This window comes from Triticum aestivum, chromosome 2D (assembly GCF_018294505.1).
Source record: "Triticum aestivum cultivar Chinese Spring chromosome 2D, IWGSC CS RefSeq v2.1, whole genome shotgun sequence".
Classification (NCBI taxonomy): domain Eukaryota; kingdom Viridiplantae; phylum Streptophyta; class Magnoliopsida; order Poales; family Poaceae; genus Triticum; species Triticum aestivum.
In genome coordinates, this window is record NC_057799.1 from 16,013,838 (window position 1) to 16,085,926 (window position 72,089).

The 72,089-nt window shown below is 45.0% G+C and overlaps 2 protein-coding genes across 2 annotated transcripts; one reads left to right on the forward strand and one right to left on the reverse strand.

Moving 5' to 3' along the window:
* The first annotated feature begins 38,810 nt into the window (after positions 1–38,810).
* Positions 38,811–45,123, forward strand: LOC123051158 (ELMO domain-containing protein A). Its single transcript, XM_044473967.1, has 11 exons — positions 38,811–39,409; positions 40,264–40,314; positions 40,406–40,493; positions 41,251–41,357; positions 41,629–41,697; positions 41,818–41,933; positions 43,126–43,180; positions 43,304–43,424; positions 44,127–44,174; positions 44,265–44,359; positions 44,478–45,123. Exons 1-11 carry the CDS (start codon positions 39,377–39,379, stop codon positions 44,577–44,579), a joined length of 885 nt encoding a protein of 294 aa, XP_044329902.1. The 5' UTR covers positions 38,811–39,376; the 3' UTR covers positions 44,580–45,123.
* Positions 45,124–46,113: 990 nt separating this feature from the next.
* On the reverse strand, positions 46,114–49,866 carry LOC123051159 (E3 ubiquitin-protein ligase WAV3). The gene is made up of 2 exons (XM_044473968.1): positions 49,220–49,866; positions 46,114–48,335 (listed from the first exon to the last, which is right to left on the reverse strand). The coding sequence occupies exons 1-2, from the start codon at positions 49,592–49,594 to the stop codon at positions 46,419–46,421; spliced, it is 2,292 nt and encodes a 763-aa protein (XP_044329903.1). The 5' UTR covers positions 49,595–49,866; the 3' UTR covers positions 46,114–46,418.
* Positions 49,867–72,089: the final 22,223 nt, after the last annotated feature.

Sequence of the window (72,089 nt, forward strand, 5' to 3'; positions counted from 1 at the left end):
CAAAAAAAACATTAAGAAATGAACAAAACAGAAAGAAAAAAATAAAAAAAGGAGCAAAACCAAACAAAACCGAACCAAAAACCAAACCTGTATAGCGATTGAGCAAGGAGAAGAGAAGAGTGACTGTGGAATGGCCGGTTCATAAATAAAGCACGAGGGGGTTTCTTTAGGTGAGCATAGCGTATATGTCGCTTTAAGCGCGATATAGCTCTCATGACCTCATAATCCGCGGATAGTGCTCAGGGAGGCGACCAAACGCTCACCCTACCAATGGTGTGATAGCAAAGTGGCTGGCCCCCTACGGCATCTGTGAGATAGCAAGACATATGTACGGACTTGAAATTTTTATCGGTTTTATTTAAATGCTTTTGGAATTTTCAAATATATTCAGGAATTTACCAAGTACATTAATTTCAGAAAATGTCCATAAATTGTAAAAATGTGCGTGGATTCTGAAAAAATGTTCATAGATCTTACAAAATGTTTCGAAAATTTTAAAATATTCACAAATTGCAAAAATGAACATGATTTTTTAAATGTTTCATGAATGCAAAAATGTTACTAAAATTGAAAAATTATTTAAGAATTAAAAAATGTTACATAATGTAAAAAGTATTCCCGAAATTTAAAAAATGAAAATAAAAGTAGACAATGAGAAAATGGAATGAAAACCGGTAAAACCAGCAAAACAATATAGGAAAAATCGGTCGAGGGGACGATGCCAACCAAAAACCAGAACCGTGACTCGTCACCCACCTATTCACCCAAGATGGGCTGGCCTAATAAACATTCAGTTATTTTTTATTCTCTTCCCATTTCTACCCTTTTTAATTTATTTATTTGTTCTTTCACAAAAAAGTTACTTTAAGCTTTTTATTATTTTGTTAAATAAATAGAAATCACCTTTAAATTTTTTTCCCATGGAATTGGCACATGGGCGATTCAGAGGCGATCCGATCTGCCCTAGGTCTCGTTAGTAGGAAAGCTTCCATATCGTCCTCCTCCAGCTCCAATCTCCATCTAGAGTGTGATTCTCGTTCTCTACATGTTCCTGCAACCCTAAACCAACCACATAGACCTTTCGTGTGTTCACTAAGTCTAGTCCTCTGTGCCCTAGGAACGACTTTCAAATGATTGGCAATGACTTTTGAGGCAATCTCATATAGCACATTACATAGACTAATAGGGGAAAATTGCAAGCAACGTCGATTTTTTTTACCTTGGAAATTAGTACTAAAATAGTTTTCTTGATCTTTGTTGCACTCTCAACTCCCTCCACAATCCGAAGCACCATCTTTGTAACTTCACTTCCACATATTTCCCAATGTTGTTGAAAACAATTTACCAGGAAACCATCGTAGCTCGGGGCTTTTGTGGGAAACATCTGAAATAAAGCCCGCTTTACCTCCTCAGCCGAGTATGGAGCCATCAACTTCTCATTCATCTCTCGAGTGACCTTGCATGGGGTTGTCTGCAAACACTTCATCTGTATTGGACACCCCCCTCGCCGAATAGAGGTTACTATAGAATTATGTCGCCATTCCCTCCAACTCTAACATCCTCCGTCACCTGCCCATCATCCATAATCAGCGATGAAATTTTGTTGTTTTTCTGTGTCTGGTCACTCTGAGGTGTAAAAACTTGGAGTTTTTATCTCCATCTCTTAGCCAGTCAACCCTATGCCATTGCGTCATCTCTTCCCGGTGGAACAATTCAACCAATCGGTCACTTATTGTTGCTTCTTCCCGAGTCGGACCTACTTGTCCCAGAATATTCCTCAAAATTTCAAAATCTTTTTTTGAAATTACGAATCTCCTTCCTCACATGACCAAACGTGTATCTGTCCCATGCCGATAGCGAAGCTACTAGCAACGTGAGTTTGCCCTTAGTACCACTAACTGAGAGGCTCTCTTGTTTGCGATTCCGAGAAGAAGCAATAAGATCGTGTAGACCATCATGCATTTCCCACATTGTTTCATACTTGAAGGACCTCCTACCTCCGCGTTTGCAAACAAGTTCACCAAAATTTCCTCGTGGATTGAAGACACCGCATTCACCAAAAATTATGAAGCTTTTGGTTTCCCTAGAAAATGAAGAAAACTAAAAAATGAAACAACCAACGAAAAAAAAGAGAAGAAAGAAGCCAGTCAAAACCATGAAAAGAAACAAAAAAACAAAAGTGGTCATAGAAAAAAGAAAAATAAATAGTGAATACCAAGAAAAGAAACAAAGATAACGGGTAAAAAAAGTAAAGAAAACAAAAAAAATTAAGAAATGAACAAAACAGAAAGAAAAAAAAATAAAAAAAGGAGCAAAAACCAAACAAAACTGAACCAAAAACCAAACCTGTATAGCGATCGAGCAAGGAGAAGAGAAGAGTGACTGCGGAATGGGCCGGTTCATAAACAAAGCACGAGGGGGTTTCTTTAGGTGAGCATAGCGTATATGTCGCTTTAAGCGAGATATAGCTCTCATGACCTCATAGTCCGCGGATAGTGCTCAGGGAGGCGACCAGACGCTCACCCTACCAATGGTGTGATAGCAAAGTGGCTGGCCCCCTACGGCATCTGTGAGATAGCAAGTCATGTGTACGGACTAGGAAATATTTCTCGGTTTTTATTTAAATGATTTTGGAATTTTCAAATATATTCATGAATTTACCAAGTACATTAATTTCAGAAAATGTCCATAAATTGTAAAAATGTGCGTGGATTCTGAAAAAATGTTCATAGATCTTACAAAATGTTTCGAAAATTTTAAAATATTCACAAATTGCAAAACTGAACATGATTTTTTAAATGTTTCATGAATCCAAAAATATTACTAAAATTGAAAAATTATTCAAGAATTAAATAATGTTACTTAATTTAAAAAGTATTCCCGAAATTTAAAAAATGAAAATAAAAGTAGACATTGAGAAAATAGAATGAAAACCGGTAAAACCAGCAAAAAAACATAGGAAAAATCGGTCGAGGGGAGGATGCCAACCAAAAACCAGAACCGTGACTCGTCACCCACATATTCACCCAACATGGGCTGGCCTAATAAAAATTCAGTTATTTTTTATTCTCTTCCCTTTTCTACCCTTTTTAATTTATTTTTTTGTTCTTTCACAAAAAAGTTACTTTAAGCTTTTTATTATTTTGTTAAATAAATAGAAATCACCTTTAATTTTTTTCCCATGGAATTGGCACATGGGCGATTCAGAGGCGATCCGATCTGCCCTAGGTCTCGTTAGTAGGAAAGCTTCCATATCGTCCTCCTCCAGCTCCAATCTCCATCTAGAGTGTGATTCTCGTTCTCTACATGTTCCTGCAACCCTAAACCAACCACATAGACCTTTCGTGTGTTCACTAAGTCTAGTCCTCTGTGCCCTAGGAACGACTTTCAAATGATTGGCAATGACTTTTGAGGCAATCTCATATAGCACATTACACAGACTAATAGGGGAAAATTGTAGGGGAACGCGACAGAAAACAAAAAAATTCCGACCTACGCACCAGCCCAGGACCACTATGGAGACTGCATACATGGTTTGATCTTTTTCGTTACCGACCCGTAGTGCAGCAGGAAGTAGAGTCGATGACGATCGGCGGTGCAGATCCCCGTAGCTAGGATTTACAACCTTCCAACCACGAGGATGTATACCCTCATCTGCTCCTCAGACGGCCCTCCGGGAGGTGGTCGAACAGCCCCCCCGGACGGTGTCGCGCACAGCCCTTCGGGAGGACCTTCGAAACTCGAATGGTCACTCGGACAGCCCTTCGGGAGGACCTTCGAAACTCGGACGGTCACACGGACAGCCCTTCGGGAGGCACTCACGAACTAAGACCGAAACTACGATCTCTCTACAGAGTTGCACACATACGGTGTCATCTATCCGGCAGGGCTTCGCCGTCCAGAACTAGTTCCTGCCGGAACCCAGACAGCCTTACGGCTCTACGAAACTATTTCGCTGGGAGGGAGAGAGAAGCCAGATCATGCATGGCACTTGTATGTGAGGAAGAGTGAGTGTGGAGGGCTGCCCCTCCACCTCTATTTATAGGAAATCCCAAGGGGTAGGGTAGTTTAACACAAAAACCCAAATGCACATGAATGAAGTCCTTCCTCAAGGACATAAGAGTGAAACCAAGGAACAAGAGGGGCTCCAAGGTGGAGCCCCAAGTGTGGCCGGCCACACCCCTTGGGGGGCCCCCTTGAGGGCCTCCCAATCCATCCATGTCATCCCTAGATCTTTTGGGCAAAGCCCCAAAAGGTGGCTTTCCATAAAATATCCCAAAAAGCACTTTCACTATTCACGACGACATTTTTCAGCGTCCGTTCGAACTGAAAATATTTATGTGGACTTAGAACATTTCCAGTACCCACCATAATAATTTTCAACGTGTTCTGGAACAATTCCAGTTTAGTGATTTTCATCTGCGAAAAGCATCTGAACCGGTTCCTGCAGCTCCGGAACATTTCCGGTTTTTATTTCTGAAAATTCCAAAAAGTTTCCAGAATGATTCTGGCACCCTCCAAGAATTATCAGGCATGTGCCGAAACCATTTTGACTTAATGGCATACCCCGAAACAACTATTTCGGTTTCACCGAAACTCATCCGGTGACCTCTCTCTGCGGAACTTTTCCGCTGTTCGAAACTTTTCGGTGTCCGAAACTTTTTCGATGATTTTCTCTCAGACTCCCTATCTAGTATTCAGCAGATAGATGACCCTTAAGCGTGTGACCCTATAGGTTCAGTGAAGTATAGACATGACCCGGAACCCCTTCCGATCAATGATCAACATCGGAGCCGTGGACACCCATATTGACCCCTATACCCACACGAATGAATATTCGAGTGAAGCTCCAGTTGCAGTGAGCTATTCCTGTTGCTTCGCGATATGTCACAAACACCCGAGGTGAGATATGTTGCATCCCCGTGGACGAACAATTTGTCCACCATGCAAGTTACCTCGTTACCGGTTTTGTTCTCTTTTCTCGTTTCCGTGTTCCGGCATCCCAGTGATCAAATCACACTGTGTCTGGCCAGACGATGATGGATACCATTGTTGGAAATATGCCCTAGAGGCAATAATAAATAGGTTATTATTATATTTCCTTGTTCATGATAATCATTTATTATCCATGCTAGAATTGTATTGATAGGAAACTCAGATACATGTGTGGATACATAGACAACACCATGTCCCTAGTAAGCCTCTAGTTGACTAGCTCGTTGATCAATAGATGGTTACGGTTTCCTGACCATGGACATTGGATGTCGTTGATAACGGGATCACATCATTAGGAGAATGATGTGATGGACAAGACCCAATCCTAAGCCTAGCACAAGATCGTGTAGTTCGTTTGCTCAGAGCTTTTCTAATGTCAAGTATCAGTTCCTTAGACCATGAGATTGTGCAACTCCCGGATACCGTAGGAATGCTTTGGGTGTACCAAACGTCACAACATAACTGGGTGGCTATAAAGGTGCACTACAGGTATCTCCGAAAGTGTCTGTTGGGTTGGCACGAATCGAGACTGGATTTGTCACTCCGTGTAAACGGAGAGGTATCTCTTGGCCCACTCGGTAGGACATCATCATAATGTGCACAATGTGACCAAGGAGTTGATCACGTGATGATGTGAGTTACGGAACGAGTAAAGAGACTTGCCGGTAACGAGATTGAACAAGGTATAGGGATACCGGCGATCGAATCTCGGGCAAGTAACATACCGATAGACAAAGGGAATTGCATACGGGATTGATTGAATCCCCGACATCGTGGTTCATCCGATGAGATCATCGTGGAACATGTGGGAGCCAACATGAGTATCCAGATCCCGCTGTTGGTTATTGACCGGAGAACGTCTCGGTCATGTCTGCATGGTTCCCGAACCCGTAGGGTCTACACACTTAAGGTTCGATGACGCTAGGGTTATAGGGAAAAGATATACGTGGTTACCGAATGTTGTTCGGAGTCCCGGATGAGATCCCGGACGTCACGAGGAGTTCCGGAATGGTCCGGAGGTAAAGATTTATATATGGGAAGTCCTGTTTTGGTCACCGGAAAAGTTTCGGGTGATATCGGTAATGTACCGGGACCACCAGGAGGGTCCCGGGGGTCCACCAAGTGGGGCCACCAGCCCCAGAAGGCTGCGTGGGCCAAGTGTGGGAGGGGACCAGCCCCAGGTGGGCTGGTGCTCCCCCCACCAAGGCCCAAGCGCATGGGAGAGTGGGAGGGGGCAAACCCTAGGTCCAGATGGGCCTTAAGGCCCACCCTAGTGGCGCCCCCCCTCTCCTCCCCTTGGTCGCACCCTAGATGGGTTTGGGGGCTGCCGCCACCCCTGGGGAGGGAACCCTAGATGGGGCGCAGCCCCTCCCCCTTCCCCTATATATACTGGAGGTATTTGGGGCTGCCAGAGACATGAGAACGTCTCTCTTTCGGCGCAGCCCTACCCCTCTCCTCTTCCTCCTCCTCTCTCGCGGTGCTTGGCGAAGCCCTGCGGGATTGCCACGCTCCTCCACCACCACCACGCCGTCGTGCTGCTGCTGGACGGAGTCTTCCCCAACCTCTCCCTCTCTCCTTGCTGGATCAAGGCGTGGGAGACGTCACCGGGCTGCACGTGTGTTGAACGCGGAGGCACCGTTCTTCGGTGCTCAGATCGGAATCAACCGTGATCTGAATCGCTACGAGTACGACTCCTTCATCCGCGTTCTTGCAACGCTTCCGCATCGCGATCTACAATGGTATGTAGATGCACTCCCCTTCCCCTCGTTGCTAGAATACTCCATAGATTGATCTTGGTGATGCGTAGAAAATTTTGAATTTCTGCTACGTTCCCCAATAGTGGTATCAGAACTAGGTCTATGCGTAGTTTCTATGCACGAGTAGAACACAAAGCAGTTGTGGGCGTAGATGTTGCCAATTCTTCTTGCCGCTACTAGTCTTATCTTGTTTCGGCGGCATTGTGGGATGAAGCGGCCCGGACCGACCTTACACGTACGCTTACGTGAGACAGGTTCCACCGACTGACATGCACTAGTTGCATAAGGTGGCTAGCGGGTGTCTGTCTCTCCCACTTTAGTCGGAACGGATTCGATGAAAAGGGTCCTTATGAAGGGTAAATAGAAATTGGCATATCACGTTGTGGTTTTACGTAGGTAAGAAACGTTCTTGCTAGAAACCTATACAAGCCACGTAAAAACTTGCAACAACAATTAGAGGACGTCTAATTTGTTTTTGCAGCATGTGCTATGTGATGTGATATGGCCAGAAGATGTGATGAATGATATATGTGATGTATGAGATTGATCATATTCTTGTAATAGGAATCACGACTTGCATGTCGATGAGTATGACAACCGGCAGGAGCCATAGGAGTTGTCTTTATTTTTTGTATGACCTGCGTGTCATTGAATAACGCCATGTAAATTACTTTACTTTATTGCTAAGCGCGTTAGCCATAGAAGTAGAAGTAATCGTTGGCGTGACAACTTCATGAAGACACAATGATGGAGATCATGATGATGGAGATCATGGTGTCATGCCGGTGACAAAGATGATCATGGTGCCCCGAAGATGGAGATCAAAGGAGCAAAATGATATTGGCCATATCATGTCACTATTTGATTGCATGTGATGTTTATCATGTTTACATCTTATTTGCTTAGAACGACGGTAGTAAGTAAGATGATCCCTCACTAAAAATTTCAAGAGACGTGTTCCCCCTAACTGTGCACCGTTGCGAAGGTTCGTTGTTTCGAAGCACCACGTGATGATCGGGTGTGATAGATTCTAACGTTTGAATACAACGGGTGTTGACGAGCCTAGCATGTACAGACATGGCCTCGGAACACATGCAAAACACTTAGGTTGACTTGACGAGCCTAGCATGTATAGACATGGCCTCGGAACACAAGAGATCGAAAGGTCGAGCATGAGCCGTATAGAAGATACGATCAACATGGAGATGTTCACCGATGATGACTAGTCCGTCTCACGTGATGATCGGACACGGCCTAGTTTGACTCGGATCATGTATCACTTAGATGACTAGAGGGATGTCTATCTGAGTGGGAGTTCATTCAATAATCAGATGAACTTCATTATCATGAACATAGTCAAAAGGTCTTTACAAATTATGTCATACGCTTTAGTTCTACTGTTTAAGATATGTTCCTAGAGAAAATTTAGTTGAAAGTTGGTAGTAGCAATTATGCGGACTGGGTCCGTAAACTGAGGATTGCCCTCATTGCTGCACAGAAGGCTTATGTCCTTAATGCACCGCTCGGTGTGTTGAACCTCAGCGTCGTCTGTAGATGTTGCGAAACATCTGGCATACACGTTTTGATGACCACGTGATAGTTCAGTGCGTAATGCTAACGGTTTAGAATTGTGGCACCAAAGACGTTTTGAAACGTCGCAGAACATATGAGATGTTCCGAAGACTGAAATTGGGATTTCGGACTAGTGCCCACGTCAAGAGGTATGAGACCTCTGATAAGTTTCTTAAGCCTGCAAACTAAGGGAGAAAAGCTCAATCGTTGAGCATGTGCTCAGATTGTCTGAGTACTACAATCACTTGAATCGAGTGGGAGTTAATCTCCCAGATGAGATAGTGATGGTTCTCTATAGTCACTGCCACCAAGCTAGTAGAGCTTCGTGATGAACTATAACATATCAGGGATAGATATGATGATCCTTGAGCTATTCGCGATGTTTGACACCGCGAAAGTAGAAATCAAGAAGGAGCATCAATTGTTGATGGTTAGTAAAACCACTAGTTTCTAGAAGGGCAAGGGCAAAAGGGATACTTCATGAAACAGCAAATCATTTGCTGCTCTAGTGAAGAATCCCAAGGTTGAACCCAAACCCGAGACTAAGTGCTTCTGTAATGAGGGGAACGGTCACTGAAGCAGTACTACCCTAGATACTTGGTAGATGAGAAGGCAGGCAAGGTCGACAGAAGTATATTGGATATACGTTATATGAATGTGTACTTTACTAGTACTCCTAGCAGCACCAGGGTATTAGATACCGGTTCGGTTGCTAAGTGTTAGTAACTCGAAATAAAAGCTGCGGAATAAACGGAGACTAGCTAAAGGTGAGATGACGATATGTGTTGGAAGTGTTTCCAAGGTTGATGTGATCAAGCATCGCATACTCCCTCTACCATCGAGATTTTGTGTTTGCGTTGAGCATGATTGGATTATGTTTATCGCAATACGGTTATTTATTAAGGAGAATAATGGTTACTCTGTTTATTTGAATAATACCTTCAATGGTCTTGCACCTAAAATGAATCTCGATCGTAGTGATACACATGTTCATGCCAAAAGATATAAGATAGTAATGATAGTACCACATACTTGTGGCACTGCCACTTGAGTCATATTGGTATAGAACGCATGAAGAAGCTCCATGTAGATGGATCTTTGGACTCACTCGTTTTTGAAAAGAATGAGGCATGCGAACCATGTCTATTGGTATATATGCATGAAGAAACTCCATGCAAATGGATCGTTTGGACTCACTTGATTTTGAATCACTTGAGACATGTAAATCATACCACATGGGCAAGATGACTGAAAGGCCTCGTTTTCAGTAAGATGGAACAAGAGAGCAACTTATTGGAAGTAATACATTTTGATGTATGCAGTCCAATGAGTGCTGAGGCATGCAGTGGATATCGTTATGTTCTTACTTCACAGATGATTTGAGTAGATGCTGAGTGTATTTACTTGATGAAACACAAGTCTGAATTATTGAAAGGTTCAAGTAATTTCAGAGTGAAGTTGAAGATCGTCGTGACAAGAGGATAAAATGTCTGTGATATGATCATAGAGATGAGTATCTGAGTTACGAGTTTGGCACACAATTAAGACATTGTGGAAAGTGTTTCACAATTAATACCGCCTGGAACACCATAGTGTGATGGTGTGTCCGAACATCATAACGGCATCCTATTGGATATGGTGCATACCATGATGTCTCTTATCGAATTACCACTATCGTTTATGGGTTAGGCATTAGAGACAACCGCATTCACTTTAAAAGGGGCACCACGCAATTCCGTTCAGACGACACCGTTTAGAGAAACCTAAGTTGTCGTTTCTTAAAAGTTTGGGGCTGCGAAGCTTATGTGAAAGAGTTTCAGGCTGATAAGCTCGAACCCAAAGCGGATAAATACATCTTCATAAGAATACCCAAAACAGTTGGGTATACCTCCTATTTCAGATCTGGAAGCAAAAGTAATTGCTTCTAGAAACGAGTCCTTTCTCGAGGAAAAGTTTCTCTCGAAAGAATTGAGTGGGAGGATGGTGGAGACTTGATAAGGTTATTGAACCGTCACTACAACTAGTGTGTAGCAGGGCACAGGAAGTTGTTCCTGTGGCACCTACACCAATTGAAGTGGAAGCTTATGATAGTGATCATGAAACTTCGGATCAAGTCACTACCAAACCTCGTAGGACGACGAGGATGCGTGCTACTTCAGAGTGGTACGTGATCCTGTCTTGAAAGTCATGTTGTTAGACAACAATGAACCTACGAGCTATGGAGAAGCGATGGTGGGCCCATATTCCGACAAATGGTTAGAAGCCATGAAATCCGAGATAAATGGATCTTTAAGAAGAAGACGGACATGGACGGTAATGTTACCGTCTATGAAGCTCGACTTGTGGCAAAGAGTATTTCCACAAGTTCAAGGAGTTGACTACGATGAGATTTTCTCATCCGTAGCGATGCTTAAGTCCATCGGAATCATGTTAGCATTAGCTGCATTTATGAAATCTGGCAGATGGATGTCAAAACAAGTTTCCTTACCAGTTTTCGTAAGGAAAGGTTGTATGTGATACAATCAGAAAGGTTTTGTCGATCCTAAGGATGCTAAAAGGTATGCTAGCTCCAGCGATCCTTCCATGGACTAAGAGCAAGCATCTCGGAGCCAGAATATACGCTTTGATGGAGTGATCAAAGTTTTTGGGTTTATACAAAGTTTGTTAGAAACTTGTATTTACAATAAAGTGAGTGGGAGCGCTACAACATTTCTGATAAGTATATGTGAATGACATATTGTTGATCCGAAATGATGTAAAATTTCTGGAAAGCATAAAGGGTTGTTTGAAAGGAGTTTTTCAAAGGAAGACCTGGATAAAGCTGCTTACATAATGGGTATCAAGATCTATAGAGATAGATCAAGACGTGTAACGCCCATGATGCGGCTATATCTCCCACGTGTCGAGGCACGACTTAGAGGCATAACCGCATTGTGGTTTTGTCGCAAGAAGGGTCATCTTCACACAATCCCATGTAATGAACAAGAATGGGATAAAGAGTTGGCTTACAATCGCCACTTCACACAATACATAAATAAGTCATACATCAATCAGAGTACACACATAGGTCCGACTACGGAACCAAAATAAAAGAAGACAACCCAACTGCTAGATCCCCGATCGTCCCAACTGGGCTCCACTACTGATCAACATGAAAAGAAACAACACAACGAACAAGATCTTCATTTAGCTCCCACTTGAGCTCAGTTGCATCACCTGCACTGGTTTCGTCGGCACCTGCAACTGTTTTTGGAAGTATCTGTGAGTCACGAGGACTCAGCAATCTCACACCCGCGAGATCAAGACTATTTAAGCTTATAGGAAAGGATGGTGTAATGAGGTGGAGCTGCAGCAAGCACTAAGCATATATGGTGGCTAACATACGCAAATGAGAGCGAGAAGAGAAGCAACGGAACGGTCGTGAACTCGCAATGATCAAGAAGTGATCCTGAACACCTACTTACGTCAAAACATAACCCAGAAACCGTGTTCACTTCCCGGACTCCGCCGAGAAGAGACCATCACGGCTACACACGCGGTTGATGCGTTTTAATTAAGGTCAAGTGTCAAGTTCTCTACAACCGGATATTAACAAATTCCCATCTGCCACGTAACCGCGGGCACGGCTCTCGAAAGTTTATACCCTGCAGGGGTGTCCCAACTTAGCCCATCATAAGCTCTCACGGTCAACGAAGGATAAACCTTCTCCCAGGAAGACCCGATCAGTCTCGGAATCCCGGTTTACAAGACATTTCGACAATGGTAAAACAAGACCAGCAAAGCCGCCCGAATGTGCCGACAAATCCCGATAGGAGCTGCACATATCTCGTTCTCAGGGCACACCGGATGAGCACTACGTACAACTAAAACCAGACCTCGAGTTTCCCCGAGGTGGCGCTGCAAGTGGCTCTAGTTGGGCCAGCACTCAGAGGAACACTGGCCCGGGGGTTTAAAATAAAAATGACCCTTGAGTCTGCAGAACCCAAGGGAAAAGGGGATAGGTGATAGCAAATGGTAAAACCAAGGTTGGGCCTTGCTGGAGGAGTTTTATTCAAGGCGAACTGTCAAGGGGGTCCCATAAATCACCCAACCGCGTAAGGAACGCAAAATCAAGGAACATAACACTGGTATAACGGAAACTAGGGCGGCAAGAGTGGAACAAAACACCAGGCATAAGGCCGAGCCTTCCACCCTTTACCAAGTATATAGATGCATTAATAATATAAGAGATATTGTAATATCCCAACATAAACATGATCCAACATGGAGCAATCTTCAACTTCACCTGCAACTAGCAACGCTATAAGAGGGGCTGAGCAAAAGCGGTAACATAGACAAACAACGGTTTGCTAGGAAGGGTGACAAAGGTTAGAGGTGGTTTCATGGCAATTTGGGAGGCTTGAAGAGCAAGTGAATAGGTAACGCGGCATAGCAATAGAGCGAACAACTAGCAAGCAAAGATAGAAGTGATTTCGAGGGGTGGTCATCTTGCCTGAGATCCCGCAAGGAAGAAGAACGAGTCCATGAAGAAGACAAACAGACGGAGTCGAACGAATCCTCACAACTTCAGAAAGAAACCGAAGCTAACGAGAGAAGCAACCCGGAAAGAAACAAACAACATAGTAAACAACCACCACATACACATGGCATGATGCAAAAACAAATATGATGCATGTCCGGTTTAAATATGCAAGGCATGGCAAAGTGCAACAAACAACACTACAAATTAAGTGGAGCTCAATATGCAACGAGTTGCATATTGACGAAACACCACATTTAATTATTTAGTTCGCTCTTGTTTAAGTAACCAACAATATTAAATGTTGTTAACCATGGCAAGGGGTGAAGCATATGGAAACTATCTATGAAGGCAAGTTTAAATGAGGCCGGAACAACAAACAATAATTCCGGAAAATCCCCATATGTCGATTAGCAATTTTAATGCAAACATCAATTTAGACATTTTAAATGTTGTTATCATGATGCGGATGACAATGCAAGTTTTAATCAATTTTTATAAAACGTGGACAAGAGCATGTTATGAAGCATTTGGTCACCATGGCGGAAGGAAGGGGTGCCACGGCAACGAATCCGAAAATGGTGCCACGGCAACATATCGGTTCAGATAGCTCACGGAGACACCGGCACAAGGAGAATTGTGCGGATGTGTGAAACGCGCAAGAGAATGGTGGGGTGCTCCCGGTTACCGGGTTCCCACGGAACGGCGGCATGGCAAACGAGGAACGTGCAAGGACCAATTTGGACATGGTGCAAACACGGGCAACTCATACATCACAATCATTCGTTCACGGGCGTCGTCTCGGCGGTTATACCTTTGAAGCGTGCATTTTCGGAGTGGCTCGGGTTCGAAGTGGAAGTAGTTGTTCACGGGGTCATCATGGAAGTAGTCGTTCTCGCGACGGTAGTGGAAGTAGTGGCACACGTTCGTTTTCGGAGAGGTACTTGACGGGTCCGAGTAACTTAGGGTCGACGGTAGTCGTACACGTTTTCGTAGATGTTCGGGGTCGTCGGTAGAGGTACTTGACGTTATCCGGGACGGTCTTGGTGTATCCGGGGCTCCGGATGTCGTGGTACTTGGCAAAATTCTCGGAGAAGATTGACGGTCCGGGTACGGGTCTCGCAGTGTAGTCAACTTGGTGTAACCGAAGAAATACTTGGTGAATCCACGTAGTCGAACACCGTCGTAGTGGTACTTGCCGCTCATGGTGTAGTTGAACACGGGGTTCCTCGGAGGATCGGTCCCGGTGATCCAGTGGCAGCAGCAAAGCGGGCGGTGCGCGAGTAGTGACAAGAAGTGGGCACGGGGCTCATGGTGACAACGACGACGAACAGGGGCGCGGCGCCGTGGCGGGGAGGCGGCGTGTCTCCAGCGGTTGACGACGAGCTGGAGAGGGAGCTGCAGCGGGGGTCGCGGAGAGGCAGGAGGAGCGGCGCTTGTCGGAGGAGGGAGGCGAAGCAGCTCGGGGCAGCGGTGTGCACGGAGCGGTAACGGCCGCCGGAGGCGAGGACGCGGGGTCGAGGCAGAGGCGACCGGCGGGGGGACTCGGCGACGGGGACTGCTTGCGGGGACTCCGGCGAGTGGCGCGGAGGCGAAGGCGCGACGGGGCATGGCTCCCGGCGGAGCTGCTCGCTAGCGGCGGCCGGAGGCAGAGGCGGGGAGGCGGCAGTGACCAGCGATGCGGTGCAGGAGAGGGAGGCGTGAGGAAGGAGGCGAACGGCGGGTCGACGACGGACTCCGCGCTGGTTGCCGGTGGCAGGAGGCGGAGCGCTGGCGCGATGCGTGTGTGCGTGTGTGTGCGTGACGGCGCAGGGAGGGACGAGAGGGAGAGATGGGGATCGGGAGAGAGCGGTCGGGCTAGGGTTAGGCTTAGGTGGGCCGCGGGGATGGGCTGCGGGAGGCCGTGGTGGCCTGGGCCGACTGCTGTTGGGAGGCCCAGCTGGGCCGGCTGGGGTCTCTCTCTTCTCTCTCTCTCTTATTTCTTTTAGCAGAAAAGAACTAGAGAGAAGAAAAAGAAAGATAGGGTTAGGGAAAGAATTTGCGCATGGGGATTATTTTCCCGGAATCACAAAAATGCGCTTGATCCAGGAAAAATGGAAGTGGCCTGATTGGACGATGTAAATTCAAATGCATTTAAATTTAATTCAAATGATTTAAAGGAAGTGAGGGTTTGGAAGGTCCAAAAATGTTGAGAATTTTAGAGGAGCCACAATAAATGGAGAAAGAATTGTTGGCAAAGTTAGAGAGATCAACTCAAAGCAAAAAAGGCATAGGATTAATTTTGCACGTGTGTTAAGGTGAACTCCAATTAATGGAATATTTATAATAGCTCCATAAATATTAGGAGGATATATTATAAAGAGAAATCACCATGTGAATTCCCTCGATTTAAATGGATCGAAGATCCATGCAATTTATTTGGTTGAGTTTTGAAAATTAATGACATGATGGCATGATGACATGATGCAATGCAAAAATAAAAGAGCAAGCGTCGAAAGAAACACGCGGTGATCACGAAAATAAGGAAGGCAATCGGAGCGTCGGTCTCGGGGCGTCACAAGACGCCTGATGATACTTTCAAAGAACGCACACCTTGACATGATTTTGAAAGAGTTCAAAATAGATCAGCAAAGAAGGAGTTCTTGGCTGTGTTACAAGGTGTGAGTATTGAGTAAGACTCAAGACCTGACCACAGCAGAAGAGAGAGAAAGGACGAATGTCGTCCCCTATGCTTCAGACGTAGGCTCTACAGTATGCTATGCTGTGTACCGCACATGAAGTGTGCCTTGCCATGAGTTGGTCAAGGGGTACAATAGTGATCCGGGAATGGATCACATGACAGCGGTCAAATTTATCCTTAGTATGTAGTGGACTAAGGAATTTTCTCGATTATGGAGGTGAAAAGGAGTTCGTCGTAAAGGGTTACGTCGATGTGAACTTTGACACTAATCTGGATGACTCTGAGTAGTAAACCGGATTCGTATAGTAGAGCAATTATTTGAAATGGCTCCAAATAGCGCGTGGTAGCATCCACAAGATGACATAGATATTCGTAAAGCACACACGGATCTGAAAGGTTCAGACTCGTTGACTAATAACCTCTCTCACAAGCATAACATGATCAAATCAGAACTCATTGAGTGTTAATCACATGGTGATGTGAACTAGATTGTTGACTCTAGTAAACTCTTTGGATGTTGGTCACATGGTGATGTGACCTATGAGTGTTAATCACATGGCGATGTGAACTAGATTATTGACTCTAGTGCAAGTGGGAGACTGTTGGAAATATGCCCTAGAGGCAATAATAAATAGGTTATTATTATATTTCCTTGTTCATGATAATCGTTTATTATCCATGCTAGAATTGTATTGATAGGAAACTCAGATACATGTGTGGATACATAGACAACACCATGTCCCTAGTAAGCCTCTAGTTGACTAGCTCGTTGATCAATAGATGGTTACGGTTTCCTGACCATGGACATTGGATGTCGTTGATAACGGGATCACATCATTAGGAGAATGATGTGATGGACAAGACCCAATCCTAAGCCGAGCACAAGATCGTGTAGTTCGTTTGCTCAGAGCTTTTCTAATGTCAAGTATCAGTTCCTTAGACCATGAGATTGTGCAACTCCCGGATACCGTAGGAATGCTTTGGGTGTACCAAACGTCACAACGTAACTGGGTGGCTATAAAGGTGCACTACAGGTATCTCCAAAAGTGTCTGTTGGGTTGGCACGAATCGAGACTGGGATTTGTCACTCCGTGTAAACGGAGAGGTATCTCTTGGCCCACTCGGTAGGACATCATCATAATGTGCACAATGTGACCAAGGAGTTGATCACGTGATGATGTGAGTTACGGAACGAGTAAAGAGACTTGCCGGTAACGAGATTGAACAAGGTATAGGGATACCGATGATCGAATCTCGGGCAAGTAACATACCGATAGACAAAGGGAATTGCATACGGGATTGATTGAATCCCCGACATCATGGTTCATCCGATGAGATCATCGTGGAACATGTGGGAGCCAACATGGGTATCCAGATCCCGTTGTTGGTTATTGACCGGAGAACGTCTCGGTCATGTCTGCATGGTTCCCGAACCCGTAGGGTCTACACACTTAAGGTTCGATGACGCTAGGGTTATAGGGAAAAGATATACGTGGTTACCGAATGTTGTTCGAAGTCCCGGATGAGATCCCGGACGTCACGAGGAGTTTCGGAATGGTCCGGAGGTAAAGATTTATATATGGGAAGTCCTGTTTTGGTCACCGGAAAAGTTTCGGGTGATATCGGTAATGTACCGGGACCACCGGGAGGGTCCCGGGGGTCCACCAAGTGGGGCCACCAGCCCCATAAGGCTGCGATGGCCAAGTGTGGGAGGGGACCAGCCCCAGGTGGGCTGGTGCGCCCCCCACCAAGGCCCAAGCGCATGGGAGAGTGGGAGGGGGCAAACCCTAGGTCCAGATGGGCCTTAAGGCCCACCCTAGTGGCGCCCCCCCCCTCTCCTCCCCTTGGCCGCACCCTAGTTGGGTTTGGGGGCTGCCGCCACCCCTGGGGAGGGAACCCTAGATGGGGCGCAGCCCCTCCCCCTTCCCCTATATATACTGGAGGTATTTGGGGCTGCCAGAGACATGAGAACGTCTCTCTTTCGGCGCAGCCCTACCCCTCTCCTCTTCCTCCTCCTCTCCCGCGGTGCTTGGCGAAGCCCTGCGGGATTGCCACGCTCCTCCACCACCACCACGCCGCCGTGCTGCTGCTGGACGGAGTCTTCCCCAACCTCTCCCTCTCTCCTTGTTGGATCAAGGCGTGGGAGACGTCACCGGGCTGCACGTGTGTTGAACGCGGAGGCACCGTTCTTCGGTGCTCAGATCGGAATCAACCGTGATCTGAATCGCTACGAGTACGACTCCTTCATCCGCGTTCTTGCAACGCTTCCGCATCGCGATCTACAATGGTATGTAGATGCACTCCCCTTCCCCTCGTTGCTCGAATACTCCATAGATTGATCTTGGTGATGCGTAGAAAATTTTGAATTTCTGCTACGTTCCCCAACAGCCATAATACCGAGAGGGGCCGAGAATATCTCTCCATCATCGAAGGAGCAAATCCCAATCTTGAGCTATCAAGTTACTTGACACACTTTTCCATGAACCCGCAAGCCGCCGTAATAGCCACCCATTTACGGATGATGTTTAACAAACCCCAAAGTTCATGAAGCAAGCATGAAGAAGCTCGATACTCTGGTGGTCTAAGGAATCATGCAAACGTTAACCATCTCTGTGTTATGCGCCATTAACTTGTGACGAATGAATCTCTTAGCATAACATCAATCCGGGTCGATTCAACACAAATGTTCTCTTAACATTGTGCCCTCAAAATTGCTGGCATAGACATGCCATGATCAGGAAAATAGAACCATCATGCAACACTTGAGCAAGTCTTACAGGCCATACTAGGAATACTTCTTACCGTTTATTATTCCACACGTGCATATGAGTCTTCCTCCGAGCCTCGTGGATATTGCAGACTCAAGAATCATTGCAGTTATAGCATGGAACATAAACATAATTATGAACTCGGAGATAAATAATATCATTTATTATTGCCTCTAGGGCATATCTCCTACAAAAATTAAAGGCAACGTTGATTTTTTTACCTTGGAAATTAGTACTAAAATAGTTTTCTTGATCTTTGTTGCACTCTCAACTCCCTCCACAATCCGAAGCACCATCTTTGTAACTTCACTTCCACATATTTCCCCATGTTGTTGAAAACAATTTACCGGGAAACCATCGTAGCTCGAGGCTTTTGTGGGAAACGTCTGAAATAAAGCCCACTTTACCTCCTCAGCCGAGTATGGAGCCATCAACTTCTCATTCATCTCCCGAGTGACCTTGCATGGGGTTGTCTGCAAACACTTCATCTGTATTGGACACCCCCCTCAGGGAGGCGACCAAACGCTCAACCTACCAATGGTGTGATAGCAAAGTGGCTGGCCCCCTACGGCATCTGTGAGATAGCAAGTCATGTGTACGGACTTGCAATTTTTATCGATTTTTATTTAAATGTTTTTGGAATTTTCAAATATATTCAGGAATTTACCACGTACATTAATTTCAGAAAATGTCCATAAAGTAAAAATGTGCGTGGATTCTGAAAAAATGTTCATAGATCTTACAAAATGTTTTGAAAATTTTAAAATATTCACAAATTGCAAAACTGGACATGATTTTTTAAATGTTTCATGAATCCAAAAATGTTACTAAAATTGAAAAATTATTCAAGAATTAAAAAATGTTACTTAATTTAAAAAGTATTCCTGAAATTTAAAAAATGAAAATAAAAGTAGACAATGAGAAAATGGAATGAAAACCGGTAAAACCAGCAAAAAACATAGGAAAAATCGGTCGAGGGGAGGATGCCAACCAAAAACCAGAACCGTGACTCGTCACCCACCTATTCACCCAACATGGGCTGGCCTAATAAACATTCAGTTATTTTTTATTCTCTTCCCTTTTCTACACTTTTTAATTTATTTTTTTGTTCTTTCACAAAAAAGTTACTTTAAGCTTTTTATTATTTCGTTAAATAAATAGAAATCACCTTTAATTTTTTCCCCATGGAATTGGCACATGGGCGATTCAGAGGCGATCCGATCTGCCCTAGGTCTCGTTAGTAGGAAAGCTTCCATATCGTCTTCCTCCAGCTCCAATCTCCATCTAGAGTGCGATTCTTGTTCTCTACATGTTCCTGCAACCCTAAACCAACCACATAGACCTTTCGTGTGTTCACTAAGTCTAGTCCTCTGTGCCCTAGGAACGACTTTCAAACTATTGGCAATGACTTTTGAGGCAATCTCATATAGCATCTTACACAGACTAATAGGGGAAAATTGCAAGCAATGCCGATTTTTTTACCTTGGAAATTAGTACTAAAATAGTTTTCTTGATCTTTGTTGCACTCTCAACTCCCTCCACAATCCGAAGCACCATCTTTGTAACTTCACTTCCACATATTTCCCAATGTTGTTGAAAACAATTTACCGGGAAACCATCGTAGCTCGGGGCTTTTGTGGGAAACATATGAAATAAAGCCCGCTTTACCTCCTCAGCCGAGTATGGAGCCATCAACTTCTCATTCATCTCCCGAGTGACCTTGCATGGGGTTGTCTGCAAACACTTCATCTGTATTGGACACCCCCCCTCGCCGAATAGAGGTTACTATAGAATTATGTCGCCATTCCCTCCAACTCTAACATCCTCCGTCACCTGCCCATCATCCATAATCAGCGATGAAATTTTGTTGTTTTTCTGTGTCTGGTCACTCTGAGGTGTAAAAACTTGGAGTTTTTATCTCCATCTCTTAGCCAGTCAACCCTAGATCACTGCCATTGCGTCATCTCTTCCCGGTGGAACAATTCAACCAATCGGTCACTTATTGTTGCTTCTTCCCGAGTCGGACCTACTTGTCCCAGAATATTCCTCAAAATTTCAAAATCTTTTTTTGAAATTACGAATCTCCTTCCTCACATGACCAAACGTGTATCTGTCCCATGCCGATAGCGAAGCTACTAGCGACGTGAGTTTGCCCTTAGTACCACTAACTGAGAGGCCCTCTTGTTTGCGATTCCGAGAAGAAGCAATAAGATCGTGTAGACCATCGTGCATTTCCCACATTGTTTCATACTTGAAGGACCTCCTACCCCCGCGTTTGCAAACAAGTTCACCAAAATTTCCTCGTGGACTGAAGACACCGCATTCACCAAAAATTATGAAGCTTTTGGTTTCCCTAGAAAATGAAGAAAACTAAAAAATGAAACAACCAACGAAAAAAAAGAGAAGAAAGAAGCCAGTGAAAACCATGAAAAGAAACAAAAAAACAAAAGTGGTCATAGAAAAAAGAAAAATAAATAGTGAATACCAAGAAAAGAAACAAAGATAACGGGTGAAAAGTAAAGAGAACAAAAAAAATTAAGAAATGAACAAAACAGAAAGAAAAAATAAAAAAAAGGAGCAAAAACCAAACAAAATCGAACCAAAAACCAAACATGTATAGCAATCGAGCAAGGAGAAGAGAAGAGTGACTGCGGAATGGGCCGGTTCATAAATAAAGCACAAGGGGGTTTCTTTAGGTGAGCATAGCGTATATGTCGCTTTAAGCGAGATATAGCTCTCATGGCCTCATAGTCCGCGGATAGTGCTCAGGGAGGCGACCAAACGCTCACCCTATCAATGGTGTGATAGCAAAGTGGCTGGCCCCCTACGGCATCTGTGAGATAGCAAGTCATGTGTACGGACTTGCAATTTTTATCGGTTTTTATGTAAATGCTTTCGGAATTTTCAAATATATTCAGGAATTTACCAAGTACATTAATTTCAGAAAATGTCCATAAATTGTAAAAATGTGCGTGGATTCTGAAAAATTGTTCATAGATCTTACAAAATGTTTTGAAACTTTTAAATATTCACAAATTGTAAAAATGAACATGATTTTTTAAATGTTTCATGAATCCAAAAATGTTACTAAATTTGAAAAATTATTCAAGAATTAAAAAATGTTACTTAATTTAAAATGTATTCCCGAAATTTAAAAAATGAAAATAAAAATAGACAATGAGAAAATGGAATGAAAACCGGTAAAACCAGCAAAAAAACATACGAAAAATCGGTCGAGGGGAGGATGCCAACCAAAAACCAGAACCGTGACTCGTCACCCACCTATTCACCCAACATGGGCTGGCCTAATAAACATTCAGTTCTTTTTTTTTCTCTTCCCTTTTCTACCCTTTTTAATTTATTTTTTTGTTCTTTCACAAAAAAGTTACTTTAAGCTTTTTATTATTTTGTTAAATAAATAGAAATCACCTTTAGTTTTTTTCCCCATGGAATTGGCACATAGGCGATTCAGATGCGATCCGATCTGCCCTAGGTCTCGTTAGTAGGAAAGCTTCCATATCGTCCTCCTCTAGCTCCAATCTCCATCTAGAGTGCGATTCTCGTTCTCTACATGTTCCTGCAACCCTAAACCAACCACATAGACCTTTCGTGTGTTCACGAAGTCTAGTCCTCTGTGCCCTAGGCACGACTTTCAAATGATTGGCAATGACTTTTGAGGCAATCTCATATAGCATCTTACACAGACTAATAGGGGAAAATTGCAAGCAACGTCGATTTTTTTACCTTGGAAATTAGTACTAAAATAGTTTTCTTGATCTTTGTTGCACTCTCAACTCCCTCCACAATCCGAAGCACCATCTTTGTAACTTCACTTCCACATATCTCCCCATGTTGTTGAAAACAATTTACCGGGAAACCATCGTAGCTCGGGGCTTTTGTGGGAAACATCTGAAATAAAGCCCGCTTTACCTCCTCAGCCGAGTATGGAGCCATCAACTTCTCATTCATCTCTCGAGTGACCTTGCATGGGGTTGTCTGCAAACACTTCATCTGTATTGGACACCCCCCTCGCCGAATAGAGGTTACTATAGAATTATGTCGCCATTCCCTCCAACTCTAACATCCTCTGTCACCTGCCCATCATCCATAATCAGGGATGAAATTTTGTTGTTTTTCTGTGTCTGGTCACTCTGAGGTGTAAAAACTTGGAGTTTTTATCTCCATCTCTTAGCCAGTCAACCCTAGATCACTGCCATTGCGTCATCTCTTCCCGGTGGAACAATTCAACCAATCGGTCACTTATTGTTGCTTCTTCCCGAGTCGGACCTACTTGTCCCAGAATATTCCTCAAAATTTCAAAATCTTTTTTCGAAATTACGAATCTCCTTCCTCACATGACCAAACGTGTATCTGTCCCATGCCGATAGCGAAGCTACTAGCGACGTGAGTTTGCCCTTAGTACCACTAACTGAGAGGCTCTCTTGTTTGCGATTCCGAGAAGAAGCAATAAGATCGTGTAGACCATCGTGCATTTCCCACATTGTTTCATACTTGAAGGACCTCCTACCCCCGCGTTTGCAAACAAGTTCACCAAAATTTCCTCGTGGACTGAAGACACCGCATTCAACCAAAATTATGAAGCTTTTGGTTTCCCTAGAAAATGAAGAAAACAAAAAAATGAAACAACCAACGAAAAAAAAGAGAAGAAAGAAGCCAGTCAAAACCATGAAAAAAGAAAGTGGTCATAGAAAAAAGAAAATAAATAGTGAATACCAAGAAAAGAAACAAAGAAAACGGGTCAAAAAGTAAGGAAAACAAAAAAAACATTAAGAAATGAACAAAACAGAAAGAAAAAAAAATAAAAAAAAGGAGCAAAACCCAAACAAAACCAAACCTGTATAGCAATCGAGCAAGGAGAAGAGAAGAGTGACTGCGGAATGGGCCGGTTCATAAATAAAGCACGAGAGGGTTTCTTTAGGGTAGCATAGCGTATATGTCGCTTTAAGCGAGATATAGCTCTCATGACCTCATAGTCCGCGGATAGTGCTCAGGGAGGCGACCAAACGCTCAACCTACCAATGGTGTGATAGCAAAGTGGCTGGCCCCCTACGGCATCTGTGAGATAGCAAGTCATGTGTACGGACTTGCAATTTTTATCGATTTTCATTTATATGTTTTTGGAATTTTCAAATATATTCAGGAATTTACCACGTACATTAATTTCAGAAAACGTCCATAAAGTAAAAATGTGCGTGGATTCTGAAAAAATGTTCGTAGATCTTACAAAATGTTTTGAAAATTTTAAAATATTCACAAATGGCAAAACTGGACATGATTTTTTAAATGTTTCATGAATCCAAAAATGTTACTAAAATTGAAAAACTATTCAAGAATTAAAAAATGTTACTTAATTTAAAAAGTATTCCTGAAATTTAAAAAATGAAAATAAAAGTAGACAATGAGAAAATGGAATGAAAACCGGTAAAACCAGCAAAAAAACATAGGAAAAATCGGTCGAGGGGAGGATGCCAACCAAAAACCAGAACCGTGACTCGTCACCCACCTATTCACCCAACATGGGCTGGCCTAATAAACATTCGGTTATTTTTTATTCTCTTCCCTTTTCTACACTTTTTAATTTATTTTTTTGTTCTTTCACAAAAAAGTTACTTTAAGCTTTTTATTATTTCGTTAAATAAATAGAAATCACATTTAATTTTTTTCCCCATGGAATTGGCACATGGGCGATTCAGAGGCGATCCGATCTGCCCTAGGTCTCGTTAGTAGGAAAGCTTCCATATCGTCTTCCTCCAGCTCCAATCTCCATCTAGAGTGCGATTCTTGTTCTCTACATGTTCCTGCAACCCTAAACCAACCACATAGACCTTTCGTGTGTTCACTAAGTCTAGTCCTCTGTGCCCTAGGAACGACTTTCAAACTATTGGCAATGACTTTTGAGGCAATCTCATATAGCATCTTACACAGACTAATAGGGGAAAATTGCAAGCAATGCCGATTTTTTTACCTTGGAAATTAGTACTAAAATAGTTTTCTTGATCTTTGTTGCACTCTCAACTCCCTCCACAATCCGAAGCACCATCTTTGTAACTTCACTTCCACATATCTCCCCATGTTGTTGAAAACAATTTACCGGGAAACCATCGTAGCTCGGGGCTTTTGTGGGAAACATATGAAATAAAGCCCGCTTTACCTCCTCAGCCGAGTATGGAGCCATCAACTTCTCATTCATCTCTCGAGTGACCTTGCATGGGGTTGTCTGCAAACACTTCATCTGTATTGGACACCCCCCTCGCCGAATAGAGGTTACTATAGAATTATGTCGCCATTCCCTCCAACTCTAACATCCTCCGTCACCTGCCCATCATCCATAATCAGCGATGAAATTTTGTTGTTTTTCTGTGTCTGGTCACTCTGAGGTGTAAAAACTTGGAGTTTTTATCTCCATCTCTTAGCCAGTCAACTCTAGATCACTGCCATTGCGTCATCTCTTCCCGGTGGAACAATTCAACCAATCGGTCACTTATTGTTGCTTCTTCCCGAGTCGGACCTACTTGTCCCAGAATATTCCTCAAAATTTCAAAATCTTTTTTTGAAATTACGAATCTCCTTCCTCACATGACCAAACGTGTATCTGTCCCATGCCGATAGCGAAGCTACTAGCGACGTGAGTTTGCCCTTAGTACCACTAACTGAGAGGCCCTCTTGTTTGCGATTCCGAGAAGAAGCAATAAGATCGTGTAGACCATCGTGCATTTCCCACATTGTTTCATACTTGAAGGACCTCCTACCCCCGCGTTTGCAAACAAGTTCACCAAAATTTCCTCGTGGACTGAAGACACCGCATTCACCAAAAATTATGAAGCTTTTGGTTTCCCTAGAAAATGAAGAAAACTAAAAAATGAAACAACCAACGAAAAAAAAAGAGAAGAAAGAAGCCAGTTATAACCATGAAAAGAAACAAAAAAAAGAAAAGTGGTCATAGCAAAAAGAAAAATAAATAGTGAATACCAAGAAAAGAAACAAAGATAACGGGTGAAAAGTAAAGAGAACAAAAAAAATTAAGAAATGAAAAAAACAGAAAGAAAAAAAATAAAAAAAAGGAGCAAAAACCAAACAAAACCGAACCAAAAACCAAACCTGTATAGCAATCGAGCAAGGAGAAGAGAAGAGTGACTGCGGAATGGGCCGGTTCATAAATAAAGCACGAGGGGGTTTCTTTAGGTGAGCATAGCGTATATGTCGCTTTAAGCGAGATATAGCTCTCATGACCTCATAGTCCGCGGATAGTGCTCAGGGAGGCGACCAAACGCTCACCCTATCAATGGTGTGATAGCAAAGTAGCTGGCCCCCTACGGCATCTGTGAGATAGCAAGTCATGTGTACGGACTTGCAATTTTTATCGGTTTTTATTTAAATGCTTTTGGAATTTTCAAATATATTCAGGAATTTACCAAGTACATTAATTTCAGAAAATGTCCATAAATTGTCAAAATGTGCGTGGATTCTGAGAAAATGTTCATAGATCTTACAAAATGTTTTGAAACTTTTAAATATTCACAAATTGCAAAAATGAACACGATTTTTTAAATGTTTCATGAATCCAAAAATGTTACTAAAATTGAAAACTTATTCAAGAATTAAAAAATGTTACTTAATTTAAAATGTATTCCCGAATTTAAAAAATGAAAGTAAAAATAGACAATGAGAAAATGGAATGAAAACCGGTAAAACCAGCAAAAAAAATAGGAAAATCGGTCGAGGGGAGGATGCCAACCAAATACCAGAACCGTGACTCGTCACCCACCTATTCACCCAACATGGGCTGGCCTAATAAACATTCAGTTATTTTTTATTCTCTTCCCTTTTCTACCCTTTTTAATTTATTTTTTTGTTCTTTCGCAAAAAAGTTACTTTAAGCTTTTTATTATTTTGTTAAATAAATAGAAATCACCTTTAGTTTTTTTCCCCATGGAATTGGCACATGGGCGATTCAGATGCGATCCGATCTGCCCTACGTCTCGTTAGTAGGAAAGCTTCCATATCGTCCTCCTCCAGCTCCAATCTCCATCTAGAGTGCGATTCTCGTTCTCTACATGTTCCAGCAACCCTAAACCAACCACATAGACCTTTCGTGTGTTCACGAAGTCTAGTCCTCTCTGCCCTAGGCACGACTTTCAAATGATTGGCAATGACTTTTGAGGCAATCTCATATAGCATCTTACACAGACTAATAGGGGAAAATTGCAAGCAACGTCGATTTTTTTACCTTGGAAATTAGTACTAAAATAGTTTTCTTGATCTTTGTTGCACTCTCAACTCCCTCCACAATCCGAAGCACCATCTTTGTAACTTCACTTCCACACATCTCCCAATGTTGTTGAAAACAATTTACCGGGAAACCATCGTAGCTCGGGGCTTTTGTGGGAAACATCTGAAATAAAGCCCGCTTTACCTCCTCAGCCGAGTATGGAGCCATCAACTTCTCATTCATCTCTCGAGTGACCTTGCATGGGGTTGTCTGCAAACACTTCATCTGTATTGGACACCCCCCTCGCCGAATAGAGGTTACTATAGAATTATGTCACCATTCCCTCCAACAATAACATCCTCCGTCACCTGCCCATCATCCATAATCAGGGATGAAATTTTGTTGTTTTTCTGTGTCTGGTCACTCTGAGGTGTAAAAACTTGGAGTTTTTATCTCCATCTCTTAGCCACTCAACCCTAGATCACTGCCATTGTGTCATCTCTTCCCGGTGGAACAATTCAACCAATCGGTCATTTATTGTTGCTTCTTCCCGAGTCGGACCTACTTGTCCCAGAATATTCCTCAAAATTTCAAAATCTTTTTTCGAAATTACGAATCTCCTTCCTCACATGACCAAACGTGTATCTGTCCCATGCCGATAGCGAAGCTACTAGCGACGTGAGTTTGCCCTTAGTACCACTAACTGAGAGGCTCTCTTGTTTGCGATTCCGAGAAGAAGCAATAAGATCGTGTAGACCATCGTGCATTTCCCACATTGTTTCATACTTGAAGGACCTCCTACCCCCGCGTTTGCAAACAAGTTCACCAAAATTTCCTCGTGGACTGAAGACACCGCATTCACCAAAAATTATGAAGCTTTTGGTTTCCCTAGAAAATGAAGAAAACTAAAAAATGGAACAACCAACGAAAAAAAAGAGAAGAAAGAAGCCAGTCAAAACCATGAAAAGAAACAAAAAAAGAAAGTGGTCATAGAAAAAAGAAAAATAAATAGTGAATACCAAGAAAAGAAACAAAGAAAACGGGTAAAAAAGTAAAGAAAACAAAAAAACATTAAGAAATGAACAAAACAGAAAGAAAAAAATAAAAAAAGGAGCAAAACCCAAACAAAACCGAACCAAAAACCAAACCTGTATAGCGATCAAGCAAGGAGAAGAGAAGAGTGACCGCGGAATGGGCCGGTTCATAAATAAAGCACGAGGGGGTTTCTTTAGGTGAGCATAGCGTATATGTCGCTTTAAGCGAGATATAGCTCTCATGACCTCATAGTCCGCGGATAGTGCTCCGGTAGGCGACCAAACGCTCACCCTACCAATGGTGTGATAGCAAAGGGGCTGGCCCCCTACGGCATCTGTGAGATAGCAAGTCATGTGTACGGACTTGCAATTTTTATCGGTTTTTATTTAAATGCTTTTGGAATTTTCAAATATATTCAGGAATTTACCAAGTACATTAATTTCAGAAAATGTCCATAAATTGTAAAAATGTGCGTGGATTCTGAAAAAATGTTCATAGATCTTACAAAATGTTTCGAAATTTTTAAAATATTCACACATTGCAAAACTGAACATGATTTTTTAAATGTTTCATGAATCCAAAAATGTTACTAAAACTGAAAAATTATTCAAGAATTAAAAAATGTTACTTAATTTAAAAAGTATTCCCGAAATTAAAAAGATGAAAATAAAAGTAGACAATGGGAAAATGGAATGAAAACCGGTAAAACCAGCAAAAAAATAGGAAAAATCGGTCGAGGGGAGGATGCCAACCAAAAACCAGAACCGTGACTCGTCACCCACCTATTCACCCAACATGGGCTGGCCTAATAAACATTCAGCTATTTTTTATTCTCTTCCCTTTTCTACCCTTTTTAATTTATTTTTTTGTCCTTTCACAAAAAAGTTACTTTAAGCTTTTATTATTTTGTTAAATAAATAGAAATCACCTTTAATTTTTTCCCACGGAATTGGCACATGGGCGATTCAGACGCGATCCGATCTGCCCTAGGTCTCGTTAGTAGGAAAGCTTCCATATCGTCCTCCTCCAGCTCCAATCTCCATCTAGAGTGCGATTCTCGTTCACTACATGTTCCTGCAACCCTAAACCAACCACATAGACCTTTCTTGTGTTCACTAAGTCTAGTCCTCTGTGCCCTAGGAACGACTTTCAAATGATTGGCAATGACTTTTGAGGCAATGTCATATAGCACATTACACAGATTAATAGGGGAAAATTGCAAGCAACGTTGATTTTTTTACCTTGGAAATTAGTACTAAAATAGTTTTCTTGATCTTTGTTGCACTCTCAACTCCCTCCACAATCCGAAGCACCATCTTTGTAACTTCACTTCCACATATTTCCCAATGTTGTTGAAAACAATTTACCGGGAAACCATCGTAGCTCGGGGCTTTTGTGGGAAACATATGAAATAAAGCCCGCTTTACCTCCTCAGCCGAGTATGGAGCCATCAACTTCTCATTCATCTCTCGAGTGACCTTGCATGGGGTTGTCTGCAAACACTTCATCTGTATTGGACACCCCCATCGCCGAATAGAGGTTACTATAGAATTATGTCGCCATTCCCTCCAACTCTAACATCCTCCGTCACCTGCCCATCATCCATAATCAGGGATGAAATTTTGTTGTTTTTCTGTGTCTGGTCACTCTGAGGTGTAAAAACTTGGAGTTTTTATCTCCATCTCTTAGCCAGTCAACCCTAGATCACTGCCATTGCGTCATCTCTTCCCGGTGGAACAATTCAACCAATCAGTCACTTATTGTTGCTTCTTCCCGAGTCGTACCTACTTGTCCCAGAATATTCCTCAAAATTTCAAAATCTTTTTTTGAAATTACGAATCTCCTTCCTCACATGACCAAACGTGTATTTGTCCCATGCCGATAGCAAAGCTACTAGCGACGTGAGTTTGCCCTTAGTACCATTAACTGAGAGGCTCTCTTGTTTGCGATTCCGAGAAGAAGCAATAAGATCGTGTAGACCATCGTGCATTTCCCACATTGTTTCATACTTGAAGGACCTCCTACCCCCGCGTTTGCAAACAAGTTCACCAAAATTTCCTCGTGGACTGAAGACACCCCATTCACAAAAAATTATGAAGCTTTTGGTTTCCCTAGAAAATGAAGAAAACTAAAAAATGAAACAACCAACGAAAAAAAGAGAAGAAAGAAGCCAGTCAAAACCATGAAAAGAAACAAAAAAAAGAAAGTGGTCATAGATAAAAGAAAAATAAATAGTGAATACCAAGAAAAGAAACAAAGAAAACGGGTAAAAAAAGTAAAGAAAACAAAAAAACATTAAGAAATGAACAAAACAGAAAGAAAAAAATAAAAAAAGGTGCAAAACCCAAACAAAACCGGACCAAAAACCAAACCTGTATAGCGATCGAGCAAGGAGAAGAGAAGAGTGACCGCGGAATGGGCCGGTTCATAAATAAAGCACGAGGGGGTTTCTTTAGGTGAGCATAGCGTATATGTCGCTTTAAGCGAGATATAGCTCTCATGAGCTCATAGTCCGCGGACAGTGTTCAGGGAGGCGACCAAACGCTGACCCTACCAATGGTGTGATAGCAAAGTGGCTGGCCCCCTACGGCATCTGTGAGATAGCAAGTCATGTGTACGGACTTGCAATTTTTATCGGTTTTTATTTAAATGCTTTTGGAATTTTCAAATATATTCAGGAATTTACCAAGTACATTAATTTCAGAAAATGTCCATAAATTGTAAAAATGTGCGTGGATTCTGAAAAAATGTTCATAGATCTTACAAAATGTTTCGAAAATTTTAAAATATTCACACATTGCAAAACTGAACATGATTTTTTAAATGTTTCATGAATCCAAAAATGTTACTAAAATTGAAAAATTATTCAAGAATTAAAAAATGTTACTTAATTTAAAAAGTATTCCCGAAATTAAAAAGATGAAAATAAAAGTAGACAATGAGAAAATGGAATGAAAATCGGTAAAACCAGCAAAAAAACATAGGAAAAATCGGTCGAGGGGAGGATGCCAACCAAAAACCAGAACCATGACTCGTCACCCACCTATTCACCCAACATGGGCTGGCCTAATAAACATTCACCTATTTTTTATTCTCTTCCCTTTTCTACCCATTTTAATTTATTTTTTAGTCCTTTCACAAAAAAGTTACTTTAAGCTTTTTATTATTTTGTTAAATAAATAGAAATCACCTTTAATTTTTTCCCATGGAATTGGCACATGGGCGATTCAGAGGCGATCCGATCTGCCCTAGGTCTCGTTAGTAGGAAAGCTTCCATATCGTCCTCCTCCAGCTCCAATCTCCATCTAGAGTGCGATTCTCGTTCTCTACATGTTCCCGCGACCCTAAACCAACCACATAGACCTTTCTTGTGTTCACTAAGTCTAGTCCTCTGTGCCTTAGAAACGAATTTCAAATGATTGGCAATGACTTTTGAGGCAATCTCATATAGCACATTACACAGACTAATAGGGGAAAATTGCAAGCAACGTCGATTTTTTTACCTTGGAAATTAGTACTAAAATAGTTTTCTTGATCTTTGTTGCACTCTCAACTCCCTCCACAATCCGAAGCACCATCTTTGTAACTTCACTTCCACATATTTCCCAATGTTGTTGAAAACAATTTACCGGGAAACCATCGTAGCTCGGGGCTTTTGTGGGAAACATATGAAATAAAGCCCGCTTTACCTCCTCAGCCGAGTATGGAGCCATCAACTTCTCATTCATCTCTCGAGTGACCTTGCATGGGGTTGTCTGCAAACACTTCATCTGTATTGGACACCCCCATCGCCGAATAGAGGTTACTATAGAATTATGTCGCCATTCCCTCCAACTCTAACATCCTCCGTCACCTGCCCATCATCCATAATCAGGGATGAAATTTTGTTGTTTTTCTGTGTCTGGTCACTCTGAGGTGTAAAAACTTGGAGTTTTTATCTCCATCTCTTAGCCAGTCAACCCTAGATCACTGCCATTGCGTCATCTCTTCCCGGTGGAACAATTCAACCAATCAGTCACTTATTGTTGCTTCTTCCCGAGTCGTACCTACTTGTCCCAGAATATTCCTCAAAATTTCAAAATATTTTTTTGAAATTACGAATCTCCTTCCTCACATGACCAAACGTGTATTTGTCCCATGCCGATAGCAAAGCTACTAGCGACGTGAGTTTGCCCTTAGTACCATTAACTGAGAGGCTCTCTTGTTTGCGATTCCGAGAAGAAGCAATAAGATCGTGTAGACCATCGTGCATTTCCCACATTGTTTCATACTTGAAGGACCTCCTACCCCCGCGTTTGCAAACAAGTTCACCAAAATTTCCTCGTGGACTGAAGACACCCCATTCACAAAAAATTATGAAGCTTTTGGTTTCCCTAGAAAATGAAGAAAACTAAAAAATGAAACAACCAACGAAAAAAAAGAGAAGAAAGAAGCCAGTCAAAACAATGAAAAGAAACAAAAAAACGAAATTGGTCAGAGAAAAAGAAAAATAAATAGTGAATACCAAGAAAAGAAACAAAGAAACGGGTAAAAAAGTAAAGAAAACAAAAAAACTTTAAGAAATGAACAAAACAGAAAGAAAATAAAATAAAAAAGGTGCAAAACCCAAACAAACCGAACCAAAACCAAACCTGTATAGCGATCGAGCAAGGAGAAGAGAAGAGTGACTGCGGAATGGGCCGGTTCATAAATAAAGCACGAGGGGGTTTCTTTAGGGGAGCATAGCGTATATGTCGCTTTAAGCGAGATATAGCTCTCATGACCGCATAGTCCGCGGATAGTGCTCAGGGAGGCGACCAAACGCTCACCCTACCAATGGTGTGATAGCAAAGTGGCTGGCCCCCTACGGCATCTGTGAGATAGCAAGTCATGTGTACGGACTTGCAATTTTTATCGGTTTTTATTTAAATGCTTTTGGAATTTTCAAATATATTCAGGAATTTACCAAGTACATTAATTTCAGAAAATGTCCATAAATTGTAAAAATGTGCGTGGATTCTGAAAAAATGTTCATAGATCTTACAAAATGTTTTGAAAATTTTAAAATATTCACAAATTGCAAAACTGAACATGATTTTTTAAATTTTTCATGAATCCAAAAATGTTACTAAAATTGAAAAAAAATTCAAGAATTAAAAAATGTTACTTATTTTGAAAAGTATTCCCGAAATTAAAAAGACGAAAATAAAAGTAGAATTTGAGAAAATGGAATGAAAACCGGTAAAACCAGCAAAAAAACATAGGAAAAATCGGTCGAGGGGAGGATGCCAACCAAAAACCAGAACCGTGACTCGTCACCCACCTATTCACCCAACATGGGCTGGCCTAATAAACATTCAGTTATTTTTTATTCTCTTCCCTTTTCTACCCTTTTCAATTTATTTTTTTGTTCTTTCACAAAAAAGTTACTTTAAGCTTTTATTATTTTGTTAAATAAATAGAAATCACCTTTAATTTTTCCCCATGGAATTGGCACATGGGCGATTCAGAGGCGATCCGATCTGCCCTAGGTCTCGTTAGTAGGAAAGCTTCCATATCGTCCTCCTCCAGCTCCAATCTCCATCTAGAGTGCGATTCTCATTCTCTACATGTTCCCGCGACCCTAAACCAACCACATAGACCTTTCTTGTGTTCACTAAGTCTAGTCCTCTGTGCCCTAGGAACGACTTTCAAATGATTGGCAATGACTTTTGAGGCAATCTCATATAGCACATTACACAGACTAATAGGGGAAAATTGCAAGCAACGTCGATTTTTTTACCTTGGAAATTAGTACTAAAATAGTTTTCTTGATCTTTGTTGCACTCTCAACTCCCTCCACAATCCGAAGCACCATCTTTGTAACTTCACTTCCACATATTTCCCAATGTTGTTGAAAACAATTTACCGGGAAACCATCGTAGCTCGGGGCTTTTGTGGGAAACATATGAAATAAAGCCCGCTTTACCTCCTCAGCCGAGTATGGAGCCATCAACTTCTCATTCATCTCTCGAGTGACCTTGCATGGGGTTGTCTGCAAACACTTCATCTGTATTGGACACCCCCATCGCCGAATAGAGGTTACTATAGAATTATGTCGCCATTCCCTCCAACTCTAACATCCTCCGTCACCTGCCCATCATCCATAATCAGGGATGAAATTTTGTTGTTTTTCTGTGTCTGGTCACTCTGAGGTGTAAAAACTTGGAGTTTTTATCTCCATCTCTTAGCCAGTCAACCCTAGATCACTGCCATTGCGTCATCTCTTCCCGGTGGAACAATTCAACCAATCAGTCACTTATTGTTGCTTCTTCCCGAGTCGGACCTACTTCTCCCAGAATATTCCTCAAAATTTCAAAATCTTTTTTTGAAATTACGAATCTCCTTCCTCACATGACCAAACGTGTATCTGTCCCATGCCGATAGCGAAGCTACTAGCGACGTGAGTTTGCCCTTAGTACCATTAACTGAGAGGCTCTCTTGTTTGCGATTCCGAGAAGAAGCAATAAGATCGTGTAGACCATCGTGCATTTCCCACATTGTTTCATACTTGAAGGACCTCCTACCCCCGCGTTTGCAAACAAGTTCACCAAAATTTCCTCGTGGACTGAAGACACCCCATTCACAAAAAATTATGAAGCTTTTGGTTTCCCTAGAAAATGAAGAAAACTAAAAAATGAAACAACCAACGAAAAAAAGAGAAGAAAGAAGCCAGTCAAAACAATGAAAAGAAACAAAAAAACGAAATTGGTCAGAGAAAAAAGAAAAATAAATAGTGAATACCAAGAAAAGAAACAAAGAAAACGGGTAAAAAGTAAAGAAAACAAAAAAAACTTTAAGAAATGAACAAAACAGAAAGAAAATAAAATAAAAAAGGTGCAAAACCCAAACAAAACCGAACCAAAAACCAAACCTGTATAGCGATCGAGCAAGGAGAAGAGAAGAGTGACTGCGGAATGGGCCGGTTCATAAATAAAGCACGAGGGGGTTTCTTTAGGGGAGCATAGCGTATATGTCGCTTTAAGCGAGATATAGCTCTCATGACCGCATAGTCCGCGGATAGTGCTCAGGGAGGCGACCAAACGCTCACCCTACCAATGGTGTGATAGCAAAGTGGCTGGCCCCCTACGGCATCTGTGAGATAGCAAGTCATGTGTACGGACTTGCAATTTTTATCGGTTTTTATTTAAATGCTTTTGGAATTTTCAAATATATTCAGGAATTTACCAAGTACATTAATTTCAGAAAATGTCCATAAATTGTAAAAATGTGCGTGGATTCTGAAAAAATGTTCATAGATCTTACAAAATGTTTTGAAAATTTTAAAATATTCACAAATTGCAAAACTGAACATGATTTTTTAAATTTTTCATGAATCCAAAAATGTTACTAAAATTGAAAAAAAATTCAAGAATTAAAAAATGTTACTTATTTTGAAAAGTATTCCCGAAATTAAAAAGAAGAAAATAAAAGTAGAATTTGAGAAAATGGAATGAAAACCGGTAAAACCAGCAAAAAAACATAGGAAAAATCGGTCGAGGGGAGGATGCCAACCAAAAACCAGAACCGTGACTCGTCACCCACCTATTCACCCAACATGGGCTGGCCTAATAAACATTCAGTTATTTTTTATTCTCTTCCCTTTTCTACCCTTTTCAATTTATTTTTTTGTTCTTTCACAAAAAAGTTACTTTAAGCTTTTTATTATTTTGTTAAATAAATAGAAATCACCTTTAATTTTTCCCCATGGAATTGGCACATGGGCGATTCAGAGGCGATCCGATCTGCCCTAGGTCTCGTTAGTAGGAAAGCTTCCATATCGTCCTCCTCCAGCTCCAATCTCCATCTAGAGTGCGATTCTCGTTCTCTACATGTTCCCGCGACCCTAAACCAACCACATAGACCTTTCTTGTGTTCACTAAGTCTAGTCCTCTGTGCCCTAGGAACGACTTTCAAATGATTGGCAATGACTTTTGAGCAATCTCATATAGCACATTACACAGACTAATAGGGGAAAATTGCAAGCAACGTCGATTTTTTTACCTTGGAAATTAGTACTAAAATAGTTTTCTTGATCTTTGTTGCACTCTCAACTCCCTCCACAATTCGAAGCACCATCTTTGTAACTTCACTTCCACATATTTCCCAATGTTGTTGAAAACAATTTACCGGGAAACCATCGTAGCTCGGGGCTTTTGTGGGAAACATCTGAAATAAAGCCCGCTTTACCTCCTCAACCGAGTATGGAGCCATCAACTTCTCATTCATCTCTCGAGTGACCTTGCATGGGGTTGTCTGCAAACACTTCATCTGTATTGGACACCCCCATCGCCGAATAGAGGTTACTATAGAATTATGTCGCCATTCCCTCAAACTCTAACATCCTCCGTCACCTGCCCATCATCCATAACCAGGGATGAAATTTTGTTGTTTTTCTGTGTCTGGTCACTCTGAGGTGTAAAAACTTGGAGTTTTTATCTCCATCTCTTAGCCAGTCAACCCTAGATCACTGCCATTGCGTCATCTCTTCCCGGTGGAACAATTCAACCAATCGGTCACTTATTGTTGCTTCTTCCCGAGTCGGACCTACTTGTCCCAGAATATTCCTCAAAATTTCAAAATCCTTTTTTGAAATTACGAATCTCCTTCCTCACATGACCAAACGTGTATCTGTCCCATGCCGATAGCGAAGCTACTAGCGACGTGAGTTTGCCCTTAGTACCATTAACTGAGAGGCTCTCTTGTTTGCGATTCCGAGAAGAAGCAATAAGATCGTGTAGACCATCGTGCATTTCCCACATTGTTTCATACTTGAAGGACCTCCTACCCCCGCGTTTGCAAACAAGTTCACCAAAATTTCCTCGTGGACTGAAGACACCCCATTCACAAAAAATTATGAAGCTTTTGGTTTCCCTAGAAAATGAAGAAAACTAAAAAATGAAACAACCAACGAAAAAAAAGAGAAGAAAGAAGCCAGTCAAAACAATGAAAAGAAACAAAAAAACGAAATTGGTCAGAGAAAAAAGAAAAATAAATAGTGAATACCAAGAAAAGAAACAAAGAAAACGGGTAAAAAAGTAAAGAAAACAAAAAAAACTTTAAGAAATGAACAAAACAGAAAGAAAATAAAATAAAAAAGGTGCAAAACCCAAACAAAACCGAACCAAAAACCAAACCTGTATAGCGATCGAGCAAGGAGAAGAGAAGAGTGACTGCGGAATGGGCCGGTTCATAAATAAAGCACGAGGGGGTTTCTTTAGGGGAGCATAGCGTATATGTCGCTTTAAGCGAGATATAGCTCTCATGACCGCATAGTCCGCGGATAGTGCTCAGGGAGGCGACCAAACGCTCACCCTACCAATGGTGTGATAGCAAAGTGGCTGGCCCCCTACGGCATCTGTGAGATAGCAAGTCATGTGTACGGACTTGCAATTTTTATCGGTTTTTATTTAAATGCTTTTGGAATTTTCAAATATATTCAGGAATTTACCAAGTACATTAATTTCAGAAAATGTCCATAAATTGTAAAAATGTGCGTGGATTCTGAAAAAATGTTCATAGATCTTACAAAATGTTTTGAAAATTTTAAAATATTCACAAATTGCAAAACTGAACATGATTTTTTAAATTTTCATGAATCCAAAAATGTTACTAAAATTGAAAAAAAATTCAAGAATTAAAAAATGTTACTTATTTTGAAAAGTATTCCCGAAATTAAAAAGACGAAAATAAAAGTAGAATTTGAGAAAATGGAATGAAAACCGGTAAAACCAGCAAAAAAACATAGGAAAAATCGGTCGAGGGGAGGATGCCAACCAAAAACCAGAACCGTGACTCGTCACCCACCTATTCACCCAACATGGGCTGGCCTAATAAACATTCAGTTATTTTTTATTCTCTTCCCTTTTCTACCCTTTTCAATTTATTTTTTTGTTCTTTCACAAAAAAGTTACTTTAAGCTTTTTATTATTTTGTTAAATAAATAGAAATCACCTTTAATTTTTTCCCATGGAATTGGCACATGGGCGATTCAGAGGCGATCCGATCTGCCCTAGGTCTCGTTAGTAGGAAAGCTTCCATATCGTCCTCCTCCAGCTCCAATCTCCATCTAGAGTGCGATTCTCGTTCTCTACATGTTCCCGCGACCCTAAACCAACCACATAGACCTTTCTTGTGTTCACTAAGTCTAGTCCTCTGTGCCCTAGGAACGACTTTCAAATGATTGGCAATGACTTTTGAGGCAATCTCATATAGCACATTACACAGACTAATAGGGGAAAATTGCAAGCAACGTCGATTTTTTTACCTTGGAAATTAGTACTAAAATAGTTTTCTTGATCTTTGTTGCACTCTCAACTCCCTCCACAATTCGAAGCACCATCTTTGTAACTTCACTTCCACATATTTCCCAATGTTGTTGAAAACAATTTACCGGGAAACCATCGTAGCTCGGGGCTTTTGTGGGAAACATCTGAAATAAAGCCCGCTTTACCTCCTCAACCGAGTATGGAGCCATCAACTTCTCATTCATCTCTCGAGTGACCTTGCATGGGGTTCTCTGCAAACACTTCATCTGTATTGGACACCCCCATCGCCGAATAGAGGTTACTATAGAATTATGTCGCCATTCCCTCAAACTCTAACATCCTCCGTCACCTGCCCATCATCCATAACCAGGGATGAAATTTTGTTGTTTTTCTGTGTCTGGTCACTCTGAGGTGTAAAAACTTGGAGTTTTTATCTCCATCTCTTAGCCAGTCAACCCTAGATCACTGCCATTGCGTCATCTCTTCCCGGTGGAACAATTCAACCAATCGGTCACTTATTGTTGCTTCTTCCCGAGTCGGACCTACTTGTCCCAGAATATTTCTCAAAATTTCAAAATCCTTTTTTGAAATTACGAATCTCCTTCCTCACATGACCAAACGTGTATCTGTCCCATGCCGATAGCAAAGCTTCATTAGACACTAGACATGTATCTCTACTTTCCACTTCATTCTTTTCAACTTTATGCACTGGACCACACTTCTCCTAGCATCCGCCTCCTGCAGAGGATCCCACTGCTTCATCCGAACCTACTTGTACTGATATTCGATCCTACGTGGCATCACCCGGGGGTATTGTACATGGCCTAATGATGGGCTAGATAATGTAACGCAGCCCATCCCCCCCCCCCCCCCCCCCCCCCCCCCCCCCCCCCCCCCCAAAAAAACAGGCCTAGCCCAAGTACACATCATCGGCGATGACGTCAGCTTCTTCCTCCCCACCTCGCCTCCTCCACCACCCCACCACAACCAACGCAACGAGGCGAGCACGACACGAACGGAGGAAGGGGCAGGGAACGGATGGTGGGGCGAGATCGGCGGCGGCTATTCCCAAAACGCCATCCGTCCAGAGAGTCGAAGGAAACGGGGCCAGGATTTGCGGGCACAAATACCATCACCAGCCCGTCCCTCTCTCCCCACTGGAAGCTCCAATCTAAACCGAGCCAAAGGAAGGAAGGAGGAGGGGGCCGGATTGGAAACCCTCTTTCCAATTCCTCCGTCCTCCTCTTCCTCCCTCCCTCCCAACCTCCCAACCTCAATCCCTCTCCCTCTCCCTTGTCCCGCGGCAAGGACAAGGACAGGCAGTCGGGAAAGAGTGATTCTTTGGCCGGCGGCGGGAGGGCGCCGCGCGCAAGAGGCGGCGATTCCCCCCGCTCATGCGCGGGCGTCCAGACACCGCTGACTGCCTTCTCCTAGCGCGCGCGTCGGGGAGGGTCGGGCGAGGAGGACTACGGGGAGGGGCGGCGGGCGAGAGGGGGCGTCGGGAGGAGCCAGCGCCATAGCTCCCTCTTCTTTGATGGGCATTCCGTTCCAGCTCCAATCCCAGCAGGTAGCACTTCTTCAGTTTTTCTCAAGATTAGTAGTGCAACCAACATTCGCGATCTCTGAATGCGTCATGTCCCATATGTGCAGAGCCGATCTGTTTTCCTCTTGGTAGAATTTCACGATGCCGTTGTATGTTATTATTATTCATCCATCTCTGCTTATGTTAGTTCCTGGTACAAGAAATTCATTCTTTTTGCACAATGTTACCGGTTGTGTTTCTGATAAATGGGATAAATCATGTTGCCCTGGATTGCATTTTGCTGACAGTTTACATAACTTCAGAGCATGGAACGTCCGGTCAGAATTGTCGAGTCGTAATCCAAAATTGAAATACTTGCATTTTGCTGGCAGTTTACAAAACTTCAGATCTCATGGAGCGTCCAGTCAGGATTGTCGAGTCCCAATCCAAAATTGAAATACTTATAAAATTCTGTTTACGGATGTAAGTATATCTTTGGGATTTGCACGGCTCTTTGCTCCAAAAAGTGCACAGTCGACCTCTGGTCCAGGCACCAAGTCAGCATCAAAGTCCTGCATTTTTATGGTGTATCACTCATACACCTACACGTCGTTAGAGCCTCGTGTAGCTCCGGCGCATTCTTCTAGCACCGGAAAATGTGCAGGCATCCGTGTAGTTGGGATAAATATGGCACACTATGTTGATCATGGGTGGGTGGGGGTGAACATCCTCTCTCCGAGTACTAAGATAGAAGCCCGTGCATTATAATTTACCCATTGGAGTTATCTTTTGTGCTTTGATTTTGCTTTTGAATGTAAAATGTTTATAACTACCCAGAAAAATAAGCTCTGTGCGATGTGATTATGAACTTATCCTCTCTATTTTTCCTCTTTTTGAAGGGAATACAGCAAGCGAAGGCCCTACTAGCAGAAAACAAAATAATGATCAAAGTATGTATGAATTATTTACATGTACACCGGGCATGCAGTCCTCGCTATCTGTTTGCCTAGCTTTAACTCTTTATAACTGTACATCATGTAGAAGGAAACTTCTCCATCTGAACCTTTTGGGGGGCAACCTGCAAAAAATGCATCCACTCCGAAGCCAAATATGGCAACTGCTGCCAAGGGTGATTAATTCTCTCAAGAGCCTTCTCACCAATATTTATATATTTGTTTTTGCTTCCTAGATATCTCTACATTTTGCTTGTCAGATATTTCTACAATTTGGCTTCTTAAATGTACAAGTAATTTGAACTTTAAATCGGCAACACATTATTATATACAGAAGTACACGTAGAATATTTTGGGAATATCTTATGCCAATCTGGTGTGCAAACTGGAAATTAATTATATGATTCCACAACAAGGTAGTTGCACATCATAGGTTGCCTCTTTTACACGTATTCTAGGCCACAAATTTCGAGAAGGTAGTATTCCTTGTTGATGTTTTGTTGCATACCATGACACCGCTGGAAATGACAGAATCATTTTTACCCTCTGTACAAACGGTCAGAAACTCTATCTGATTCCAGAATATTAGACACATCCATGTTGCAACTTAGAATTCTACATATTTGACATGACATGGATGCCGTTGTTTCCCCTATTTCTTTTATTTGGACTCGTTAGCATTAATTTTTTAACGGAACTCATTGGCATTGTGAACAGCATAGGCATTGATGGGGAGCAAAAATCCTAATTCATGCTCCCTGAATGCCTTGTCAATTTGATCAAACTTATTTGGGAATTTTTTATTCATATCTTTTCTGTAGGTTTTCCTTGTTGTCAGTTCTGCATTCAATAAACCTAGCATATGTGTTATGCTTCTCTGAGAGAGACGTTTCATTGCGAATGACTTACTGTTTTCTGATAACTTGACTGCAGTTAATGCTATGGTCGGAAATAAGACATGGTTTGGAGGGCTTTTCACTGGCTCAGGTAAAAAGCGTCAAGTCCATGCCGAGAAGAACTTTGAAATGACCCCTCTTCAGGTAAAGTTGTATTAGGGTTAGCAAGCGAAAACACACACTATATTTCAACCATATTCTCCCCAAAAAAATCACGACTATTCTTCTGTAGTAGAAGTGTTGGTTGTCATCTAAAGTAACAAATACAGTATCTGGCTAGTTAAATTTACAAGGATTTGGATGATCTCTTCTTTTCTGATATGATCTATTGACGGCGATCCTACATGTCTGCAAAATGCCTTCCCTTGTTTTTTTTTTTTTTGCAACTGAACCAAAGCTTCTTTTAACTACTCAGGAACAAAGGATGCAAAAATTAAAGGACAGACTAAACATACCTTTTGACGAGACCCGACCGGATCATCTGGTATGAGATGCAATAAACAAAACTTACACCCAGTTGGTTAGTTATTTTCCCGTTTCTACCGTACCGACTTCCAATTGATGATTGCATCTCCACTGTATTTGTTTCGGACTGTGGTTGTAGACATCCCTGAAGGCTCTTTGGAAAAATTCCTTTCCTGATACAGAGCTCACGAGCTTAGTTTCCGAACAGTGGAAAGATATGGGGTGGCAGGGCCCAAATCCTGCAACTGATTTCAGGTACTTCTTGTTCTAATTGTATGATTTCTTTTTTAACTTTGAGAAAAGAGGGGGTTGGCCTTTGATATCCATTATAGGAAACCAACACTACAAAGTTCAGTACATAGAAGTAAACACCCCAACAAAGTTAATAGTTGCATCAGTATGGCTGGAGTCTCAAACAGCTTAGCGAGCAGGCTACATTTATATTGAACATTCATCCCTGAAGTCTTTTCACCGTCGGTTGCATTTGTGTCGTCAATTGAAGATCTCAACCTTAACCTGCTGAAGTAGTTTGGAGGCCAGACACAGTCAACTGTGTGTGTCCTCCACTTCTACACCACAACCCAGAATCTTAACCAGTGATAAACTAAAAAAATAAAAAGGCTGTTGGTTCATTGGGCATCAGCCCAGCCGAAACATGCATTGTTCCAATCTCCCCGAATAGTCCACAAAAGAGCTGCTAACCCAATCGAAACCAGTTGCATTTTTGGCCCGGTCAAACGAGTGCAGCCATGCTCCCAGAAGATGATTGACGTTCATGGGTACCGTGGATCCAAACGTGTGAGGACAAGAGAAGAAAATATGGTCCCTATCCACATTGTGGCTACAGAACTGACATTTCCTTGAACCCATCCAACCTCTGTGTGTCATAGTCTCCTTGGTTAAAACTTGAAATACTCCTCCAAGAGACTAGCCAAAGGAAAAAAAAATGGTCCTGGAAGAATATTAATTTTCCAAAAGAACTTATTTCTACTGAAAACTTCCCACTGGTGGTTAACCTCCACTGGTATAGTGTTGCTGCAAAAAGACTCTTAACTGGACCCACAATTGAGAAGTTCCTCCCAACAAAGTTTAGTGAAAAGATATCTGTTCCAGCCATTAGGAAGAATCTTGGAGACTGGGATCTTGGTGCTAAAAGTAAGATTGTACAGTCAGAACCTAGCCAATCATCTTCTGGAAACCTAACATTCCTGGACTTACCTAGCCTCCTTTGGTAGCAGTCATAAGAAGATCCTTAACCTCCATCAGACGAGGCCAAAAATTACGAATTGCCAAGTTTGAATTTAACTTGAATAAGGGTCGAGTTGAGCAAGTATTTATTCATAAACAGTGTACATCATAACCTGCACTCAAACTTTATGGTTAGTTTGCATATCTATTTGACAAGTATGTTTTAAGAGCTTAGAAATGGTCCGATTTTGATTTTCAGGGGCTGTGGATTTGTCTCGCTTGAGAATCTTCTATTCTTCGCAAGAAGATACCCGGTATGCCATTTCAAGCAAAATGAAGTCGATATGTTAAACTACTTATGTGCTGAGAAAACTGGCATTCGGCTTCTTCATACTGACATACTATATGCTGTTGCTGCTTACCTGGTTCATATGCAGGCTTCTTTCCAGAAATTGCTGCTGAAAACACAAGGAATGCGAGCCACATGGGAATACCCCTTTGCGACAGCAGGCGTTAACGTCTCACACATGTTGATCCAACTGTTGGAGCTTAATTCAGGTATACACTCTACACGATTAAAGATCTTTCCATGTAGTACATGGCAAATATGGTTTACATGCATATATATGTATGAAAATCTAACCTGATAATTACACATGGCCTGTATGCACTGTATCAGTACTGATGAAGCCAATAAATCTAGTGGTGAGGGTACATGTACCATGTGCTACATCCACACAAGTCAAACCACTAGATCAGCATAGAACCCCAGAATGATCTGGTGCTGGCCCTCATTAGGGATATTTAATTTTTGAAACATGAGGAATCTTCTAACTTGATCATGACCATTTAACCATAATCATTTCAATAAACACACATACAGCTGGCGCTAACTGCTAACTGACGGCCAACAACAGTCTCATTGCGCTGTGGTTACTGATTAGAGTGGCCCTGCTATTATTACCCGCATACATACATACAGCATCGGTAGGTCTCGCCAGAATCATTGAGCCGATGGCCAATAATTCTAAAATTTCTATGATTTGCACAAAGGGTTTGCTTGATTGTTCATGTGCTGTTTGAATGCAAGTAGTTGGCTGCAATTACTGGGTCATTGTTGGTTTCATAATTGGCAGTAGCTCTACTGGTTTTTTCTTGGTTCATCTAACATATAGAAGTCAATGCCACAATCTTCTATCATTGATGTCCCTCTCTTTTTTATATTATTAACTATTATTTTTTAAAACTCTGGCTGCTCAGCTCGACCGAAAACTTTGCCGGGGATTAACTTCGTCAGAATGTTGTCCGGTGAGCTCAAACCCGCCATGGTTCATCTCCGGGTTTCAAATCGCTCTGTTATTCTTTGAGAAACACTAACGCCTCGCTACATCCTTTCAGAGCACGAGGACGTGTTCGACATCCTATACTGCATAGCCTTCGAGATGATGGACGCTCAGTGGCTAGCGATGCGCGCCTCCTACATGCAGTTCAACGTAAGAGCACGCTTTCTTTCGCTTAAGCAGCATGTCATGCCATGTTTATGTAACCTAACGACGACGATGAGCTAACGGGTGCTGCCTGAATGAATGGATGGATGGATGGATCGACCAGGATGTGCTGGAAGCGACGAAGGCGCAGCTGGAGAGGGAGCTGTCTCTGGAGGACCTCCTGCGGATCCAGGACCTGCCAGCTTACAACCTCTTGTTGAAATGAAATAGGCTCGAGAAAAGAAAAGAAAAGAAAAACAATATAAACCTGGGGAAAATGTATGTTGGGTTCCTTCTCTCCTGTGTACTGACCGATGAAACAGGCAGAGTTTTGGTATGAAAGCCTGTGCGTTTTCAGCATCACAGTCTGAACCATGTTGTTTCTAAAGAGGAGCTGTTTGTGTGTTCCGTGTGCACAATCCGCCCTAGGACGCTCACCCTGCAGGGCATCGCGCACAAACCCTATGACGACGATCGGTCGCACCCACGCGGCGCGGGGCATTTCGCTTTCTGTGCTTCTTCCTTGATCCTGAAGCTGAGAAGCTAGAATTCGCAAAAGTTCTTGTGGGGATTTTCCTCTGCGCACGAAGACGGGCAGGCATTCGGTAGCGGTCTGCGGAGGATGCTGTTAGATGGTGCTTGGTTTGTAGCTCTGGATTTCATCCGAGCTATACTTTGTAATAAACTTGCTGTGATTTGTTCAATGAATTGCTGCCCATTATACCTTTAAAAATATAAGAAAGTGGAATACATGATCGGAGGAAATTTGAGTGGCATTTGTACAGATTGGAGGAGACCCCATCATTGAGAGCTTATGTATGTATGAATGCAAAAACCTGCCCATCATTGAAATCTGTAATAAAACTTCATATTTAAAAAGGGGAGTATATGTTTGATTTGATTTTATTAATTTAGAATGAAAAAAAAACATGGAGATCTGCGCCCTGCGGGTGCGGACAAGCGGCCGGATCCGTCGGGCGGCAGCAGCACGCAGTACCTGCGACAGTGAATCCCTGCCAGAGGAGAAGAGAACAGAGGCGCCACTGTGCCGTGCAGTGTGCACTGTGGCTACTGTAACCAGACCAAGAGTCCGTCCACTCCAGTCCAGGACAAGCCTAACTAACAGGAAGGAACTGTTGTTAGGGCAGGCATAAGGGAGGAAGGAAGGGCAAGAGGAGGAGGAGGAATGATCTATCTTTGCAATGAATTTGATGTGATGAGCTAGCTGCACTGTGAATCCTAACTGTAACTGTGTGTGGTGATGTCTCTATGTGGTGGTGACATGGTCTTTGCAATGGACATCCCTTGCTGCAGCCAATCACTCCACTGCTCCTAAACATCCCCCTATCTATCTATCTATCTATCTTTGACCCTAATGCAAAGCACACAAGAAACACACAAGATGCATGCATGGATCACTCACCATCACTTTGCTGGATTGTCATTTCACCTCACACAGGCACCATTTGCAGGTCAGGGTCAGAGTATGTATGTATGTGTGGTAGTTCAGGTTCAGTGATCGGCACCCACCAGGTCATTTTCACTGTGCAGCAGGGTGAACATTGGGCGACTGTAACGGCAGAAAAGCAGAGCTGATGGATGGATGATCAACAACCATCAGACAACAGTGAAATTGGTGTATGGTGCAACTTGATTCAACGAATGGTTCATCCATCTATCTATCTATGCTGGATGGGATGCAGTTACAAAACAACGGGGCAAAGCTTCTTCTTCTACTACTACTTCAGAGAACAATCATGGAGGACCATTCAACCACAAGCTCAGATTAAGAATGAATCAAGTCTTATAATTACTAAGGAAAAAACATGGAGTAATTAACAAGAAGGAAAGGAAAGGGAAAAAAAAAGCAATATCATGGAGGATCCTAGTATTTCACTTGGCTACTCTTTTAACAACAACAATGGCAGCAGCACCTCTAGCCGTCCGTCCACCGCCGCACTCCGGCAGGGTCTTCTTCTTCTTCACGTCCGATTCACAAAACCAAACCAAAAACAAAAACAACTTCCCGTGCTCGTTACAGATCGACCGTCGACCGTCGCCGTCGTCAGAAGCGCGCGTTCTCGAAGCCGTGCAGGTCGCTCACCCGGTTCATGGACTTGCGCATGATGGCCACCTTCGCCAGCTGCTCCGCCGCGCGCCACGCCGACGTCGGCGTCAGCGGCTCGCCCCCTGCTCCCCCTCCGCCGCCCGACGACGCTCGTGGCGTGCCCGACGGCGTTGCCGACCGGGATGTTGGCGTTGGTGGCTGCTGCTGGCCGCGCCGCCACCGCATGTCGCTCAGCTCCGTGTCCAGCCCGCCCAGCAGGTCCTGCTGCTGCTGCGTCGGCGGGGACTGCAGCACCAGCCGCCGCGCCGACGACAGCAGGTGCGTGGCCGTCGAGAAGTCGCTCAGCTCCGCCAGACGCCGCGACTCCGCCACGGCGCGCGTCGCCACGAACAGGTCGTGCAGGCGCTGCTGCGAGGACGTGGAGCTCCCGCCGCCGCCGCCGTCGTGGAGCGGGGGCAGGAGCAGCGGCTGCTCGGCGCCGCGTACCGTCTCCTGCGACGCCGGGTCGCGGTAGGCGCACCGGACGGACAGCGAGTGCGGGTGCGCGCCCAGCGGCGCCCGCAGCTCCACCAGCAGCTCCCGCTCCTCCTCCGCGTACATCTCGCCCAGCCGCACGCTCAGCGCCGACCCGCCGTTGCCGCCGGCGCCGCCCGCCAGGGCCACGGCATGCTGCCCGGCGCCGCAGGAGTACACCGCCGTGATCTCGCCCGTCGGGAAGGCGAGCTCCAGGTGCACCTCCTGCATGACCACGCTCACGAGACCGCCCAGGCATTTCGCGAAGGCGTGCTCCGCGGGGGCGCTCGACTCCAGGTGCTCCTCCTTGGGCGCGAGCGGCGACCGCGCCGGCGCGTCGTCGGCCGGCCCGGCAATGGGGATCTCCACGTGGGTGAACCGCGTGGCCGCCGCCGGAGCCGCCTGCGGGCGGCGCAGGGAGTGGTGGTGATCGCCGTGCTTCCTCGCGTCCTGCTGCTGCTGCGTGTCGGAGAGGAGCATGACGGTGGCGACGGGGTTGCGGTCGCGGCGGTCCTCGAGGACCTTGGTGGCCTTGCGCAGCGCGTCGCCGGCGCACGCGCTCTGCGCCTGCTCCTGCCCCTGCGCGGCGGCGCACACCACGAGGCGGTCCACGATCTGCCGCGCCGACCGCTGCCCCTGCCGCGACATCCGCCGCAGCGGCATGAGCCGCTTGGCGGCGCCGGAGAAGGCGACGACGGAGAGCCGGTCGGCGGGGCCGAGCGACGCGATCACCAGCCGCATCCCGCGCTTCAGCATCTGCAGCTTCTCCCCCATCATGCCCTGGCTCACGTCCAGCACCGTCACCAGGTCGATGGGCGCGCGCCGGGACGCCGACGACCGCAGCCCCGGCGCCTTCACCTTCACCACCACCACGTACTTGCCGTGCCGCCGGCCGGACGACACCAGCGCGGCCTCCGGCGCCACGGTCACCGCCAGCCCGGTCCGCGCCCGCGGCGGGTGCGGGAAGAAGCCCCGGAACTCGCCCTCCCGGCCGGCCTCCTCGCCCTCGCCCTCGCCCTCGTCCTCGTCCGCCTCCGGGATCGGGTTGAACCCGCTGCCGTTGGCGGCGGACTTGGGCGCCAGGAGCGGCTCGTCGTCGTCGTACACCTTGGGCACGCCGGCCGCCTTGGTCTGCGGCGGCGGCGCTGCCTTGCGGGAGTCGTCGGAGGTCCTGCGCTTGCGGTGCGGGGAGCCGTCGACGTCGAGGTGGAGGCGGAGCGACGCGAGGAACGGCGCCTGGCGCCACGGCGCGGAGCAGACCGGGCAGCAGAGCGCGCCGGAGGCGGCCCCGCGCGCGCGCGCCGCGATGCAGGGGAAGTGGAAGGAGTGGGAGCACTCCGCCGTGAACACCGCCGCCCCGCCGCCGTTCTTGACGCCCCGCGTGCACACGCCGCACCGTGCCTGCAAGAGAAAACCGATCAATCACCCACTCCATCGAAGAAGAAGAAGAAGAAGAAGAAGAAATCTTTCCATGAAAAACATGAGCTAAAGCAGCATCGGGATGAGGAAAAGATTTTCATTCGTTCTGTTTGGGCAGTAGCTGCAGTAGGATTTATCGGGATGGGGTCGAATCGAAGATGAATCACTGGACGGTTGCTCAAATCAGAATCAGGATAAAGCTGATCCGATCCGATCCGAAGCAACTTCTCCCCACTCTTTCTTTCACTTCACACAAAGGGGGAGCAGAGCAGCCTTTTATCTTGTCCTCCTTCTTCCATCACACGATTGCATCCATCATCTTGCTTCCTCCAAATGATGAGATTCTTTCCTTGGCTTCCGTGGGAACAATGTTCTCGAAGAACAACTTGGAGAGATCTTTCTTTCTCTCCGGCGTCCATGGATTTGTTTGTAGTGTAGCCAAATTTGGGGGTGTGCCGAAAGAAGATCTCGTCCGCGGAATGATGGAAAGGAGAACAAGATGTAAAGGTGGCACGGAATGAAAAACGAAACAGAGAAGTGGGGATTGGAAAGCTGCTGCCGTTAGAATAATAATTGGATAATCACAAGCAGAATCGAATCTCAAGAGGAGTGGGGTGGGAGGTGATGGGGATTAGGACAAAACAGAGGAGTGTGGCAATGATTGATCCCCATGCTCTGCTCCCCTCTCCTCCACTGGGAAATGGGAATGGGGATCGCCGATCGCCAGCCGCCATTGCTAAGAGACAAGCAACACGAGAATGATACTGCATTCGGACGCCCTCGTCTCGTCTCGGGACTGACTAGAGGAGGAAGAAGACGGGGAGGGAGGGAGGGAGAAAAATGGGGTCTTTGGCTGGTTCCGTTACCTTGGTGGGGAGGATGGAGGCCTTGAAGAGCGCGAATCTGGAGGGGGATCTGGGCGAGGACGGCGCGGAGATGGCCTGCAGCAGCGGCACCCGCTTCCTGGCCGACACCGGCGCCGACGCCGGCTGCGGCGGCATCACGGGCGCCACGCTCTCCGGCTCCGCCGTCGGCTTCGTGCGGCACCGCAGCGCGGGGGCCGACGGGTTGCCGCCGCCACCGCCGCCCATGCCGGAGAAGAAGGCCAGCTTCCGCGGGGTCGCCGGCGCGTCGCCGCGCGCGGGCGGCGGGCGGCGCTTGGCGCTGCCGCTGCCGCCGCCGTCGCTGCTGTCGTCCCGGCTCACCGACGTGCACAGCGCCCTCCGCCACCCCGTCCCCATCTCGAACCTCTCCCTCTCTACCACCGCCGCCGGCTCCACCCCTGCTGCTCTAACTTGCTGGCTCAGAGTCTCCGGGGAGAGAAAGAATGGCGCCGGCTCCTCTACTTATATGATAAGTATGATGCTCTGCGGCTGCTGCTTCTTCGTCCTGCCACCACCATGAATCCGTCACATGGGGCTCTGTATCTCGCTGCTCCTCCGGCGTGTGTGAATTGTGGTGGGATTGGACTTTGGAGGGAAGTTATAATAGGGGAGGGGAGGGGAGGGGAGGCGGGTAGGCTGGCCTACGACTACGAGCGAGCTTCCGCTTCCGTCATGTGATAGGGGGTGGGAGGGAGGGGTTGGCCAATTATTACGGGAAAGCTTGCTGCTCTGAGCTCACTTGCCACGGCTGGAGTGGACCCACTTCCTGCACCTCTCTTTATTGGCAATTTGTTGCTCCTCTTTTGAACACCCGCCTCCTCTTTTGTGTAATCATAATTACGGACTCGTTATTAGATTAGCCTAGTAAGTGAGTATTATTTTTGCTCCTTGGAGGAGAAGAAGAGGGTGAAACCCTAACCGTCGCTCCCCGGATGCGATCCCCGCTCCGCTCTTCCCTTCTCCGGCCACAGCTCCGACGGTATGGGGAGGGGGGGGGGGGGGGGTTATGATCTCTTGCCTGTGAGTCTCGTGTCGTATCGCGTTTTCAATACAAGTCTCTTGTCGACGAAGATTATCCACGCCAACAAGCAAAGCCAACAAGCCCTCGCTCAGAAGCTCTTTCTTCATCTAAGCTTTTAGTAACATTAGCTGTCATCAGTAGGGTGGAAGCAATAACGAGTAGAAACCTTGCTTTAAGGTAGATTCTTACGTGTTTGGATCTTTTTCTGGACACAGGCACGTCAACTATTGGCATTACATGGCCTGACATGGGTGTTCCGTCTCACTAGTTCCACTCTTCTCCAACAGAGCCTCTCGACGAGAGCTACGGTGACGAACTCACAGCCTTTGTCGAGATTCCTGAGGCACGGTCTCGTGTAAAGCACGTCGATGAAGCCCTCGGCGATTTGATCTGTAATGTTATGAGCGATACGCTACACATGTAATGGGATTTCGGAGTCCCCAACTCAATCACGTCTTTCTTTCCCCCTCTCGCAAGGCGACTAGGGCAAAGCCATCCTACCCTCGATCCCCGCCGACGAGACCGTGGATTCTCCTCCCCTTTGCCTGCTACTCGACTAGTAAGGCGACTGGAATCTTGGTGTCTCGGCTTCGGCTAGTAGATAGTCCTCGGAGGAGCGGCGCTTGGACGGATGTCGGCACTTAATCTTCGAATCAGTCTTTCGGGCTTCGACCCTCCTCGATTTCGTCCGTGAGAACCGATCAGACGGAGCTTCGACGTAGATTCCCACCAGCTCCTCGGGGCGGCGAGGTTAGGATTTCTCGTCGTGCGTACCTGACGGCGAGATTTGATGTCAGATTCTTCAGATCGATTCAAGGGGCGAACGACACGGAGCGCGGTCCGGGCCGCCGCTTCTTAGGGACACATGCACGAAGATTTATGGCTATCATCGGCAAGGTCACGCCGGCTCGTTCTGACGGTGAAAGTGGTTGTTCCGTGGTCCAGGACCACGCTATAATTTTTATTATTTTCGGAGCTCTCTAAACTTGAAATGAACGATGCATAATAGATCCGACAAAAGAAAGCCATAAAAGAAAATGTTGGGACGAATGTGAATCTTTGTGTAAGATTAATGACATAAAATTTTAGATGTGCAATACTTAGGGACACGTTTAGATGTATTTCAGCAAAACTTGTTTTTCAAAAGAAAATGGAACTGTATTTGGGTCCCGTGGATGTTTGCTCGGGTCTAATCGGAACCCGACCGGATCACCGGGCCAACGGCGAGAAAGCGAGACGATGGACGGCGTGGGGGCCGGCCGGGCGGCGAGCGATCGGAACGGACAGGGGCGATACGCACGCATGCACGAACGCATCCGGTCAATGGTCGTGCGGCACACTGGCCGTGGCCTACTGGCCTCGCTGGAAGCCACCGGAGGCGTCGCGACGACGGACATGGCCGGCGACCGATCAGCGGCGGGCTGGGCCACCAGCGGCGGGCGGGGCAGGCAGCCGGCCGCTCGACGGACGGACCGATCGACCTCTTTCGCTGTCACGTGGTATAGTGGCGCCGGTACGTTTTTAGTTGGGGGTGCTTGGATGCTTGCTGGGGGTTTGGATCCATCGATCCGGCCGCCGTGCGTACGAATGATTGGGCATGCGATGGGAGAGAAGAGAGGAGAGGAGATGAGCTCGTGGCATGGACGGCAACGTCTAGTGGGGCTGGCAACTGGCACCATCCACCGGAATCCCCGGGTTTTTATATATGGGCCGGTACGTACGTACGTCTGCGTACATGCTTAGTATGCTCGTATGGACCAGCAACCGCTTGCAGCACGTACCCTACCAGCTTGCGTGGCCGCTCGCAATAATTGGGGATCAACGGAGCGAGGACTTGTCATCGTAAGTGCTTGTTCAAATTTCTTTGTTCCAGTTACGATCCGTTTAGCTAGGGGCCTAGCCTAGGGGAGATGATGTGCGTACGTGCCGTGTTCTTGGTCGATTCTTTTTGGCCCGCGCTACGCATCGGCTGGCTGATCCTTGGCAAATATCGATCGGGCCGTGAGTCGTTGTGTTTGTCCTAGGTAGTCGTTGGAACATCGCAACATGGACGATGATGCGGTAATCGGTCCTAACATGGGTGATGTTGCGGTCACCCGTCGGCCGTCGCAACATGGAGAATGTTGCGTTTGCCGTTGTGTCGGCGATAGTTGTGGCGAAACCGGTGATCTCACACCACTGGCGCTGCCCCCATTGCAACACCGGCGACCTTGCAGCAACAGAGATGTACCCTAAGGAGAGAACCGTCGAGAGCCGTGATGGCAGCAGCGGCCACTGACGGTCCTTGAAGCGGTATCTCTTGCATTGCGACACCGCACCAGCGAGCTTTGCGGCGGCCCGTCCTCTATTTGGTTATCCGTGTTGAAGATTCCCATAGCTGGTGGAGATAGTGTGGCCACATGCATGCCACATTCATAGTCAATTATTTCTAGTAGATATTTTATGATTATTACTCTATACATGAATTATATGTACCTTCATATATGACGCAGAAAACAAATATACTAGTATTTTTGCTGTCACGGGCTTGTGGAATGTGTAGACGAGACGATGGGCTATTTTGTTTTATTTGATCTTGTCTTATTGGTGCAGATACAGCCGAATCACCGCACGCTGGAATTTGAGGCTTGTGCGATTTTACCCGCGGGCCGCGGGACGGGAGAGGGAGAGTTGGCGGTGGCAGCCGGTGGTGCTCCGGTGTAGGTAGAGCAGGTCCGTTCCGTGAGACGGAGGGCGGAGGGAGAAATGCTGTGCGTGGGAAAGCGGGCAGTAAAGAATGAGCCGGAACGGGGTTGCTTGCTCGGGGCGGGGTGAAATGGATGGGGTCTGGGGTTGGGGTATGCCAGCGCTGGGCCTGGACCTCGGGATTCGCCTCCTCGGGATGACGGACCCACCGCGCGCGCTCTCTCTCTCTCTCCCCCTCGGGACGCAGCTGGTTCCTCGCGGCAGGCAATTTACTATGCCGGCTGCTCGCTTGGTTGCTACTGCTCCTGCTGCCACTGCCCCGATGTGCGGGAGACAGTCTAGTCCACCCCAGGCGGGCTCCAAATGTCAAACTCAAACCGGCCGGGTCTAGTGTACATGATCCGTGCGTACAGTACGTCCGTCGGATCGTGGGTCAAACACGCAACGCAGTCCTTTCCACCCACTGGACGGGGCGGGCTAAAGCCACTGTCCTTCCTGCTCCTCCACTCCACCCCACCCCCCGGCCGCCGACGCGCTCCACCGGTCGCGTCGGCGCCGCCCGCCCGCCCGGCCTTCCAAGCGCACGCCACCGTCGACCGACGCCGCACGCTGCTTCTGCCTTCGGGTCTGCTCATGCCTCCGCTTCCGCACGGCGCACGTGACGGTGAGACATCCGCTCAGCGGCAACCGTGCTTGTCCGCTTCTCTGCCTTTTCCACTGCTGCTACAAGTTTGGCATCGTCTGCCCTACACACAGTAAACAAACACGCAACTTTTCTCTTCTCTTCTCTTTTTTCAGGGGATTGATCAACCCCATTCTTCTTCTTCTTCTTCTTCTTCTTCTTCTTCTTCTTCTTCTTCTTCTTCTTCTTCTTCTTCTTCTTCCACTAGCTTTATCGATCCCACGTACTTTAATCATCATTCTTCCGTTCATTCATTCGATCATTCCCGAGGAGCAAAGCCAAGCTTTCTCCACCGTGCATCCTCAACAGTCGCAGCTACAGCAGCAGCATGGTTACGTACGTACGTACGTACCGCTAATCCCAACCCTTGTCTCCATGTGCCTGACCGCATCGTCCCGCCCATCCGCTTTTCCTCAACTTGCTCTCCATCCCTTTTCTTTTCCGCCACATTCACGGGCTACCACGTACTACCACTACGTGGAAAACTCACCTGAGCAATCATCCAAACAGCAATCATCAACCATCAAACAACAGCAAGAGGGAGAAAAGAAGAAGAACCATCCATCGCCATACAAAGATCAATGATCAACGAAACACGTAGCTAGCGGGACGACGAGAAGAAGGATCATGCATCAACACATGCCAACTAAGCTGCCACCACCATATCATACCGCACTAGTACCTGATACGGTACTAGCTAATAGGAGTATAACTAGCAACTGTATTTTATTTGGGGCCTGTCAGATTCCCCTGCAAGGGCAACAGATCCATCCACTGGAAGGAACCACTGAACTACTGTATTTTATATATTTGGGGCCTGTCAGGTCTCCAAATCACCCCTTCCAAGACACAACCGGTGCATCAACTTGGTGTGTGATGTACTACTAAGTATCCCGTTTTATCCAGGCTCCTACTCCCTAGCAAGTCATTTTGTAAATCAGATATGTATCGAGCTTTTATTCAGGACTGAAAAAGTTAGGGGGCGTCGCGTCACGGCAGCTAAGCACCGGCCGTAGAAAAGCATCACGTACGTCGCCGATGTTGAAGCGATAGATGGAGCGCGAGACTCGTGAGACACGCTACGTCGCCGACCTCGTCACGGCACGCGTCCTCACCGCCGCCGCCGGCGAGATCGTCCTCCGGCACGGCGCGCTTCGCATGGTCCTGGTTGACACGCGTGGCGTGACGGTGGATGCGCGATATCTACACGAGGGGGAGTGCATCGAGCCGGATCAGATCATTTCCTTCCCGTGTCACCGGGCCAGGGTTGACAGTGCGCCATGCACGGAGACGCGGGAGGTGGGGACATGCATGCCGGTGGGGGAGGGGAGGAGCCATGCAGCTGTCGGATGTGGTACATCTGGCAGCACGAGAGAGGTGGATTCATGGCGGTCTCACCGCCACAGCGGGCCCAGATCTGACCAGGGGGAGACCGCGGGGCGCGGAGAGGGAGCAAACACATCATATCCCCCACCCCCCACCTACCTTCATTATTGAGAGCCGCGACTCTCATCTCGCTCCGCTCTTCGGGCACCTATGGGAGAAAACTAGGGTTTGCCATTCCTCTTCTCCCCCCTCGCGAGATTCCTTCGGGTGGTGGCGTGGCAAGGTGGGCGGCGACGAGCGTTCGTTCGCTCAGGTGGCGGGTGCTCGCGCGCGCGGGCGCGGTGCTTCATCCGCATCGATGGGGGATCGTGGGGGGAGGCAGATCTGGCGGATGGCGCGACTCCTCGACGCGCGGTGGATTCGGCGGGGGACGCAAGACGGCGCAGGCGAATCCCTCTCGCCACATGGTGTGGCAACACCCAGATCCGCCGCCGCCACCATCTGGAGGGGCCAGATCTGGCGGAGGTACTGAAGATCGATGGGAGGCTGCGGCAAGGGCAATGGGTGGAGACGCCAAGGCGCGGGCGAATACGACGACGTCGACGGTTCAGACGGCTTCATCGGCAACGGTGGATGCTCCAGATCCAGCTACCAAGGTCAACGACAAGCTCTGCCTCAACTGCAACCTCCCAGGTCACTTTGCTCCTCGCTGCCCTACTGTTCGTTGTGAGAAATGCAATAAGCTTGGGCATATGGTGCAGTTGTGTCAAACTCTGAGGCCGTGGGAATGCGTACCTTTTCTGTGTGGTTTCCAATCCCCTGGGCAAGGCTTTTTCTATATCCCTGATTTGTGTGTTGCTAAGAAGAATGAGGAAACGAACAATGTAGTGATTTCTATTGTGGAGGGGAGTGCCACAGCTAAAGAAATTGAATCTGAGTTTAATGGCTTCTTTGCTCATAAGCCTGGTAAAAAGAAATGGAGCCGTACAGCTCGTCCCATTGGTCATAATCAATTTGTGATGAGATTTCCTAATGCTAGTGAGGTGGAGAGGGCCTGTTACTATGGGAAACGCCTACCTGTGAAAGATGGGGCTGCTGTGGTCAACTTAAAGCCCTGGTCAGCTTCTGTTGGTGCTAAAGGGGGAATGGAAAAAGCATGGGTTAGAGTTTGTAATATTCCTTTAGAGAAAAGATGTTCTGAGCATGTCGCATATGCAGGAGGGTTAGTAGGTATCACTCTTGAGGTGGATGAATCTACTCTGCATAAACCTGAGTACGTTAGAATTCTTCTTGGATGTAGAGAGGTGACCCCCCCCCACTGCTGAGGCATGTTGGGGGAACAATTCTATGACTTTTATTATGAGGTTGAAAAAATTGTGACGGCTGGAGGAGAGAAAAATCAGGCCTCTGTCACTGTGGACAACAGTGCATCACCCTCTTTCCCAAAGAAAGCCAGGATGAATTCATATCCTGCTTCTTCTGATGGGCAAGGGGAAACCAGTGCATCTGTGATGGGAAATTTCTCTTCTCAAAAATATGATAAGGGGTCACAAAGATTATCTGCAGTAGCTGAAAGTGAGGAGGAGGGGGAAAGCGATGAGGGAAATCATACTGAGCTTTTGCTCGAATCTATGGCCAGAGAATATGCACCTGAGAAAATGTCTTATCCTGAATCACCAGCTGAAAAATCTTATGAGGAAAAAACTGATGAGATATCAGGGGATGAGATGGAAAGGTCTCCTAATGTTGCTGGCAATATGAAAAAAGGTGCTTGGGATATTATCCAAACTCCTATTCCTCCATCTCCGATGTTTATGCAATATGTTGATGACTCTTATGGAGAAAAATTTCCTCCCTTGTCAGATTATGTGGTGTGGCCATCTCTGCCTCATATTGTGCCTCTTGATGAAGGGTCCACTGAAGGGGGATAGTCACAGTGTTTACACTGTTGAATCGCCTTCTGGATCGCCAATGCATGAAAATATGGCTCCTGAAGGGCGGGCTTCGCGCAGACAGTTTCAGAAACTGGAGCGTGTGGAGGAGACGGCCACCAACAGACTGAAGAAGCGCAATGCTGAAGGTAAAAAAATATCCCACTTGAATAATCAATTTTCTGTGTTGGATGATAGTGCTATCGTTGCTCGGGCTGCTATGATGGGGGTGCATATTCCTGATGATAGCTTTGACACGATAGATATTTTGCGTGAATTAGAAGTATCTAGAAACCTGTTACATGATAAGAGGGTTGAAACTAACACTCCTCCTATTACTATTAATGATGGGCTGGGTAATGATATCCCCTTATTATTTACTTGGGATAATGAAAATGTAGACGATGATGAGCCTTATATCCTGGTACAGTCTAGACAAAAAAGGAAACATGCTCAACAGAGGAAAAAAGTGAAGGTCCTGTCCCCTCATGATATGGACAGACCTGTAACGAGGAGTCAGATAAAAAATAAGGATGGTAAGTCTGCCCTGAATCCTGGCAGACCTACTAGGGAGAGGGGGAAACCTGCAAGATATAAATGATAGGACTATTATGGAACTGTAGGGGGGAGGCAAGAAAGGCATGTCTACCTGCCTCACTGATATCATTAATGCCAATGATGTGGATTTTATTGGTCTGCAAGAGACTATGAAAAAAATCATATAATCCTTCCTATTTTAGGAAATTGGACCCTGAAGGTAAATTTAAATGGGAATGGATTCCTTCCAGGGGTAAATCAGGAGGTATTTTGGGTGGTGTCAATAAAGACAAATTTGATCTTATCAATGTTAAACATGGGAAATATGTCCTTCAAATGGATCTTTTTGATAAAGGTAAGAAATGCAACTGGGCCCTGCTAGTGGTGTATGGAGCAGCTCAGGATGAAAATAAACCAGAATTCATTGCAGAACTGTCTAGTATGTGCAATAGTACCCACATTCCTTATTTGGTGGGAGGAGACTTTAATATCCTTAGGCACAGTGGAGAGAAGAACAAGAAAACCCCCATGTCCCATTTTTCTGAGGTGTTCAATTCAGTCATCCACCTTCTAGGGCTTAGAGAGATCAGTATGTCAGGAGGGTGTTATACCTGGTCTAACAAGCAGGAGAATCCTACCCTGGAGAAGTTGGATAGGATATTAATGCCATCTGACTGGGAGGACTTGTATCCTCTTGTTTCAGTTAGTAAGCTAGTGAGGGAGTTATCTGACCATAACCCTTTGTTGTTGAATGGGGGTTTGGCCTCCTCTAGAGCACCAGGTAATAGGTGCTTTAAGTTTGACAACAATTGGCTTAATAACCTAGAGTTTTTGCCTCTGGTTCCTGAAATTTGGTCGAGACCTGTATATACCGAGGACCCTATTGACACTTTGAACATAAAACTGAAGAGAATTAAAAAATTCTTTAAAGGGTGGGGCTCCAATATTTTTGGGCACAACAAGATCAGAAGAAACATCATTAAGCTCGAACTGCAAGAGCTGGAAGGGCTTGAGGAGACTGTTGGGTTATGTGGACAGGCCTATACCAGAAAACTGGAAATTTTGCTAGAGCTCAATAACATGTATGTGGAGGAAGAGTTGTATTGGCATCAATTCTCTACTCAGAGATGGCTCCTGAAAGGAGATAACAATACTATTTTTTTTCATAAGGTAGCAAATGGACGCCGGAGGAAAAATTCCATGATCTCACTGGAGTATGGTGCGATCATTGTTGAAGGGACTAAGAACCTCCTGACGCATGCTACTGAATATTATAAGAATCTCTTCGGACTAGCCCCCGGTAACCTTTGTCGTATTGATGAAAATCTTTGGTCCCATGAGGAAAGGATATCTTCTGAAGACAATGATGAACTAACTAAACCCTTCTCTATTGAGGAAATTAAAAAAGCCCTATTCGACATGAAATCTAACCGGGCACCTGGGCCGATAATATTCCGGTTGAATTTTATCAACATTGCTGGGAGGTCGTAGCTCCGGACCTATTTGCTCTGTTTGAATGGTTCTATGAGGGGAAACTGGATGTGCAAAGGCTGAACTATGGCATTATTACCTTATTGCCTAAATCGACTGATGCTAGTAGAATACAGCAATATAGACCAATTTGTTTATTGCGTTGTCCGTACAAACTTATTACCAAGGTCATGTACCTTATGGCTGGAAAATATGCACATAAACTGTTTAGCATACAACAAAATGCTTTTATCAAGGGGAGGCATATAGTAGATGGCATTTTATCCCTACATGAGATTATGCACTACACTCATATCAAAAAACAAAAAGGAGTGATTCTCAAACTTGACTTTGAGAAAGCCTATGACAAAGTCAATTGGGACTTTTTGCTAGAATGTCATGTCAAACGTGGTTTTAACCAAAAATGGTGTGGATGGGTAAATCAGATCCTAAGGAATGGGACGGTTAGTGTTAAGATCAATGATGAGTTAGGACCATATATACAGAGTGCTAAAGGGGTCAGGCAAGGTGATCCACACTCTCCATTCCTGTTTAATCTTGCGGCAGAATGCCTAACTAAGATGATGACCTCGGCCCAGAAAAATGGCCTCGTCAAAGGGTTGGCTTCTGATCTTATAAAGGATGGAGTGGGGATTTTGCAATATGCAGATGATACTGTCATTTGCTTCGAGCATGATATAGATAAAGCTGTTAATGTGAAACTATTGCTTTATTTGTTTGAACTCATGTCCGGATTGAAAATTAATTTCGACAAGAGCGAAATTATTATTATAGGAAGGGATAATGAGACTGATGCAGTATATGCTGAGATGTTTGGGTGTCAGATGGGTTCTTTACCTATGAAATACCTGGGTACACCGATCTCCTACTCCACTTTGAAGAATATAGAGTTGGATTTCCTAGATGCTAAGATGATAAAAAAACTAGATGCCTGGATAGCCTATGCAGCTTCATCTGGAGCTAGGCTCACCTTGTTAGGTTCGAGCTTGGATGGGATCCCTTCTTATCTTATGTCTATGTTCTTGTTCAACAAGACTTTTATTGATAAACTGGATAAACACCGGAGAAGATTTTTCTGGAAAAGAAAGAACAAAAAACGTGCTTATCATATGGTGAAATGGGCTAGGGTTTGCCGGTCCAAAAGAATAGGTGGGCTGGGGATCAAGGACCTCCATAAGCAGAACATTAGTTTGTTAACTAAGTGGTGGTGGAAGCTTGAAACTAAAGATGGGTTGTGGCAGCAAATTATTCGGGCCAGATATTTCAAAAACAAAACTGTGGCTAATATTCGTAGTCGTTTTTCGGATTCCCCTTGCTGGAAAGCGATTATGAAAGTTAAGGAGACATATATGGCAGGAAGGGCTGTCAAGATTAATAGTGGTAACTTGGCTAGGGTTTGGCATGACCCATGGTTAGATGTTGCGCCCTTGTGTTAAAAATTCCCTATCCTGTTCAGCATATGTCAGGATCAGGATGGGACTATTGCTGATTTTGTGGCAAAAAACTACAAGATGGGCTTCAGGCGCAGGCTGTTTGGGGAGGTTAATGATCAGTGGGAGTGGGTGGTATCTGAGGCAAAAAATATGCTTTAAACACTACCCCTGACACTGTGTTTTGGAATCTCTGCAAGAACAAAAGATTTACCACTAAATCTATGTATGAATGGTTGGAGAGGGATTTAGCTGGTCCTAACTATAAGTGGATCTGGAAAGCTAGTATCCCATTGAAAATCAAAATATTTCCGTGGCAGCTATTTCAAAATGTTGTGCTTACTCGGGATAATTTGCGGAAGAGGAATTGGCCTGGGAATCCTGTTTGCTCTTTCTGCACTAACATAGAAACTGCAAACCATCTATTCTTTACATGTCCTCTTGCTCGAACAGCCTGGGGGACCCTGGGGCTCACGGCTGGAGCATCCTGTTGCCCACGGTCTCTATGGCAAAGTTGGGCGTGGTTATATAAATTTTCCCAGGTGGAAAAAAGTTCTATATGATGATTATTGCTGCTTTGTGTTGGGGGATCTGGTGTCTTCGAAATAAAGTCACTTTTGACAAATATAATGCTCATTCTCCACTGGAGGCTGTTTTCAGTGCATGCTCTTTTATGTTGTATTGGGCAGGGCTGTTGAAAGAAGAAGATAGGTCGAAGTTTCAGGCGGGCGTGAAGAGATTGGCGTATGCGGCAGCAGCTCTGGCGGACAGGTCTCACTCGTGAGGTGTGATGCTTTTGAAGGATGGAGATGGGATCCAGATCGGCTAACCTGCTCGTTTTCCAGTCCACTGGGGTTTGATGCCCGTCCTGGAGTGATCTGTGATTTTGGAGGATTATCTCTTTATGCCCTGAGTAGGCTATGTAGCCTCTCAGGTTTCGCACTATTATCTTTTGTGGTTAGGGTAGTGGCTAGTCAGTGTCATCAGGTTTCCGTCCCATGGCGGTTGATCCGTTTTAGGGTCTTCTCGCGGTGGGTTTCCTGTCGATGCTCCAGCTCGCTCCTCCCCTTTCAGTCTTATTTTGGGTTGTTGTCTTGGAAAACTACTGGAACATTGTATTTCCGTTGATTGCAAAATTAATGGAAAGGCGTGCGAGCCCGGTTGGAAAAAAGGACTGAAAAAGTTAATATATACTCTCATTCGGTCATACCTGTAAGTTAGGAAGAGAGAGATTGCATGCATCGATAATTCATTGATCGTTCGCATGATGCACATATATACGTACAGGATGGACTGGCCTCTACTTATCTCCCAAGATGTACAAATATACAGAAGGGAGAGAGGGGATACAACGGTATAAGTACAAGACCCTAGTCCTATACATGTAAAGTAGACAACGTTCGTTCAACCCCCCCCCCCCCCCCCGCGGCAGTCGAAGCGTCACCGGAGACACAGAGATTGGATCGAAACTCCTCAAAGACTGACGTCGGTAGTCCCTTTGTCATAATGTCGGCGAACTGCTCAGCGGTAGGGACGTGTAGAACATGAACTCTACCAAGCGCCACCGGTTCACGAACGAAGTCTATATCGAGCTCAATATGCTTCATGCGGCGCTAACGAACATGTTTGGCGGAGAGATAAATGGCGGAGACGTTGTCGCAGGGCTTGGTGGACCTCACAAAGCAACTCCTGAAGCAGTTGACGGAGCCAAGAGCACTCAGCAATGTTGTTAGCCACTGCTCGATACTCCGCCTCATCACTCGAGCTAGAGATCGTGGGTTGCCGCTTGGACGACCATGAGATCAGCGAGGCCCGAGATAGACACAGTAGCCTGATGTAGAACGACAAGTGTCGGGGCAACCAACCCAGTCTGCGTCGGAATAGGCAACAATGTCGGTGGAAGTGGAAGCCGCCAGGGTGAGTTCCAAGGTCATAGTGCCACGTATGTACCGAAGGATATGCTTCACCAGAGTCTAGTAGGAGTCACGAGGGGAGTGCATATGAAGGCACACCTGCTGCACGACATACTGCAGGTCAGGACGGGTGAGCGTCAGATACTGCAAGGCACCGGCGATGGAGCGGCAGAACGCGTCGTCAGGCGCAGGAGATCCCTCCAGGGCAGAAACCTTCGCCTTTGTGTCGACAGGCGTGGCGGCAGGCTTGAAGTTAAGCATGCCAGCGCGCTCGAGAAGCTCGTGGGCATACTTCTGCTGATGCAGAAAGAAGCCATCAGCGCGCCTGACCACCTCGATGCCAAGGAAGTAATGCAGTGGCCCCAATTCCTTGAGGGCAAACTCATCACGATGACGAGCCATGAGCTGCCGAATGAGCTCAGGGGAGGATGCCGTCAGGATGATGTCGTCGACATAGAGCAGAAGCTAGGTACGCGGTAGCAGCTCCCTGATGATACATGAAAAGTGAAGCAACGGAAAGTGTGGACCGAAAACCAAGCCACTGTAGGAATGCCACGATACGCTGGTACCACGCCCATGGCGCCTGCTTCAGCCCATAGAGGGAATGAGAGAGCAAGCACGCGTGATCTGGATGCTCGGCGTCGATGAAGCCAGTGGGTTGCTGACAGAACACCTGCTCGCCAAGGTGGCCATGCAGGAAAGCGTTGGAGACGTCCAACTGATGCACGGGCCATGTGCGCGAGACCGCCAACTGAAGGACTGTGCGAATCGTGTCCGGTTTGACAACCGGGGCAAAGGTGTCGATGAAGACCACACCCCCATGCTGTCAAAACTCACGGACCACCCAACGAGCTTTGTAGCGCTCGAGAGATCCATCCGGACGTGTCTTGTGGCGGAACACCCATTTGCCACTGATGACGTTGGCATGGGGAGGCCGAGGAACAAGATGCCACGTGTTGTTGCGCTGCAAAGCATTGAACTGCCCCCCATCGCCGCAAGCCAATGAGGGCCGGGAAGGGCTGCGCGAGCGGAGGAGGAAATGGGTGATGGTGCCGATGTCGAAGCAGCACACACATACTCGTCGGAAGTATAGCGTGCACTCGGCCGGTGCAGACTTGCCCGGGCCCGTGTCATCACGCCAAGGGGCGGTGCAGCGACGGGTGAGGGTGGAGTTGAACCCGTCGCAGAGGAGGTGGCAGGCGAGATAGCAGCGGAGGCGGCATCGCCGGCTGCCGTGGCGTCACCGTCCGCTTGTCCCGAGGCGGCGATCGAAGTGGCGCCAGCCGAGGCACCCGAAGGAGATGCCGGGTCCGACTCGACATCGGCGGCTGCACCCTAAAGAGGCTGCAGAGGGAGTCGCAACCGGTGGTGGAGGAGGAAGCAGCCGCCGAACCGAAGAGGCGGTGTGGGGCTGTGAACGGGGCCCGCGCCATGCTGGGGCGCAGCGAGCAGCTCCGCCGAAGGCATTGCAGACGGTGGTACCTGGTGCGAGGGAAACACCTTCTCGTCAAACTAAACGTGTCGTGAGGTGTGCACATGGTGGGAGACAGGGTCATAGCTGTCAGAAACTTTTTACTCGCTATCATCTCCTAAAAAGGTGATGTTAGGCCTTAATCCAGTAACTAATAAAGCTAGCAGGCCGGGCGACATGGGTTGATGAAGCAGGCAGATATGCCGGCCAGTCCAAGTCCAGTCCAGTCACGTCAATTAATCGGCGACTTCAAGTCCAGTCCAGTCCAGTCCTTTTTGCCTTCGATCGTCATCAACCAGCAGTCGGGATCAATCGACGGTCGCACAGCATCCTCACTTCTTCTGTGCTAGTACTCCCCTGTCCGTAGTAACAGATTGCTTCCACTTCAATAAAAGAACAGGGAAAAACACTGATTGCTACTCCCCTGTCCGTAGTCGGCACCATGCAGTTCATCTTCGTTGCTTCATGATTAACGCGCATCTCCATTTCGGTGCAGCAGCAGGTCGTTTTTTTACGGTCCAAATCAAAGCCCCCATTTTACATGAGCGTCTCGTCTGAATTACCACACCACTCGTTGTAACTCGACCAGCTTAGCAAATCGTCTCGCCTAATACCCATCGATCTTACACATACGGGAGGGAATCCCAATCATCATCTGTCTCGAAATGTCCCGCATAGATTTGGTCAAACCCTACCCTACATATCTCTACATTGATGGTTTGATTGCATTGTCGCGCAAACAAGCTGTGTGTGATCGTGTTGCTTCTGGATACTTGTGTTAAAGTGGACCATGATACGCAAGATCACAAACACCACTGACGCATGATATTTATTAACGAGGTTCCATATGTCCTACTATTACAGTTATACTTTGTACTCTCAATTGTCTAACACATTTCTTCATTGATATATGCTGCAAATATTTACACTTATTGTATTTGTGTTTTGTCACATATTGCATTTGTTGGTTGTTGTCTACTGCAAACAAAAAACACTAGGAAAAAATAGTATGGAAAATTTAACCGAACAACAAATAAGAACTAGGTGAAAAACCAAAGGAAAAAATTCAAGGAAAAATTGGACAAAAGCTTAAGAAAGGAAATAGTAAACGAGAATGTTAAAAATATGACGTCAGTGTTTTAAGCATCGCAAAACGAATGTTTTATTATGGAATATTATGTTATCGCGAGGACGGCAATCTCCTTTAGCAAGCATGGCAAATCTTTGCCATGTTCGTTTTGTGCCAATATTTTCCATGCTTGCTAAAAAAAATTGGCATCCTCGCGACAACATAATTTTCCATAGAAAAACTTTTGTTTTGCCATCCTTAAAAAATTGACGTTCAATGTGCAGTGAAATCCATACTAAATAGCATAAAAGAATGGAAATGCTGGAAAAAAATAAGGGAAATAGAAACTTTATGATGAATAAAAATAGTGCTAAAACATTAGGAAAAAACCCGCCAGTCATACCACACGGTGGCACTGAAGCGTGACTAACAAGCAACAAGTAATAGCCAAACATTTTAAATTTTGAGTATCACTACAAAAAGAAGGTACCAACATTTGTTTCGAGATGAAATTTTACCAACATTGATACTTCAAATTAATTGATCTCACTGGATTTATCATGACACCATGCTTTATGTATTCTACCCGTGAATACACATCTATTTTTGTAAAAAAAACGCGTTGGTGCGCGTGCTCCAGTGAGCACTATATTTCAAATAGTGCCATAATGGTATTTTGAAGTTTCTAAATATTCTTAAAATAATATATGTTCATATGGCTGTAGACCTCACATGTGCATATTTATGTGATGAAGTAAGTACCATGAGAGCTACACAAAAATGACCGACCAAATCAACTATTTGGAAATCACCATTTTGTCATTTTTGTGTAGCTCACAAGTTTACTACTTTGTTACAAACTTCTCACATTTTTAATATGCATCCATATGAACATGTAGATTTTTTTAAAGAATTTTTCAATACTTAAAACTGTGTTTTTCGAACTATTCAATATTAACTGCTCCAATGCACTCGTGCTCCAAAAATCTCTTGTAGTCTAATTTTATACGCAAAGAGACAGTAGTCAAAGCTTCATCTTCAAGTATGTGCCACGTCTACGGGCAAAAAATAAGTATGTGTCATGTCCAAAACAACGGCCTACGTTTACGTGTGATTACAAGCTCTTCTCATCAACTTTCTTGCCGCCAAACTTGCATGCCAATTTTTCCATCTTTGGACATCAAAGTCAGCCACACTAAACTAGAAACCTTTTTCTTTATGACGTTGCCTGATTAATCTGCCTAACCATTTCAGTATTCGATGCGTACCCTACCCAGAGATACGGCAACAAAAGGTCAACCAGACGGACACGACGCAGAACCGACACCATCAAAATCATTAACTAATTCCTCTAATGAAAATGGATTATGCCCACATATCATAGTTTAATTAAAACCCAATGATTTTGAGCACATGCATATGGAGGATACTACGTACTATAGTACAATGTGCAGAGAGTGCTGTGAGAAGCTTTTTACTCGCTGTCATGTCCTAAAAAGGTGAAGTTAGGCATTAGTCCAGTCCAGTAACTAATATAGCAGGGCGGGCGACATGGGGAGATGAAGTAGGCAGATATGCCGGGCAGGCGATAGATCATAAGTAGATAGATAGAAAGATCAGTGTCAGTTCCAAGTCTAGTCCAGTCACATCAATTAATCGGCGACTTTAAGCGACCTTGCATTGCTTGCCTTGCCTCCGGTCGTCATCAGCCCGTGTAAATCTAATTAGTCGGGATCAATCAACGGTCGCACATCATCCTCACTTCCTCTATGCTAACTGATTGCTTCTACTTCAATAAAAGAAGAGAAGAAAAACACTGATTGCTACTTCTCTCTGTCAGCAGTCGGCACCATGAAGTTAATCTTGTGTGCTCCATGATTAACGTGCATCTCCGTTAGCGTCCCGTCTGAACTACAGGTAAGCTACATACTACTATATACTATGCCCTAATTACGTGCACTTTTTCAGAGAGAAGACCGACGTACGGCGACTTTGATTGTAGTGCACTACTTCCTCGCCGAAAAGTGAAGCAACTTGATAATTGTACGCGTGGTCTCAGCTGGCCTAATCAGCTTTCATAAGTCACGTAGTACGGTACGAACTCTCCAGAGTCAAACATGAATGTATTTCTTAAACTTGCACCTCCGATGTGGTAGCTACCCTTTGACTTCTGATTTCACTTATGGGTGGGAGCGGATCACCACGGCACAACATTATTAACGCGTCTAATTTGACGACAAGTATGTATCAATGCATGCATGTTCATCATCGTCACATATGACGTGATCCTGATCTTACACACACGGGAGACAACCCCAATCATCATCTCTCTCGAAATGTCCCCCATAGATTTGGTCAAACCCTACCCTGCAAATCTCTACATTGTTGGCTTGATTGCATTGTCGCACAAACAAGCCGTGTGTGATCATCTTGCTTCTGGATAATTGTGCTAGTCAAGGAAAACAAATAGTGTGCTACAAGTTTTAGCGCCGCCCTTCTTCAAATGATATACAAGTTATAGCGTGCTATATTTAAAAATAGCGTTTTGGATAAAAATGTCAAATATATTATAAAATTTAACACTGCCATAATTTGTATAAAAAGGGAAGTTTACGAGAGCTAGGCACAGGACATGTACACTCCTAGTTTGTAAGGAAAGGGAATACTCCAAATTATACAGAGAATCACCGGTGGCTGACTTGCCGGCCCTGGCGGTGTGGTTGACATCGGCGCTGTCTTGCTCGAGTTGGAGGCGTGGCCGGAGAGAAGCTGCTGCCGCTCACGAACTATCGCTGCCGCCTTTGCTCACGAGTCACGAACGGCGCCATCGTCGCCGCCCTTGGTCACAAACTGATGGGAAATTGGTGACGAGTTGGATAAGTTAGGCAGTATGCGTTGTGTTTGCGTCTAAGAGAGAGTGAGAATGAGTTGGACTGATGTGATGTGGTGATGCCTGATGGGCTGTCGTGGGGTACACGCTAAAATGTTACAACCTTATTTTGTTTAGCGTCAAAATAGCATTCTATAGCGCAAATAGCGCCGTAGCGAGCACAATAGCTAAAACGTAATGTGGCCATTCCAAATATGCAATAGCGACGCTATAACGTCGAAATGTTGCGCTATTTTTTCGTTGGTTAAAGTAGACCACGATACGCAAGATCACATACACGACTAACACATGATATTTATTAACGAGGTTCAGTCTAACACTACGATATCCCCAGAGGCTCGGAACAATTACTATGTGCAACATTGGTTGCCCGGGGAGCTGGCTGCCGGGGCACTCCTTATTTTTTCGGAAAAGGAGGCTTGCCCCCGGCCTCTGCATCTAAACGATGCATGCAATCATCTTATTAAAAGTTGCGAAAAGAGCACATGGTCTTAGATTCATTAGAGCTCGCAAGCGGAGCAAAAAACAAAAACAAAAACTCAAAACCACAACCAGTATGTATAATAGGATAAGATCCCTAGACTCCTATCTTATTATGAGACCGTCATCCAAACCAGTTGAATATGGCGCATGCTACCATCTCTCACTGGTTGCACCCAGTAACCAAAGGCTCCCTGGAGACCATAGGAGTGAGTAAGGACCACGTACGGATCCATGCCGTACCTCTGAAGATGACCTGCAAAATTTTTAAGATGTGTTGTCTGTTAAAAAACATGTCGTTCCTGCAGTTCCATATAGCCCAAATAAGCGTGCATATTCCATTCCAAATACGAAACACAGTAATATGATCTACTCTAGCTAACCACGTCCCAAATAACGATTCAATGTTAACTGGAGGAATAATGTTAAAGGCTATATGAATCGTTCGCCAAAGTAATTTCACGAGAGGGCAATCTATGAATAGGTGTTGTATTATTTCATCATGGTCACAAAACAACATCGTGCACTGCCTACCCAATGTCGCTTTAGTAAATTATCTTTGGTGAGGATCACTTGCTTGTGGACAAACCACATAAAGATTTTAATACACAAGGGAACCTTAACTTTCCAGATATGTACCGATCTCGGAATTGGGCCAGAATTAATTAGATCCATATACATTGATTTAACCGTAAACACACCATTTCTAGCTAGCTTCCAATGAAACGAATCAGGTTGGTCGGATAGTTGAACCTCCATCAACCTCCGTACAAAGTGCATCCAGGAGTTCCAGCGCTCCCCAACAAAAGGTTGCCTAAACTGGATATTTAAGGGTACCGATTGTAATACTGTGCCCACGTAATCTTCCTTACATTGTACAATATTATATAAGGTGGGATACTGCATGTCTAAGGTGTCTCCCCTAACCACGTATCCTCCCAAAATCTTGTTGTCATTCCATTACCAACGAAGAATTTGACCCTATGGAAGAACAAATCTTTCGTTCTCATAAGCCCTCTCCAGAAAGGCGGATCCTTAGGTCCCACGGTCACTTGGGCAAGAGTTTTAGATTGCAAGTATTTGTTGCGTAATAGCTGTGCCCACATACCCTCCGTCTCAACTGATTATCTATACAACCATTTACTCATGAGGCATTTATTTTTAATTACCAGGTTCTCAATACCGAGACCTCCCTGGTCCTTAGACCGGAAGATGATATCCCATCTGGCCAGGCGATACTTCTTTTTAGCCTCATCAGATTGCCAAAAAAACCGAGACCGAAAAAGTCTAATCTCTTCCATACCCCTTTGGGTATTTCGAAGAAAGATAGCAAGAACATCGGCATACTAGTTAATACTGAATTAATAAGCACTAACCGACCTCCATACGACATTAGCTTGCCCTTCCAGCAGCTAAGCTTTTTCTCAATTCGATCTTCGATGAATTTCCATTCTTTATTCGAAAGTTTGCGATGATGAATCAGTATGCCCAAGTAACTGAATGGCATAGAACCTAATTCACATCCGAAGAATTGTCTGTATGTGTCTTGTTCCTCTTTAGCCCTACCAAATCAGAACAATTCACGCTTGCAAAAATTAATTTTTAGTCCCGACAATTGTTCAAAAAGACATAACACTAGTTTCATATTCCGGGCCTTTGCAATGTCGTGTTCCATGAAAAGGATAGCGTCGTCGGCATACTGCAAGATGGATACTCCCCCATCAACTAGATGCGGGACAAGTCCACCAACTTGGCCGTTCTCCTTGGCCCTACCGATCAGAACGGTCAGCATATCAGCCACTATATTGAATAGGAGAGGAGACATCGAATCCCCTTGTCTCAAGCCCTTATGGGTCTGAAAATAATGTCCGATATCATCGTTAACCTTTATTCTGACACTACCTTTTTGGACAAGAGAACCCACTTGGTTCCGCCATGTCTCATTAAAACCCTTCGTACACATTGCCTGCTGAAGGAAAGGCTACTTAACTTTATCATAAGCCTTCTTGAAATCCACCTTGAATATAACTCTGTCTAGTTTCTTCGATGGATTTCATGTAGAGTTTCATAGAGGACAACAACGCCTTCTAGGATATGTCTTCCCGGCATGAAAGCCGTCTGACTCGGTTGCACCACCAAATGGGCGATCCGTGTCGGTCTATTAATTAGTACCCACTTTTGTGAATATTTTAAAACTCACATTAAGAAGACAAATCAGCCTGAACTATTCGATGTGAACCGCTTCGTGTTTCTTTGGCAAAAGCGTAATCATACCAAAGTTAAGATGAAACAGTTCAAGGTGGCCATTGAAGAAATCATGAAACATAATCACACAATCATCCTTAATAATATGCCGACATTTCTTATAGAATTCCGCAGGGAACCCGTCTGGTCCCGGTGCTTTATTCGGTTTCATTGGAGAAATTGCATCGAAAACCTCTTTCTCAGTGAACGGTGCAGATAAAACCTCATTTTCCTCTGCCCGTAGCTTATTCTCCGCCGGCAGCCCGAAAAGTTGTTTATAATAGTTGGAGATATAGGACTTGAGGTTCTCATGACCCAACTCGGTCCCCTCGTCCTGTTCAAGCTGGATGATTCTCTTCTTCCGATGTTTACCGTTCGCGATCATGTGAAAAAATTGTGTATTGTCACCCCCTTGGACAACCTTGAGAACCTTAGCACGCAAGGCCCATTTTAGTTCTTCTTCTCTAAGAAGAGCGCATAGGCTTTGCTCAGCTTCGGACTTTGTGGCATGTTCCACCACATCTAGCAGGTTCAATTCTGCTTTTAGGTCCAAAGCCTCGATCAGTTGGGTGAGTCTTTCTTTTTCTTGTTTGTAAATCCCGACCTCGTTTCTGGCCCAACCCCGTAAAAATTGTCGTAGATGCCTTATCTTGTTTTGCCATTGCTCTACACTAGATCACCCACTAACAGGCTTCGCCCATTCTAGTGCTATGATGGCCATGAAGTTTTTTTTGAACCAACTTAATTCGAAAGAGAAAGTGTTTTTGTTACCAATATGTGTTGCGTCTCCAGAGTCTACTAGCAATGGTGTGTGATCCGAGATTGCCTTCTGCATCACATGCACCGACACCAGTGGGTATTTCTGCTCCCGTTCCACACTTGCCAGCACCCTATCCAACTTTTCATAGGTTGGAGAAGGTAATGTATTGGCCCATGTGTACTGTCTACCCGTGAGTTCAGTCTCCCGTAGACTGAGACTCTCAATAATCATATTGAACATTAGGGACCAATGCCCATCAAAATTATCATTGTTCTTTTCATCTCTTCTTCTGATTATATTAAAATCCCCCCCAACTAGGACGGGAAGTCTTTCATCCCCACAGATCCGAACAAGATCAGCTAGGAAGTCAGGTTTCAATTCGAGTTGGGCTACTCCATACACATCCACCAAAGACCAACGGAACCCATCCAACTTCGATCTCACCCCAAACTTAACCGCAAAATCCCCCCGAACCACATTAAGCACTTCTAGAGTTTTCCACTTAACCCCCAGCAAAATCCCACCGGACCTTCCTCTGGGTGGTAAGCAGTGCCAATCAAAATCAATTCCACCAGGCAAAGTTCCAAGGAACTGTGAGGTGAAATTATCTCTTCCCGTCTTGAGAAGAGCAATAAAGTCCAGTTGTTGTTCTATCGATGTCTCTGCAAGGAACCTTCTTTTAGCCAAGTCAGCTAGCCCTCTGCTATTCCAAAAAATCCTTTCATAGATCATCACGAAATTTTTTCTTAAGTTTAACTCTAGCACTTCTACGAACAGCCGAAGTAGGATCTACCTTCCTTTTCTAGGAACGCTTTGGCCTATCCATCTCAACCTTTGTTTCGTTATTATCGGGAAGCTTTGAGACCTTACCATCTATCTCTAGTGGCTCTACAATGGCCTCATCCTCCGTCCCTTCTACCTC

Bases quoted from the DNA above. Each gene is read 5' to 3' on its own strand.
- LOC123051158 (XM_044473967.1), top strand. From the start codon at position 39,377: ATGGGCATTCCGTTCCAGCTCCAATCCCAGCAG. The intron at 40,315-40,405 runs GTATGTATGAAT...TACATCATGTAG, and splicing joins AAAACAAAATAATGATCAAA to AAGGAAACTTCTCCATCTGA. The intron at 41,698-41,817 runs GTATGAGATGCA...CTGTGGTTGTAG, and splicing joins AGACCCGACCGGATCATCTG to ACATCCCTGAAGGCTCTTTG.
- LOC123051159 (XM_044473968.1), bottom strand. From the start codon at position 49,594: ATGGGGACGGGGTGGCGGAGGGCGCTGTGCACGTCGGTGAGCCGGGAC. The intron at 48,336-49,219 runs GTAACGGAACCA...TTTCTCTTGCAG, and splicing joins CCTCCATCCTCCCCACCAAG to GCACGGTGCGGCGTGTGCAC.